Source organism: Theropithecus gelada, chromosome 14 (genome assembly GCF_003255815.1).
Source record: "Theropithecus gelada isolate Dixy chromosome 14, Tgel_1.0, whole genome shotgun sequence".
In the NCBI taxonomy this organism is placed as follows: domain Eukaryota; kingdom Metazoa; phylum Chordata; class Mammalia; order Primates; family Cercopithecidae; genus Theropithecus; species Theropithecus gelada.
This window is the reverse complement of record NC_037682.1, coordinates 15,865,938-15,936,034: the sequence shown is the minus strand read 5'-3', so window position 1 is coordinate 15,936,034 and position 70,097 is coordinate 15,865,938. Positions and strand designations below refer to the sequence as shown.

Here is a 70,097-nt window from a genome sequence, read left to right as displayed (position 1 = left end):
CCTGTAATCCCAGCAGAGAAACATTAAGGAAGATCCGAATCGTTGGAAAGCTATAACATGTTCATGGATTAGAAGACTTACTATTACAAAGATGTCAATTCACCCCCAAAATGATCTATAGATGTAAGGTAATGCCAGTCAAAATCCCAACATATTTTTGCCTTTTATTTCGTGGAACCTGGTAAGCTGATTCTAAGCATATATGGAAATTCAGGGATCAAGAATAGCAGAGATCTTCTTGAAGGAGAATAAAATGTGAGGACTTGATCTACTGAATATCAGAACTTAAACATGGTGCTGTCACAATTTTGTTGTTGTTGTTGTTGTTTTTGAGATGGAGTTTCGCTCTTGTTGCCCAGGCTGGAGTGCAATGGTGCAATCTCACCTCACTGCAACCTCCACCTCCCCGGTTCAAGTGATTCTCCTGCCTCAGCCTCTCAAGTAGCTGGGATTACAGGCATGTACCACCACACCCGGCTAATTTTGTATTTTTAGTAGAGACAAGGTTTCATCATGTTGGTCAGGCTGGTCTCGAACTCCTGAATTCAGATAATCCATCCGCCTCAGCCTCCCAAAGTGCTGGGATTACAGGCATGAGCCACCGTGCCTGGCCTGCTGTCCCAATTTGATATCCACATTTTTTTTTTTTTTTTTTGAGACGGAGCGTTGCTCTGTCACCCAGGCTGGAGTACAGTGGCGCGATCTTGGCTCACTACAAGCTCCGCCTCCCAGGTTCACACAGTTATCTTGCCTCAGCCTCCTGAGTAGCTGGGACTACAGACACACACCACCACGCCTGGCTAATTTTTTTGTATTTTTAGTAGAGACGGGGTTTCACTGTGTTAGCCAGGATGCTCTCGATCTCCTGACCTCGTGTTCTGCCCACCTCGGCCTCCCAAAGTGCTGGGATTACAGGAGTGAGCCACCGTGCCCGGCTGATATTCACCTATTAAAACATAAAGTTATACTCCTACTTTATGCCACACCAAAAAAATCAGTGTCAGGTGAATTGTAAATCTGAATGTGAAAGGCCAAAAAAGCTTACATGATAAGAGAACACATTTTTGATCATAGATGTGAAAGACTTGGGGTATTTTTTTCAGTAACCATCTTTATTTCAACAAACGGCACTGACAGGTAAGTGGTCCTGTTAATACACACTGCAAGACCCAGACAAGGTGACTGTGGAGTCAAGTCTCTGAGCTGAGGCAGGTGCCCCATTGCTCCTTGGAGGTAAAGCTTCCAGAGTGGTGTTCACAAAAGGTTCTGACTTATATCATCACTCTTTAGGTGCACACAAAATAGTTGCAGTTTCAATACAGCAAATTGAGATGTGGTCCTTCCACTGGAGGGGATTCCTGACTCAGTTACAGCACAAATGGCTGAGTAGGTGTATGAATAGATGGGAAAGTTTTATGATGCAATGCAAAGTCATACTAACCATAAAGGAGAAAAGTGATACATTTGATCTTATTATAATGAGTAATTTTTGTTTTTCAAAATACGGTATTAATAGAATGGAATAGATTGACATACGATAGATTATATTTGCAAAATATATAACTGACCAAAAGTTTGTAATCAGAAAGAAGTGGCTGGGTGTGGCAGTTCATGCTTGTAATCCCAATGCTTTGGGAGGCCAAGGCAGGAGGAAGGTTTGAGCTCAGGAGTTTGAGACTAGCTTGGGCAACAGTGAGATTACATCTCTACAAAAAAATTTTTTCAAAAATTTTCAGGTGTGATGGTGAGCACCTGTAGTCTCAGCTACCTGGCTGAGGCAGAAGGGTGACTTGAGCCCAGGACTTTAAGGTTGCAGTGAGCTATGATCACACTACTGCACTCCAGCCTGGGCAACAGAGTGAGACCCTCTGAAGGAAAAGGAAGGGAAGGGAAGGGGAAAGGGAAAGGGAAAGGAAGGGAAGGGGAAGGGAAGGGAAAGGGAAGGGGAAGAGGAAGGGAAGGGAAGGGGAAAGGGAAGGGAAGGGAAGGGGAAAGGGAAAGGGAAGGGGAAGGGAAGGGGAAGGGGGAAGGGAAGGGAAAAGAAAGGGGAAGGGGAAGGGAAGGGAAACGGAAAGGGGGAAGGGGAGGGGAGGGAAAGGAAAGGGGAAGGGGGAAGGGAAGGGAANGGGGAGGGGAGGGAAAGGAAAGGGGAAGGGGGAAGGGAAGGGAAAGGGAAGGGGAAGGGGGAAGGGAAGGGAAAGGGAAAGGGAAGGGGAAGGGAAGGGAAAGGGAAGGGAAAGGGGAAGGGAAGGGAAGGGAAAGGGCAAGAGAAGGGAAGGGGAAGGGGGAAGGGAAGGGAAAGGGGGAAGGGAAAGGGGAAGGGGAAAGGGAGGGGGAAGGGAAGGGGAAGGGGAAGGGAAGGGGGAAGGGAAGGGAAAGAGGGAAGGGAAAGGGGAAGGGGAAAGGGAAGGGAAAGGGAAGGGGAAGGGAAGGGGGAAGGAAAGGGAAAGGGAAGGGGAAGGGAAGGAGAAAGGGAAGGGAAGGGAAAGGGAAGGGGAAGGAAAGGAAAGGGGAAAGGGAAGGGCAGGGAAGGGGAAAGAGAAGGAAAGGGAAGGGAAGGGGAAAGGAAAAGGAGGAGGGATCAGGGGGTTTGGCTGTATCCCCACCCAAATCTCACCTTGCATTGTAATAATCCCCATGTGTCAAGGGTGGGGCCAGGTGGAGATAATTGAATCTACAGTTTCCCCCACGCTGTTTTCATGATGGTGAGTAAGTCTCATGAGAGCTCATGGTTTTATAAATGGGAGTTCCCCTGCACAAGCTCTCTTGCCTGCCACCATGTAAGACATGACTTTATTCCTTATTCGCCTTCCACCATGATTGTGAGGCCTCCCCCCATGATTGTGAGGCCTCCCCAGCCATGTGGAGCTGTGAGTCAATTAAACCTCTTTGCTTTATAAATTACCCAGTCTTGTGAAACACCTGAGGTCAGGAGTTTGAGAACAGCCTGGCCAAAATGGTGAAACCCCATCCCTACTAAAAATATAAAAATTAGCCGGGCGTAGTGAAACGCATCTGTAGTCCCAGCTACTAGGGAGACTGAGGCAGAAGAATCAATTGAACCCAGGAGATGGAGGTTGCAGTGAGGCAGTGAGCCGTGATCATGCCACTGCACTCCAGCCTGGGTGACAGAACAAGATTCAATCTCAAAACAAAAAGAAAAATTTACCCAGTCTTGGATATGTATTAGCAGTGCAAAAACAAATTAATACAAGGGGAGAGGGAGAGAGGAAAGGAGGAGGAAAGGAGAGAAGAAGGAAAGAATTCCTAAATCAGGCTGGACACGGTGGCTCACGCCTGTAATCCCAGCACTTTGGGAGGCCGAGGAGGGTGGATCATTTGAAGTCTGGACTTTGAGACCAGCCTGGCCAACATGGTGAAACTTCATCTCTACCAAAAATACAAAAAAAATTAGCCAAGCATGGTGGCAGGAGCCTATAATCCCAGCTATTTGGGAGGCTGAGGCAGGAGAATCGCTTGAACCTGGGAGGCGGAGGTTGCAGTGAGTCGAAATCGTGTCACTGCACTCCAGCCTGGGTGACAGAGTGAGACTCTACCTCAAAAAATAAAAATAAATAAAACAAAAATAAAAAGACACACACCCTTTCACCTTTTTGCACTGCATCTAATCACATATAATGCTATGGGTTGTGGGGAATATAGCCACTCTTCTATCTGAAAACGTTACCATTGGAGGCACATAAATATTTAGATAAAGTGGTACGTACATGGTTTGTAGGGCAAGGGTAGTTCCATTTTACAGGTTGAAACAAAGAAAAGTCTGTAACTGGAGAAGTGACCATGGGGCCTTCATGTTCAAGTCGGGCAGAGCAAGGAGGGTGGCCCCCTGTTCCTCATCAGGCATTGAGGAGTGCGGGGCGAATTTTGGCTTTTCTGGAAGTGGGGCAGGCATTTTTACCCTCAGGAGAGGTGCATGGAAGCAGAAACAGCAGGTCAAAGCAAGAGACCACAATCTGAGTGGAGCCAAATTCACAGCTGAGTCAATAGTCCAAACCTGGCGTTTCCATTACAGAGCTGGCAACGGAGAATTGGAAACAAAGGTTAGAAATAGAAAGGTGGCAGAGAAAGCAGGTAAGCTGCTGTGCAAGAGTGGAAAAGACAGTAAGCGAGAGGGAAACTTCTGGAAGCAGCATGCAGTTAAGGGGATTGGTTTGGGAATCAATCCAAATGTCTCTCTCAGGGTGAGATCAAAGAAATAGTTTGTAATACATCCGTACAATGGAATACCATGCAGTTGTAAGAAAGAATGAGATAGAGCTGCCTGCAATGACATGGAACAATGTCCATGCTACTTAATTAAGAAAAGAAATTAGGCCGGGTGTAGTGGCTCACGCCTGTAATCCCAGCACTTTGGGAGGCCGAGGCGGGTGGCTCACTAGGTCAGGAGATTGAGACTCATCCTAGCTAACATGGTGAAACCCCCTGTCTACTAAAAATACAAAAAAAATTAGCCGGGCGTGGTGACCGGTGCCTGTCGTCCCAGCTACTCCAGAAGCTGAGGCAGGAGAATGGTGTGAACCCGGGAGGCAGAGCTTGAAGTAAGCCGAGATCACGCCACTGCACTCCAGCCGGGGCGACAGAGGAAGACTCCCGTCTCAAAACACAGAAAAGAAATTATGGAAGAGTAATAATTATGTGTGCGGGGAGAGGTGAAGTATATATGATTTTATAAATACAGAGGCAAATCTAAAAGCATAATCTCGGAATTATTAACAGCAGTTTTGTCTGTGGTAACTTTTAATTTTGTAAGTGTCCAAGTTGTTAGAAAAGTTTTGTTTTGTTTTGTTTTGTTTTTTTAGATGGAGTTTTGCTCTTGTTGCCCAGGCTGGAGTGCAATGTCATGATCTCGGCTCACTGCAACCTCCACTTCCTGGGTTTAAGCTATTCTCCTGCCTCAGCCTCCCACGTAGCTGGGATTATAGGCATGTGCCGCCAGGTCCATCTACTTTTTGTATTTTTAGTAGAGATGGGGTTTCACTATGTTGGCCAGGCTGGTCTCGAACTCCTGACCTTAGGTGATCCATCTGCCTTGGTCTCCCAAAGTGCTGGGATTACAGGCATGAGCCACCATGCCCGGCCAGAAAAGTTTAACAAAGCAAATATATGACATTGTAGTGATAACTTTGAAAGAATTATTTAATTTTATTTTAGACAGGGTCTCGTTCTGTCGCCCAGGCTGGAGTGCAACGGTGTGATCACGGCTCACTCCAGCCTCGAACTCCTAGGCTCAAGCAATCCTCCCACCTCAGCCTCTTGAGTAGCTGGGACTGCAGACATGCGCCACTGAGCCTGGCTAATTTTTTATTTTTTGTGGAAACGAGGTTTTGCCATGTTGTCCAGGCTGGTCTCAAACTCCTGGGCTCAAACAATCCCCGTCTCAGCCTCCCAAAGTGCTGGGATTACAGGCATGAGCCACCGCACCCAGGAAAAGAATAATTTTAGGTATCTTTAGAAAAATGATTGAATGAACCAATTTAGAATATCTGTGAGTACTCATCAAATGTATCTACTCTACCCGAAAAAGTTTTGTACTCCTAGGCCTGCCAGGGTCTGCATTTAGGGTGTGAGTCGGGTTTAGGGGGTTTGTGTCTCAACACTTGTTTGAATCTTATCCCTGTCTTCATCTCTGATTCCCATCCACCTCCTCATACCAGTTAAAGACTGAAGGGAAGAGGAAGAGAAGAGGGTCGTTAGTAGAAGGGTACTATGCATGAGGACTCTCTAGTGAGGTTCCCAGGAAGGTCCAGTCCCTGGAGAGTTGGGCAGGAAACAGCCCATGTGAATGAGTCAGGGCAGGTGAGAAAGGGAATCAGTGAAGTGGTTGGGGATACAGTGGGAACAGTAACCCCCACAGCTCCCTCACTCATGGCTGCCAAACCTGTGCCCTTCTCCAGAGAGGACTACTGTATTTGTAGGAAATAAGGGACAAAGTTCAGCCCATGGTCCGTTCTTACTTACAAAGCATCAACAACCCCACAAAAGGGTGTGCCACCATATAATTCTCAAAATGGTAGAAACGTCATTCTCACACAAATACACAATGAGAACCTTCACAAGGTAACTGTCAGGATGACAAAGTTGGTTCAAAGAATGATTTGAGAAACCGGTGTGTGTGTGTGTGTGTGTGTGTGTGTGTGTGCGCGCGCACGCTGGAATAACACAGCTAAGTTAGCTACAAAACTGGCTATTGCCCTGCAGGCAATAGGAGGTAGGACTCGACTCCGGAGGTGGGGCTCAGATACCAATCAGATTGAGGACTAGCTAAAACAGGGCTGGGGCAGAAGCAGTTTTCCACAAGATTTGCCAGCCAGTCTGCCATGTCAGTTTACCATTGCCATGGAAACACCTGGGAGTCACTGCCCCTTTCCATGGCAATGACCTGATGATCCAAAAGTTCCTTTCCCTTCTCTAGAAATTTCTGCATAAACTGCTTCTTGTTTTTTATGTTTTGTTTTGTTTTTTGTTTGCTTGTTTGTTTTTTAGAGACAGAGATTTGCTCTTGTTGCCCAGGCTGGAGTGCAATAGTGCGATCTCGGCTCACTGCAACCTCCACCTTCCGGTTTCAAGCGATTCTACAGTCTCAGCCTCCCGAATAGCTAGGATTGCAGGAGCCTGCCACCACACCCAGTTAATTTTTTGTATTTTTAGTAGTGAAGGGGTTTCTCCATGTTGGCCAGGCTGGTCTCAAACTCCTGACTTCAGGTGATTCACCCAACTTGGCCTCCCAAAGTGCTGGGATTACAGGCGTGAGCCACTGCGCCCGGCCCTAAACGGTTTTTTAATCTGCATATAATGGAAAGTGGGTATAAATATGACTGCAGAACTGCCCTGAGCTGCTGCTACTCTCTGCCTACAGAGTAGCCCTCCTTTGCAGGAGCAGTCACCGAGCTGTAACACTGCCTCTTCAATAAAACTGTTTTCTTCTACCTCCGGCTTGCCCTTGAATTCTTCCCTGGGCAAAGCTAAGTACCCTCACCGGCTAAGCCCCATTTTGGGGCTCACCTGCCCTGCATCAAGACCATTACCTTTGGGATTATCATTATTATGTCATTCACATCTCTACCATACAAAAACCCTTTGCATCTTATCCATGTTTGATAGGTCAACATCTGACATTACAGACTCTGAGAGCTAATCTAGAAAAATAAGAAAGAGAAAATTCCATTCCTCTAGAATGGCATTTATCAACCAAGATTCCAAAGAAAGGACTGAGCCCTAATGCCCAGCGCATTCTTTGTTGATAATCAATCAACTTCTCTCCTCTGAAACTAGAGTGGTGCTAGTTGTGTACTATCTGTGGGAGAGTTGAAAAAATAATACCTCCAACCATTTTCTGTGTTCCAAGAATGGAGTGACCCTGTTTTCTCAGAATTATTTTGCCCTGTTTCAAAGTTTTGGATAATTATTCTTTTCTTTTTCGTTTTTTTGAGACAGCCTCACTCTGTCACCCAGGCTGGAGTGCAGTGGCGTGATCTCAGCCCACTGCAACCTCCACCTCCTGGGTTCAAGCAATCCTCCCACCTCAGCCTCCCAAGTAGCTGGGACTACAGGAGTACACCACCATGCCTGGCTAATTTTTGTATCTTTAGTAGAGACGGGGTTTTGCTATGTTGACCAGGCTGATCTCGAACTCCTGACCTGAAGTGATCCACCCACCTCAGCCACCCAAAGTGCTGGGATTACAGGCATGAGCCACCACGTCCAGTCAAAAAATTTTTCTTAAGAGGGAAAACCAAAGATGTTTAGTTTTTCACACTCTGTAACGGGAGAGAATTCAGCCACAGCAACTTGCACCTTCAGTATTAGAGGACTCACCTAGGAGAAAAACCTGATTAAAATGCTCTGAGTAGGAAGAGCTTTAGTGAGAACTTGAACCTCATTCGACATCAGGAAATTCACGGGGGAGAGAAGCCATGTGCACCTACAACATGAGGGAAGAGGGCTTCTGTGGGTTCAACTCTCCTCAGTCACCAGAAGGAAAAGTCCTTGTTACAGAGAAATCCTAGACCTGCTCCCAGTGGGAAGAACACTGAATTCACAATCTTACAGTGATTGAATATCTCAACACCCACACTAGGGAGAAATTCTTCAAACATCCTGATTAAGTCAGTTTCAGCTCCAGCTTCAGCAGGCAGGGGAGACTTCACAAAGCAGACATCCTTTAACTGTCCAGAGTGCAGGAATGGCTTTGGCCAGAGAGCTATTACAGACGGCTGAAGGAGGTAGACCCACAAACTGGGAAAACCTCTCCACCGGGGGTTTTTCACCCCGGAACTTTGGCCCACAAAGCATTATACTCTTGCAGCTGGACCCAGAATATTCCCTTTGCTGTCTGCTTCAGGTTAGCCTCTAGTGTGTGCCAGTGATTTGTAAGGGTTCATAAAGAATTTTGGGGTCAAACAGACTTGGTCCACATCCTGGCTCTGTCACTTACTGGCTTTGTGATATTAGGTAGGTCAATTAATTTCTCTGAGCCTCATTTTGTTAACTTGTTTAAGGTGGGATTAATGTAGCACCTACTCCATAGGCGATGAGAATTAGGGAGACGATGAAAGTAAATGCATGGTGAGCACTCAGTGAATGAGGTTGCTTTCCACCACCTTCTTTTCCTTTGGCTGACCCATTTCCCAGGATCCACACGCTCATGTTCCCTTTGAGCCCACCAGCTTGAGCACTGGGAATGGAGAAGCGTTGTTTTGTGTGCAGCTGTTCAAACGATGGCTCTGATGTTATATAACTTTCCCATGGTTTAGGAGGTTCCCAAGTGGCTTCAGAGAATAAAGCACGAAGCTGGGGAAGACTCTTTTTGGGTCTTGTCCAAGTACCCCCGAGGAGACACACAAATATTCTCCTGTTTCTGTCCTTGGTCAGTCCCTTAGAGTAGCACTTCTGGTGCTAGCAACAAACTTTCCTGAATGCTCCAAATATAGTTAGAGGATAGGCCTACAGTAAGATGATGATGGAACATCATAGCTATCTATATTAGGTCATCAGAGGTAGCCTCTTTGTTTTGCAGAGGAGGCAGAGTTATCAGATTTAGCAAAAATACAAAATGTCAATTATATTTGAATTTCAGATACACAACAACGACAATAAAATTTTTTACCATAAGTATATTCCAATGTAAGCATTTTTACCATAGGTATATCCCAATGTAAGCTTTTTTTTTTTTCTTTTAAAGAGACAGCAAGCATCTCACTCTGTTGCCCAGGCTGGAGTGCAGTAGCATGATCAATGCTAACTGCAGCCTCGAACTCCTGGGCTCAAGGGATCCTCTTGCCTCAGTCTCCTAAAGGGCTGGGATTAGACGTATGAACCACCAGGCCTGTCTACTTCCTGTGTTTTATCTGGCAATGCTGAGAGGACAGCTAGATGTCAAGGGGGAAAGCAACTTGCTGGCTCACACAGCCAGCCACGTCTATTGTGGAGCACTAGTCACAAACACATACACCCCAGCTTTCAAGTTTTTAAATATCTATTTATTTACTTATTTGTTTTTTGAGACAGTCTTGCTCTGTCACCCAGGCTGGAGTGCTGTGGCGCAATTTCAGCTCACTGCAATCTCGGCCTCCCAGATTCAAGTGATTCTCTGTGCTTCAGCCTCCCTAGTAGCTGGGACTACATGTGCGCACCTGCGCCGCCCAGCTAATTCTTGTACTTTTAGTAGAAACGGGGTTTCCCCATGTTGGCCAGGGTGGTCTCGAACTCCTGACCTCAAGTGATCCGTCTGCTTCGGCCTCCCAAAGTGCTGGGATTATAGGCATGAGCCACCGTGCCCGGCTAGTTTTTTTAACTTTTAATTAAGGTGAATGCTTGCTGAGCTGGGTGCCTCATATCCCTTGTCTGTTATACAAAGAACTACTGATTATGGATCTCTACGAGCAAAAATAGCAGAACACCTACAGGGCACAGGGGAGATGGGAGCAGAGATTAGGCTTCGGAATACTTCTCCAAATGAGAGTGATCAGGGCCCGACATTTCACTGCTTTAAGGCTCAGTTTCTTAACTATCAAATGGGTACAATGGCGCACAAAGGGTTACGTTGAGGATTAACGGAGATGAGCAATTTCCAAAAAGTTCATTCCTTTAAAAACTGCGGAGCACATTTTGTGTACATGCTGTTTTTATTGTTACTCATGAAGACGCGGGGGAAGCTTTGGTTGTGTAAAGCTGATAACTGCACCCAAGCCTCCCCGTTCACCCCACCTACCAGGGGATTTGGGCTAAATTCCTGGCCTGGCTCACAAAGAAAACCAAGCGGTCAGTCCCATCCCGTCCCATCCTGATTTACAGGAACTCACACCAGCGATCAATCTTCCTTAATTTGTAACTGGGCAGTGTCTTGGGCCAGCCAATAGCTAAGACTGCGCTCCCCCCGCACCCCACCCTCCCTGACCCTGGGGGACTCTACTCAGTCTGCACTGGAGCTGCCTGGTGACCAGGAGTTTGGAGTAGGTTTGGTGCTGGGCAGGGGTGGGGAGTAGGGTGGAAAGCATGGAGTGAAGAGGTCTAGGGAGCAGGTCTCCTCACCCCCGCCTTCCGGCCCGCCTTGATCTCAGGGGTCTCTACAGGCTTGCTTCCACCTGGGATTTCTGCCTCCTCCTACCCCAGCCCCTCCCGCCTCAGGCCTGTTGTGCTCAGCCCCCCAGGACCTCCCCTCCCCCACGCCGCTGGCCTCATTGTTTGGTTAAAGCAGGACCCCCCCGCCCCTCACCTCCCCTCCGACTGAACAGATGGACGGAGACCCGGGCCCACGGGGAGAGGAAGGGCCAGCCGGTGCCGGGAAAGGGAAGCGGTTTGGGGAAAACAAAACAGAGGGAGGAGCCAGGGAGAAGGTGGCCCCAGGAGGGAGGAGGAGGGAATTCGCTAAGAGGGACTGGGGCCTGGGACGGAATGGGGGCGGGCCCCCGGCGGGGTGGGGGCCCCTGGGCTCCCAGGCTCGGAGCTGGCTCGGATACTGGCTGGCTCCACAGGTCCGCTGACGTCGCCGCCCAGATGGCCTCCAGGCTGACCCTGCTGACCCTCCTGCTGCTGCTGCTGGCTGGGGTATGTGGTCCCTTGTGGGATGGGGGACGGGGGTGGAGACGGGAACGGGGGATGGTGCGGGGTGCGGGCGGTGGCTGAGGATTAACCCTTCAGGCTCCGGAAAATCAGGAGCGCTCCTCTTGGGATCAGCGAGTGTGATCCTTGCTCACGCACTCGTAGATGGTGGAAAGAGCTCAGGACTCAGACAGATGTAAGTTCTAATCTTGGCGGGCCGTGTAGGAGCTGCGCTGTGTGGTCCTGAGGAAGTCACTTTTCCCAGCCTACTCCTCTTGATTTATAAAATGTGGAATAAACAGATCCCACCCTGTCCACTAAACAGGCTTGGCAGGAGGACCACATAGGGCAAGGATATGGGAAGCATTTGTGATACCAAAGCAAGAGTTTGCTGTAGAAAAGAGCTGTTGGGGGAGAGGTTTGGCTGCTGTGACAGGCGGTGGTCCCAGGCTAGGGCCTGTGAAGACAGGGAAAAATGGTAGCAAACATACCTGGGTCTGGGTGGGGGTCAATAGCAGTGAGAGGTCCCAGTGGTCTGGGAGGTAGTGGACTAGAAAGAAGGCTAAGAAGTGTGGGATCCCAGGAGAAAGGTAGGTAGGGGTGTGTGTATGTACGTGTGTACGCGCACAAGTTGGCATGACATACTCAGCAGATGATGTAGTTATGAGCAGGGAGTTTGGACTCAGAGACCTTGTTTTGACCCCATTTCTGTGAGACCCTGTACTAGCTAATAAGTGTCAGCATCAGTTTCTCTACCTGTGAAATGGGGCTAATGCATGGTTTCTCAGTGGAGGATCTGTTGACACTGGGGCTGGATAATTCATTGCTGAGGGGCTACCCTGTGCATCTTAGGGTGTTTTGCAGTTATCTCTAGCCTGTATGCACTAGATTGTGGTAGCATCTTCCCTGCTGTCTCCCTGTGACAACCAAAACTGGCTCTAGACATTGCTAAATATCCCCGGGGAGTCAAAATTGTTTCAGAGCCGCTGGCCTATACTACTTATCGCTCCCTCCCTTCCTGCCTCCCTTCTTCCCTCCTTCCCTTTCTTTGTTTCCTTCCTAATGTGTATTGTTTTTCCACCCCCACTAATGGGTTGCAACCCATAGTTTGAAAATTTACTGTTCTAAATCCAGGAGCACAAGTTCAAATGTCTGTACTAGCCAAGCAAGTGAGTCAAACAGGTAGATATTTACAGGAAATTGCAAGAACATAGATAAATGGCAATTAACACTCAATTTCACTGTTTGGAAAACAACTTCCTACAGGGCAGTAATTGGTCAGAGATTACAGAGTCCCTGACTATCCCTCATCTTCTGCAGAGCACATTCCTGTGCACCCCCACCCTCACCCTGTATCTCCCCTTCTCTGAGGAATTAGTGGTGGTGGTTCCAAGACAGGTTCCTCATCCGCCACACTGTCAGAAATTACTCTCTTGTACAGGACATTTTCCACATCCACACCTTCTCTAACTGCTTTGACTATTTTAGAGGACTGTGCCTCGTAGTAAGAAAAAAATGAAACTCAGTTTCTTGAACCACAGGATAGAGCCTCCTCAAATCCAAATGCTACCAGCTCCAGCTCCTGGGATCCAGAGAGTTTGCAAGAGGGAAGCGAAGGGAAGATCGCAGTGGCAAATAACTCCAAGATGCTATTCATTGAATCCATCCTGGAGGCTTCCAGCTTGCCAACAACCAACTCAACAACCAATTCATCCACCAAAATAACAGCTAATACCACTGATGAACCAACCACCCAACCCACCACCCAACCCACCGCCCAACCCACCGCCCAACCCACCATCCAGCCCATCCAACCAACTACCCAGCTCCCCACAGATTCTCCTACTCAGCCCACTACTGGTCCCTTCTGCCCAGGACCTGTTACTCTCTGCTCTGACTTGGACAGTCATTCAACAGAGGCCATGTTGGGGGACGCTTTGGTAGATTTCTCCCTGAAGCTCTACCACGCCTTCTCAGCAACGAAGAAGGCAGAGACCAACATGGCCTTTTCCCCATTCAGCATTGCCAGCCTCCTCACCCAGGTCCTGCTCGGTAAGACCCTGACTGCATTCTCTCCAGGTCATTTGTTGGACACTCCCATAAGGGTCACCAACCCAGACACTTACAGAGCCATGTCTCTGGGAAGAAGCTGTAAAAATGGGCTATACATTGGGGGTGTAGAGGGAAGTATCTTTTAATTCTTGAACATTCTATCATTTAACAATGATTTAATAGGCAACCCTATTGCTTGTAAAACCCTGTGACTATACAAGAACATATAAAACAAGGTCCCAGCCACTAACCATGTTTCATGGCAAGGAGAGGTGATAAGAAAGATGAAATCAGGCACAGTGGCTCACGCCTGTAATCCTAGCATCTTGGAAGGCCAAGGCGGGTGGATAACCTGAGGTCAGGAGTTCAAGACCAGCCTGGCCAATATGGTGAAACCCTGTCTCTACTAAAAATACAAAAATTATCCGGGAGTGGTGGTGCATGCCTATAATCCCAGCTACTTGGGCAGCTGAGGCAGGAGAATCGCTTGAACCTAGGAGGCAGAGGTTGCAGTGAGCCGAGACCGAACCACTGCACTACAGTCTGGGTGACAGAGCGAGACTCTGTCTCAGAAAAAAAAAAAAAAAAAAAATCATCAGAGATAGACCTAGAGTAGATGTGGTTAGTACTGCATTCTAGCTCTGTGACCTTGGGCAATTCACTTTAACCTCTCTGAGCCTTGAGTCCTCCTGTGTAAAATAGCGATGATGCTATCTACCTCAAAAGATTAATAACCAGAAAGCTGGGCCGGGCGCGGTGGCTCACACCTGTAATCCCAGCACTTTGGTAGGCTGAGGTGGGCGGATCATGAGGTCAGGAGTTTGAGACCAGCCTGACTAACATGGTGAAACCCCGTCTCTACTAAAAATACAAAAAAAATTAGCCAGGTGTTGTGGCGGACACCTGTAACCCCAGCTATTCAGGAGGCTGAGGCAGGAGAATCGCTTGAACCCGAGAGGTGGAGGTTGCAGTGAGCTGAAATCACACCACTGCAGTCCAGCCTGGGAAGACTGAGTGAGACTCTGTTTCAAAAAAAAGAAAAAAGAAGCAGATAGCCTAGCGTCTGACTTAGTGAGAGGTCAAAAAAATGTAAATCCTCTGCCATCTTGAGGGATTACTGTCAAGTCCCATTGGGTAATTACCCTAGAAAATGAACAAACAAATTACTACAAGCAGTGGGGAGAGAGCTATTACTCCCCAGAGAGAATTCTAAAAAGGCTACAGAATCTTTCTTGGCTGGGCACGGTGACTCACACCTGTAATCCCGGCACTTTGGGAGGCCAAGGCAGGAGTTCGAGACCAGCCTGGCCAACATGTTGAAATCCCATCTCTACTAAAAATACAAAAATTAGCCAGGCATGGTGGTGCACGCCTATTGTCCCAGCTACTTGGGAGGCAGAGGCGGGAGGATTGCTTGAACCTGGAGATTCAAGTGAGCTGAGATTGCACCACTGCATTCCAGCCTGGGCAACAGAGCAAGACTGTCTCAAAAAAAAAAAAAAAAGAGAGAGAACACTTCCAGCTCAGATGATCTGTGACCCCTCCGAAGCAGGGAATACCCTCCATTCCAGCCTGGTCCCCAACCCTCATTCCCAAGGAAGGCCCCCCGACTCATCCTGCAAGTATCTTTCATGTCTGCCCTTTGTTGCAGGGGCTGGGGAGAACACCAAAACAAACCTGGAAAACGTCCTCTCCTACCCCAAGGACTTCGCCTGTGTCCACCAGGCTCTGAAGGGCTTCACAACCAAAGGTGTCACCTCAGTCTCTCAGATCTTCCACAGCCCAGGTGAGTGCCCAGGAAGGGGCAGTGTCTGCAGAGGAGGGTCCTGAGAGGACTCTGAAGGGGAACCCAGCACTGGGGAAAAGAAAGGACAGAGGGAATGTTGGAGCTACAGCATCAGGGATGGACTGCGGAGCAAGTGAAGACCTTGGCAGGAGCATCAGGTCACTGCAGGAACTGGATTGTTCTTCTAGTGAGACCTTAGGCAAGTCTCTGGCATTTATCAACTGCTTTAGAATAAAAATAACCAGGCAGATATGGTGGCTCACGTCTTTACGTAATGCTAACACTTTGGGAGGCCAAGGTCTTCAAGACCAGCCTGGGCAACATGGCAAAACCCCATCTCTATTAAAAAAAAAAAAAAAAAAATGTTGGGGATAGGGCTGGGCGTGGTGGCTCATACCTGTAAGCCCAGCACTTTGGGAGGCCGAGATAGGTGGATCACCTGAGGTCGGGAGTTCAAGACCAGCCTGGCCAACATGGCAAAACCCTGTCTATACCAAAAATACAAAAATTAGCCCGGCATGGTAGTGGGCGCCTATAATCCCAGCTACTCAGAAGGCTGAGGCAGGAGAATTGCTTGAACCCAGGAGAGTGAAGGTTGCAGTGAGCTGAGATCATGCCACTTCACTCCAGCCTGAGTGAAAGAGCAAAACTCCCATCAAGAAAGAAAGAAAGGAAGGAAGGAGGGAGGGAGGGAGGGAAGGAGGGAGGCAGGAAGGGAGGGAAGGAAGGAAGGGGAAAAGGAAGAAAAGAAAGAAAGCAGGGAGGGAGGGAGGAAGGAAAAGGAAGGAAGGGAAAGGAAGGAAGAGAAAGAAAAGGAAAGAAAGGAAGAAAAGTAAAGAAAAGGCCAGGTGCGGCCGGGCGCGGTGGCTCAAGCCTGTAATCCCAGCACTTTGGGAGGCCGAGGCGGGTGGATCATGAGGTCAGGAGATCGAGACCATCCTGGCTAACATGGTGAAACCCCGTCTCTACTAAAAATACAAAAAACTAGCCGGGCGTGGTGGCGGGCGCCTGTAGTCCCAGCTACTCGGAGGCTGAGGCAGGAGAATGGCGTGAACCTGGGAGGCGGAGCTTGCAGTGAGCCGAGATCGCGCCACTGCACTCCAGCCTGGGTGACACAGCGCGAGACTCCGTCTCAAAAAAAAAAAAAAAAAAAAAAGAAAAGGCCAGGTGCAGTGGCTCACTTTGGCAGGCCGGGGCAGGCGATTCATGAGGTCAGGAGGTCGAGACCAGTCTGACCAACATAGTGAAACCGCATCTCTACTGAAAATACAAAAAATTACCCAGGCGTGGTAGTGTGCGCCTATAATCCCAGCTACTCGGGAGGCTGAAGCAGGAGAATCACTTGAACCCAGGAGGTGAGGTTGCAGTGAGCCAAGATTGTGCCACTGCACTCTAGCCTGAGCGACAGAGCAAGACTCCGTCTCAAAAAAAAAAAAAAAAAAGAAAATATGGGGTAGGCAGGCCAGGTGCGGTGTCTCCTGCCTGTAATCCTAGCACTTTGGGAGGCTGAGGTGGGCTGATCACTGGAGGTCAGGAGTTCAAAACCAGCCTGGCCAACATGAGGAAACCCTGTTTCTGCTAAAAATACAAAAATTAGCCAGGTGTGGTGGCACGTTCCTGTAGTCCCAGCAGGATAATAACTTGAACCCGGGAGGCAGAGGTTGCAGTCAGCCAAGATCACACCACTGCATACCAGCCTGGGCGACGGACCGAGACTCTGTCTCAAAAAAAAAAAAAAAAAAAAAGAATAAGAATACCCATATGCATTCATTAATAGATAGGGCTAGAGGGCTAGCAAGCTATAGACCTAAAAGAGACAAAAAACTGTTTTGCTAATTTTTGGGTCAAAGGAGTCTTGGGACTCTCATTCTTTTTATTTTTGTGTTATGTGACTTTGTTATCATTTTACATGTATTACGTTATTAAGTAGGTAATAGTGATAATAGTAATAATAAACTTACAAAACGATCTAATGTAGTTGTTTTCCGACTGTGTTCCTCAGAGCCCTAGGGCTTTGCAAAGCTGTTTGTGGAGTCACGGTGGGAGTGGGGTGTGGGGAGCCTCAGCGGTGGGGAAGGGTTCACTACTTCCTGTGAGAGGACCAGCTGGGCTCTGAGCTCCCCACCCAGCCTCATCCATGGCCCGTTTTATGCTGTGGGCTTCAGACATGCCTTTGTTTGAAAGTAGTTCTGCTGCTTTAAAATGTTTGATAACCATTACACTAATCTACCCACCTCCCTTTTTGAAAAAAAGGAAAACTTTTTTTCAAGCTGTTTTTTTTTTAAAAAGCTATAGAAACAATACTCAGGTCTGGCGCACTGTGCCTGTAATTCCAACACTGAGAGGCTGAGGTAGGAGGATTGCTTGAGGCTAGAATTTCGAGACTAGCCTCTGGGCAACATAGAGAGATCTCATCTCTACAAAAAATTTTAAAAATTGGCCAGGTGTGGTGCATGCCTGTAGTTCCAGCTGTGAAGGACTGAGACAGGAGGATTGCTTGAACCAAGGAATTCAAAGTTAGAATGAGCTATGTTTATGCCGCTGTACTCCAGCTTGGGTGACAGAGTAGGACCCTGTCTCTAAAAAAATAAAAATTAAAAATTAAAAAAAAAAAACTCACCTATCACCCCATCATCTAAAAAACACCCTCTTTTAGATGTGGGAAAAACATGGCTCAGAGGTGTTCAAGAAATGTTGCATTTATTTATTACTTACAAAGCTGTAAGTCAGCTTTATCCCGCTGTCTTGCTAGGTTGGTGAAAAATGTAACAGCATTCAATATGTTAGGGCTTCTATCCCCATCTAGCTGCATCCTGGAGCTGTGCCAAGCAAAGTTCCTGGTCTTATGTTGTACGTAGGCGCCAGCAAAGCCTGGGAAAATATCTCTTTTTTTTTGAGACAGAATCTCACTCTGTCGCCCGGGCTGGAATGCGGTGGCACCATCTCAGCTCACTGCAACCTCCGTCTCCCAGATTCAAGTGATTCTCCTGCCTCAGCCTCCCGAATAGCTGGGATTACAGGTGCCCACGACCACATGCCCAGCTAATGTCTGTATTTTTAGTAGAGACGAAGTTTCGCCATGTTGGCCAGGCTGGTCTTCAACTCGTGGCCTCAAGTGATCCTCCCACCTTGGTCTCCCAAAGTGCTGAGATTACAGGCATGAGCCACCATGCCCAGCTCGGAAAGTATCTTTAATCTACTTAGTCCTAGAAAAATTATCTTTTGAGTGCTTTTTTTTTTTTTTTTTTTCCAGCGGACTGAAGGCTTTTGGAGAGCAAAAGCCAGAAAGTTTTGTCACAGACTCCCACCGAAGCCAGGAAGCAGTCTATGCCATGCCAAATTAAGGGCAGAAAAGAGGAAAAATATAGGCAAATGGAATTTAATATCTCAAAAAGATTATCTTGCAGAGCCATAGTAACATAGCAAGCTGAGGCAGCAGAGGCTTAGGGCCGCTTCTCTGATTCCTGGTTCTGAGTTTGCCTTCTTGGGCCTCGTTTGCCGCATCTGTAAGAGGAGTGGGCTGGACCGCGCCACCATGCCGTGTTCACTAGAGTGAGCAGATAGAGCCATAGGAAGCATGCTCACTCTCAAATCTCGCTCATGGAGAGGAACGATGTGTTCAGGGGACTCATGCCTCCCTTTCTCCACATACCCCCAGACCTGGCCATAAGGGACACCTTTGTGAATGCCTCTCGGACCCTGTACAGCAGCAGTCCCAGAGTCCTGAGCAACGACAGTGACGCCAACCTGGAGCTCATCAACACTTGGGTGGCCAAGAACACCAACAACAAGATCAGCCGGCTGCTAGACAGCCTGCCCTCCGATACCCGCCTTGTCCTCCTCAATGCCATCTACCTGAGTGGTAAGGGGGCCCTGAGCCAGTTGGTCTTCCCATGCTGGGTCCTTCTTCCCCTCCTGGCTTCAAAGCCCACCTAACCCCAAGTTCTACAATCAGATCTCAATGTCCCTGCCCCACCCTTTGCTCACAAGGCTTTTATCTCCTCTTCATCCTTTTCCTACGTGCATTAGAGCACCTCTCCCACCTCTTCCCTCTAGCCAAGTGGAAGACAACATTCGATCCCAAAAAAACCAGAATGGAAACTTTTCACTTCAAAAACTCGGTTATAAAAGTGCCCATGATGAATAGCAAGAAGTACCCTGTGGCCCATTTCATTGACCAAACTTTGAAGGCCAAGGTAAGTTCTTAACCCTTCCTTCTCCTGTTTGAAACCCACTTGAGTCTCCTGACTTTTTTTCTGCTGTCATCCCATCATTTTGGGGTACATGCTTACAAATCCATCATTTCTACTCCTTCCATCTGTATTTCCACCCTATCTTTTCTCCTTCTCCTTTCTCTAGCCTTGGCCAAGGCAGGCATTGTATATTTTAGGCTGGAAACAGGATTCTCAAGTTTCTTCATGCATCTCTGCTACATTGAATGGCAAAATGTGAGTTGTGTTCCTATTCTACACATCTGTTTCTTTTTCCAGTCAACTCATCAGAAGACCCTGGTGCTTAGCAAGTCCTGTGTGTATGTGTGTATGTGTGTACCTGTGTACAGCATACATATACATGTGTACACGTGTATCAGTATATCGTTGTATATGCACATATGTGGTAAGTGCGTGTGTGCACATGAGTTAAATGACTTAAGTGCATTAGCAGAAACTGAACAATTTAGTTTGGTGAGTAGGGAGGGAGAGAAGACAGAATATGGAGCCCAGAGGATTCCAACTGGTAAGCTATCTCATGCTCAGTTACCAGATATTTCCGCCTTTTTAGCATGGCAAAACACAGACCTGTCACAATGTCTCAGTACCTGGCTAAGAAACAAAGGCTCTGTTCTTGGAACATGCCAGGCTTGGTTCCACATTGGGAGCTTTCCTTAGCTTTTCTTTCTGCCTGGATCCCTCTTCACTCAGATCCTCATATAGCTTGTTCCTTCTGGTCATTTGGGTGTCAGCTCAGATGTCACCTTGGTGGAGAGGTCTTCACCCCTTAAAGTAGCCTCCTCCTCACCCTGTAATATCGCTGCTGTTTTATTATATTCATGACATTCATCACCATCTGAAATTATATCATTTATTTGCTTATTTGATTAGGATATTGTCTGTCTCTCTAAGATATTGTCTATCTACTTGAATACAGGAACTGTCTTGTTTCCTTCTATATCTGTAGTGCCTAGAACAATGCCACCTATCATAGGTGCTCATTCAATGTTTGTTGAATAAATGAATTAATGAAATAGAGGGTGCCAAAGGGAGCTACTCACTTAGTAAAAGTGGCTGGAAGACTTCATAGAGGAGGTTTTTTTTTTGAGACAGGGTCTAACTTTGTTGCTTAAGCTGGAGTACCTTGGCACGATCTCGGCTCGCTGCAATCTCCGCCTCCCGGGTTCAAGCAGTTCTCATGCCTCAGCCTCCCAAGTAGCTGGGACTACAGGTGCCTGCCACCACACCTGGCTAATTTTTGTATTTTTAGTAGAGATGGGGTTTCACCATGTTAGCCAAGCTGGTCCTCAAGTGACTCCTGACCTCAAGTGATCCACACCTTCAGCCTCCCAAAGTGCTGGCATTACAGGCATGAGCCACAGCGCCCGGCTGAGGAGGCTATTTTTGACTATTCTTTGCTCACTTATTTATCCACTCATGTACTTATCCACCCATCTATCCATCCCTATCTAATGTATTTGACCATTCATGACTCATTTAGCAGAACCAGGACAGCGCATATAAGGCACAGAAGAGTGAATATATGTGACAGGTCCAGGGCATTGTTCAAATTCAAGATATGTGGAGGGAGGTATAAATATGAGATTTTTTCAAATCAATTGGAATAGCTATTTAATCAAAGCCATAGATGTTAGGTAGAAAGTAGGAATTAAGCACTTAACAAGTTAGGTTTAAATGTAACTATTTGAATTATAAGAACCAGTATTTCCTCTGTAGAAAGGTTATTAAAGTCTCACACAAAACTCTAAACCAAAAATCATTGTAAAAATCCCTTAGGATAGACTGTTGTAGCCATTGAGGTGAGGTGATAGGTTGAGGTAAGCATTCTGGACATATAATATCGTTAACTAATATTCAAATACAAAGGAGGTATAATATGAAGAGTAATTTCTATCTCCCCAAGCCAATATGAGTTTTGTCTGTTTGTTTGTTTTTCTTTTGAGACAAAGTCTTATTCTGTTACCCAGGCTAGAGTGCAGTGCACAATCCCAGCTCTCTGCAACCTCTGCCTCCCAGGTTCAAGCGATTCTCCTGCCTTAGCTTCCCCAGTAGCTGGAATTATAGGCACCTGCCACCACTCCCAGCTAATTTTTGTATTTTTAGTAGAGACGGGGTTTCACCATGTTGGCCAGGCTGGTCATGAACTCCTGACTTCAAGTGATCGGCCCACTTCGGCCTTCTAAAATGTTGGCATTACAGGCATGAGCCACAGTGCACAGCCTGAGCTTTTTTTTTTAAGCCAAAGGAGGAGTACTTTTGTGCACAAAAACCACTATTTAGAGTTCCTTGGGTTTTAAACAGATAATTAATGTATTGACAAATGCAAAATTAAAATTTTACTTATGCCTTTTAATTTTAAGCTGAACTTCCTACATTAAGAGTAGGGTGGGCCGGGCGTGGTGGCTCACGCCTGTAATCCCAGCACTTTGGGAGGCCGAGATGGTTGGATCACGAGGTCAGAAGATCAAGACCATCCTGGCTAACACGGTGAAACCCCGTCTCTACTAAAATACAAAAAAAAAAAAAAAAAATTAGCTGGGCGTGGTGGCGGGCACCTGTAGTTCCAGCTATTCGGGAGGCTGAGGCAGGAGAATGGTGCGAACCCGGGAGGTGAAGCTTGCAGTGAGCCGAGATCACGCCACTGCACTCCAGCCTGGGCAACAGAGCAAGACTTTGTCTCAAAAAACAAAAAAGAGTAGGTGATTTGGCTGGGCATGGTGGCTCATGTCTATAATCCCAGCACTTTAGGAGGCTGAGGCAGGCGGATCACTTGAAGCTAAGAGTTTGAGACCAGCCTGGCTGACATGGTGGAACTCTAGCTCTACTAAAAATACAAAAATTAACTAGGCATGGTGGCGCATGTCTGTAGTCCCAGCTACTCAGGAGGCTAAGGCACAGAATCGCTTGAACCTGGGAGGCAGAGGGTGCAGTGAGCCAAGATCACGCCACTGCACTCCAACCTGGGCAACACAGTGAGACCGTCTCAAAACACAGACAAAGAATAGGCCAGGTGCAGTGGCTCGTGCCTATAATCCCAGCACTTTGGGAGGCCGAGGCGGGTAGATCACCTGAGGTCAGGAGTTCGAGACCAGCCTGGCCAACATGGTGAAACCCTGTCTCCACTAAAAATACAAAAAATAAGCCGGGTGTGGTGGTGCACGCCTGTAATCCCAGCTACTTGGGAGGCTGGGACAGGAAAATCACTTGAACCTGGGAGGCAGAGGTTGCAGTGAGCCGAGATCGTGACACTGTACTTCAGCCTGAGGGCCAGAGTGAGACCTTGTCTTAAAAAACAAAAAACAAAAGAATAGGGTTTTTAAATAAAATTTTATAAAAGAATAGTGTTTCTTAATAAAAATACTAACTCTCATTTGTTCTTGAATTAATTGCCATATTGAATAGATTAAACTCCTTTAAACCATTTGTTCTGTCTACAAACATAATTAATATTCCCATAAGCATTTTAAGCTCCCTTTAAAAATTTAATATGCCCAATTTTCTGTTTTCTTTTATTTATTTTTGTAGTTTTACCAGACAGGGTCTTTCTCTATCACCCAGTCTGGAGTACAGTGACACAATCATAGCTTATGTAACCCAAGCTCCTTGGGATGAAGCAGTCCTCCCACCTTAGCCTCTTAAGTAGCTGAGATTACAGGCATGAGCCACCTCACCCAGCTGATATCCTTTCTAAACACATCTAATACCTGACAGGTCATAATTACAACTGTGCTTGGCCATATCATCCTAGCACCTAAGGCTCACTTGTAAACTGAAAATTAAATTTGAAGAGTGATTTAACTTCTAGCCAACATTCCAATATCATTCTCACACTTAATGAAATTATCCTACAACTTTGCTTAAAAGCATAAAACTAGCATGTCAGATTCTCTTAAAACTTACAATCACTATTTTAAATAACAAACATACAGGTCACCCTGAACTTAACACCTGGTTTTAGCATGATGAAGTTGCTTTCTTTTGTCATTCCCATACTAAATTCTAAATCTTCCTGGCACTTAAGGATATTTACCCAAGGAAGGGGGTGAGATTTACCAGCTCAGGTACACCGAGGTTACTGGCTTGAAAATTCAGGACCACAGCATGATAAATTTTTGTTCAGAGATTCAAGGTTCACACATAGGACCTGAAGGGCAGATGCTACTCAAATGAGTATATCCAACTTGAGTCCTGTGTCAACAGGGACCCCATGTCCATCCTCTTCAGCCGAAATTGGCTTACAACCTACTTTTTCTGGGCTATTCAGGTTCCAACAACTGATTGCTTTCAGTTAACTTCTTTATTGCCCAGTTGAATTCTGCATTCTTCTAGATTCTTTTTGTTCTTTCAGCCTCAATCATAATACCATTTAATGACAGTCTCATATCCTATTAGACTAGGGTTTCTCAGCCTTGGCACTATTGACATATTGGGTCAGAGAATTCTTTGTCCTGTGCATTGTAGAATTTAGCATCATCCTTAGCTTCTACTCACTAGAAGCCAGTAGCACTGTGTGCACGTCCTCCCTGCCCACTGCCAGCTATGACAACCAAAATGTCTCCAGAAATTACCAAATGTCCACCGAGAGGCAAATGCACTCTGAGTTGACAACCCCTGTATTAAACCCATGGGCCCTGCACTTCTTACAACTTTTGTCTGGTCACCAGTTGAAAGTCCTTCTTTTTTTTTTTTTTGAGATGGAGTCTCACTTTGTCGCCAGGCTGGAGTGCAGTGGCGCGATCTCGGCTCACTGCAACCTCCACCTCCCGGGTTCAAGCAATTCTCCTGCCTCAGCCTCCTGAGTAGCTGGGACTACAGGCACGCGCCATCATGCCCAGCTAATTTTTGTATTTTTAGTAGAGATGGGGTTTCATCATGGTGGCCAGGATGGTCTCGATCTCTTGACCTCGTGATCCACCTGCCTCGGCCTCCCAAAGTGCTGGAATTACAGGCATGAGCCACTGTGCATGGTTGAAAGTCCTTTTAATAGCAAAGTGGAAAGGTAGGCTAAGACCAGCCTGTGAACAATCTTGAATGCCATACTGATATTTGTAGCTAATCTCATAGGCAGTGAAGAGCCGTCAGTAGTTTTAAAGAGGCTGACCTGATAACTCGGGTGGTTCAATATGCATGCAATATACTACATGCACAACACATTTGGCAGGAAGGGAATAGGGCTCAGAGAAATCAAATCACTTGGCCATATTACATAGCTCGTCAGTGGTAGAGTCAGGGTATAATCAGAATTTCATGCTTCTTCCTCTACCTCTCCCCAGCACAGAGTTAGATCAGCACTGTTCACCCAGCTGGTATCCCCATTTCGTGGTAAAGCCTGGAAGCCTAGGTCTGACTTGTGACACAGAGGGTAGGGCCAGGAGAGAGCTGCGGTAGGAAGACTGTTAAGGTGCATCTCTTATTTTCTAGGTGGGGCAACTGCAGCTCTCCCATAATCTGAGTTTGGTGATCCTGGTACCCCAGAACCTGAAACATCGTCTTGAAGACATAGAACAGGCTCTCAGCCCTTCTGTTTTCAAGGCCATCATGAAGAAGCTGGAGATGTCCAAGTTCCAGCCCACTCTCCTAGTACTGCCCCGCATCAAAGTGACGACCAACCAGGATATGCTGTCAATCATGGAGAAACTGGGTGAGCTCTGGCAGCTTGGGGTTACTCCCAGGCCATCAGAGGAGAAAGGGGGGATCCCTAAGATGTAGTTAGCACTCTCGAGAGTATTTTTTACATCCATAATCTCAGTTTGTTCTGCAACCCTGCAAGTTAGAAGGGTAGGTGCTATTATCCCATTGGATCATTGTGGAAATGAAGGCCCAGAAGTTTTATGTGACTTACCCAAAGATTCCATGATTTACCCTTGAGCTAGTCAGAGGCAAACTAGAATACTGATCCAGGTCTCCAGCTCTCCTGAGTTTTTTCTATGGTTCCTTGTGACACAGGCAGTGGAACAGTGGTACAGGTAATTCACCAAGGTGAATTATGGATGCTTCTTCCCCAGACATGTTTCAAAACAGTCAACCACACCATGAAATATGCAAGAAGCTATCTGGAAATGCAGGTCTGGAGGCTTCTGAGTTTACGAGAGGCAACAGAGACTCCATTTTCTTTTTTTTTTTCTTTTTTCTTTTTCTTTTTTTTTTTTTTTATGAGACAGAGTCTCTGTCACCCAGGCTGGAGTGCAGTGGCGCGATCTCTGCTCACTGTAAGATCTGCTTCCTGGGTTCATGCCATTCTCCCGCCTCAGCCTCCCGAGTAGCTGGGACTACAGGCACCCGCCACCACGCCCAGCTAATTTTGTTTTTGTATTTTTAGTAGAGACGGGGTTTCACCGTGTTAACCAGGATGGTCTCGATCTCCTGACCTCGTGATCCACCCGCCTCGGCCTCCCAAAGTGCTGGGATTACAGGCATGAGCCACCGCACCTGGCCCAGAGACTCCACTTTCTAACCTTTGTTTTTTTGTTTGTTTGTTTGTTTGTTTGTTTGTTTTTGAAATGGAACTTCGCTCTGTCACCCAGGCTGGAGTGCAGTGGCATGATCTTGGCTCACTACAACCTCCACCTCCTGGGTTCAAGTGATTCTCCTACCTCAGCCTCCCAAGTAGCTGGGATTACAGGCACCTACCACCACGCCCAGCTAATTTTTTTGTATTTTTGGTAGAGATGGGGTTTCACCATGCTGGCCAGGCTGGTCTTGAACTCCTGGCCTCAAGTGATCTGCCCACCTTGGCTTCCCAAAGTGCTGGGATTACAGGTGTGAGCCACTGTGCCCAGCTTCATTTTCTAACCTTTGATCTCATGTCCAACCCTGTCACTTCATTTCTTGTTAGAGAACTTGACTACCTAATGCATGATGCCGTTTCCTTGTATATGCCATCTGTATAGGAAGAAAACCTCTTTTTTATTTTCATTCAACACTGCTGGCCACCAAATAGGTGTGGGAGTGTTTTCTAAGCAATTCTCCAGTTCTCTGGGAACACCAACTAGGTGTCCTACAATTGAATCCAATTCTAACCCTCTCTACCTGGAAGTAACATCAGATCCCACGCAGTTTAAGGGCTCAACCCCACCAGATTTCCCCGTTTCCAATGTCAGTTACAAGACCAGGTTGTCATCTGTGCATCAGACCAACCAGCTATAATTTGGAGGTTCCCACGACTCCCTGTAAGGGTTTCATCATTTGCTAGAATAGCTGACAAAACTCAGGAGACACTTACATTTACTGGTTTATTATATAAGGGATTAAGTAAAGAATGCAGATGAACAGCCGGATGAAGAGATACACAGGGCAAAATCTCGAAGGGTCCTGGGCCCAGGAGCATCTATCCTGTGGAGTTTGGTTTGCTACCTTCCTGACACATGTATGTGTTCACCAACCAGAAGCTCTCAGAACCCTGTACTTTAGGAGGCTTCATCATGTAGGCGTGATTGATTATTACCCAATCTCCAGCTCCTCTCTTCTCCCCAGAGGATGGACAGAGGGGCTGAAAGTTCCAAGCTCTAATCACACTTAGTCTTCCTAGTGACCAGCCCCCATCCAGGAGTCAGCAGGAGTAGCCTCATTAGCACAAAAGGCATTCCTATGACCCAAGAAATTCCAAGGGATCTAGTAGCTCTGTGTCAGGAACTGGGATCTGAGACCAAATATTAGATGGCCTAATATTTGGAGCTAAAGATGCTCCTATAGCATATTTTCCCATTATTTCACAGCATCATAGCATTGCATATAACCTCATTTTTTCATATATGACCTATCTCTGATCTGTTACCTCACTTCCAAGGTCCTGGGAAACAAGGAGACAATGACATCATTTTTCAGGGTTGTTTTAGGGATGGGGGGCAAGGCCTCTCACCTTGAGAGAGAGTGGCAGTGTTGGGCCCACTAATAGAGGATCCCATGAACTGGACCAGAGGGTAGAGTATGTAATCTGGCAAACAAGGAAAAAGGAAGAGAGCACTGGTACTCAGGATGAACCCAGAGAATTCAGGACAAAGGTCTCCATCAGCTGAGGGTCTCATGCCGACCTCTGACTCTGTTTTTCTCTGGTTTTGCCCTAGAATTCTTCGACTTTTCTTATGACCTCAACCTGTGTGGGCTGACAGAGGACCCAGATCTTCAGGTTTCTGCGATGCAGCACCAGGCAGTGCTGGAACTGACAGAGACTGGGGTGGAGGCGGCTGCAGCCTCTGCCATCTCTGTGGCCCGTGCCCTGCTCATCTTTGAAGTGCAGCAGCCCTTCCTTTTCCTCCTCTGGGACCAGCAGCACAAGTTCCCTGTCTTCATGGGGCGAGTATATGACCCCAGGGCTTGAGACCTGCAGGGTCAGGTTAGGGCGAGCGCCACCTCTCCAGCCTCAGCTCTCAGTTGCAGCCCTGCTGCTGCCTGCCTGGACTTGGCCGCTGCCACCTCCTGCCTCAGGTGTCTGCTCTCCACCAAAAGGGCTCCCTGAGGGTCTGGCCACCCTTGGCTTCTATTAGCCCTTCTCCATGGCCCTGCCATGGTCTCCAAACCACTTTTTGCAGCTTTCTCTTGTTCAAGTTCACCAGACTCTACAAATAAAACCTGGCAGACCATGACTTTCTCTGCTTTGCCTTTGTTGTTTATTTTTTATTATTTTTTAGGCAGGGTCTCGCTCTGTCACCCAGGCTAGAGTACAGTGGTGAGATCATGGTTCACTGCAGCCTTAACCTCCTGAGCTCAAGCAATCCTTCCACCTCAGCCTCCTAAGTAGGCAGAACCGCATGGGCTTACCACCATGCCCAGCTAATTTTTAAATTTTTTGTAGAGACAGGGTCTTACTATGTTGCCTAGGCTGGTCTCCAACTTCTGGGCTCAAGCAATCATCCTAACACAACCTCCCAAAGTGCTGGGATTGTAGGCATGAGCCATCACACCATACCTCTCCCTTGCCTTTGAATATCAGCTGCTTCAATATTAAAGGACAAGAGCTCCCATGGTTCCTGCATCAGCCAGCTATTGCTGTATAATAAGTTACATTAAACTTAGAGGCTTCAAACAGCAACCGTTTGTTATTTCATGTAAATTTCAGAGTTGACTAGGTGGTTTTGCTGATCTGGGCTGGACCTGGCTGATCTTCCCTGGGCTCATTCATATATCTGTAAGGTATAGTTGTTAGGTTGGTTAGGGGATGACTGGTCTTCTGTGGCCTCAGTCAGGACATCAGGACAACTTGGCTCTTCTACACGTCTCGTATGTCCTCCTAGCAGGCTACCCTGTAATGGAAAAGAGTAAAACAGGCAGTCTCTTTTTCACACCTCTGCTTGTATCAAGTTTACTACTGTCCTAGCAGCCAAAGCAAATCACAGGACCAAACCTAGAGTTAGACTGGAAAAGCACTACAAAGTGACAGGGCAAAGAGTCATTAACTGAAGACTATTAATGCGGTCCATTTCTTACAGCCCCTGTCTTGCTTATTTGTCTGCAACAACTCTGACAACAACAATAACAGTAGCTAACATTGTTGGGAACATAGACGGTCGACTAGGAGTTTTGTAGGCATTTAATCTTCACAATAAATTTATATGGTAAATTCAGAGAGGCTAAGTCTTGTTCAAAGTCCTGTAGTTAGGAAATGATGAAACTGAGATGTAACAGCACTTCTTATGACTTTTTTTTTTTTTTTTTTTTTGAGAGGAAGTTCTGCTCTTGTTGCCCAGGCTTGAGTGCAATGGCACGATCTCGGCTCTCTGCAACCTCTGCCTCCCGGGTTCAAGTGATTCTCCCGCCTCAGCCTCCCAAGTAGCAGGGATTACAGGCATGCACTACCACACCTGGCTAATTTTGTATTTTTAGTAGAGACAGAGTTTCTTTTTTTTTTCTTTTTGAGGCGGAGTCTTGCTGTGTCGGCCAGGCTGGAGTACAGTGGTGCAATCTTGGCTCACTGCAACCTCCACTTCCCAGGTTCAAGCAGTTCTCCTGCCTCAGTCTCCCAAGTAGCCAGGATTACAGGCGCCCACCACCACGCCCGGCTAACTTTTGTATTTTTAATAGAGACGGGGTTTCACCATGTGGGCCAGGCTGGTCTGGAACTCCTGACTTCAAGTGATCTGCCCACCTCAGCCTCGCAAAGTGCTGGGATTACAGGTGTGAGCCACTGTGCCCGGCCTAGTGAAAGCAAATTCAGGAAGATTCCCCTCTGCTTGGGGAGATCCTGACATGATGAAGGTGGTGCTCAGCACTAACCTGAATTGTGAACCAACAAGGTCAGGAGGTGGAAGGTGATTCTGACTCCTGTGGGCACAGGACCTTGCAAATCTCTTTGACCCTTCCAATCATGCTGAGCCAGGTAATGTTCCCGTTTGTGAAATGAGGAAGCCAAAACTCAGAGAGGTTAAGTAACTATCCAAAGGTCAGACTGCTGCAAATCGATCTGACATTATCCAAATTCAAATGTAGTAGGTGATTTATTTGGGCAGGCTTATTTCCTTTGTGCCCAAACTTGACTATAACTTAAATTTGTGTCTTCTTACTCCTGCACCATGTGACCCTACAGAGCCTATCAAAGTATCTTGCACTTAAAAAAAAAAAAAAAGCAAAAAAACTATGGAGGCCGGGCATAGTGGCTCATGCCTATAATGCCAGCACTTTGGGAGACTGAGGCAGGCAGATCACTTGAGGCCAGGGTTTTGAGACCAGCCTGGGCAACATGGCAAAACCCCGTCTCTTATTAAAAAATAACAAAATGAGCCAGGTGTTGTGGTGCATGCCTGTAATCCCAGCTACTCGGAAGGCTGAGGCATGAGAATCACTTTAACCTGGAAGACAGAGGTTGCAGTGAGTCGAGATTGCACCACTCCACTCCAGCCTGGGTGACAGAGCGAGAGACTGTCTCAAAAAAAAAAACTCTGAAATGAATGATTAAATGAATGAGTTATCATATCCAGGTAGAGGGAAAGAGGAGATTCCTACCCATCTAGAAAGCATAGAAAAATACAGAAATGAAGAGAATTTATTTATTTATTATTTTTTGAGACAGAGTCTTGCTCTGTTGCCCAGGCTGGAGTGTAGTGGCTTGAACTGGTTCACTGCAGCCTTGACCTCCTGGGCTCAGATGATCCTTCCACTTCAGCCTCCTGAGTAGCAGGGACCACAGGTGTGCACCACCATGCTTGGCTAAATTTTTGTTTTTTATAAAGACTGGGTCTTGGCTGGGCACAGTGGCTCACGCCTATAATCCCAGCACTTTGGGAGGCCAAGGCAGGTAGATCAGCTGAGGTCAGGAGTTCGAGACCAGTCTGGCCCACATGGTGAAATCTCGTCTCTATTAAAAATACAAAAATTAACAAGGCGTGGTGGCAGGCACCTGTAATCCTAGCTACTTGTAGGCTGAGGCAGGAGAATCACTTGAACCCAAGAGGTGGAGGTTGCAGTGAGCTGAGATCATGCCACTGCACTCCAGTCTGGGGGAGAGAGCAAGACTGCCTCAGAAAAAAAGAAAAAAAGAAAAAAAAAAAAAAAAAAAACAGGTCTCACCATGTTGCCCAAGCTGGTCTGGAACTCCTGGACTCAAGTGATCCTCTATCCTTGGCCTCCCAAAATGTTGGGATTACTGGTGTGAGCCACCATGCCCCAGATAATTTAAATATTTTCTCTTCTGAAGCTTTTCTTATAAGAGGGCATGTGTCACTTTTTTTGTTTTTTTAAAACAATATTTATTTTGCTTTGTTTGGTTTTTTTGTTTGTTTTTGTTTTTGTTTTTGAGACGGAGTCTTGCTCTGTCTTGCCCAGGCTGGAGTGCAGTGACACAATCTCAGCTCACTGCAACCTCTGCCTCCCAGGTTCAAGCGATTCTCCTGTCTCAGCCTCCCGAGTAGCTGGGACTACAGGCGTGTGCCACCATGTCTGGTTAATTTTTGCATCTTTAGTAGAAATGAGGTTTCACTATGTTCGCCAGGCTGGTCTCGAACTCCTGACCTCAGGTGATCCACCCGCCTGGGCCTCCTAAAGTGCCAGGATTACAGGTATGAGCCACCGCACCTGGCCTGAACATTTATTTTGCTAATTAGTCATTGAGTCGGTGTGGGCATGGCAGATCTAGGGTAGCCTTGGGTATGTACCTGCTGCAGTCAGCTGGGGGTTATCTGAAGGTTTGATGAGGTTTGATTTCACTGAGCTTGCATAGGCTCTTTCACATGTTTTGGACTGTGGCTGGGATCAACCAGCTGACCAATTCTGATGCGAGTGATCTCTGGTCTTCCAGGAAGCTAGTCTGGCTTATTCATATGAAGGTTGCAAAAATCCAAGAAAGCAAGCAGAGGCATGCACGCAAGGCCTCTTGAATCTGAAGCTAGGAACTAATAGAACGTCACTTCTGCCTCATTCTAGCAGCCAAAGCAAGTAACCAGACCAGTTTAGATTCAAGGTAAGGAAAGAATCTCTACCTGTTAAGGAAAAGACCTGCAAAGTCATTCTGCTAAGGGCATTAATATAAGGAAATGTGAATAATTCTGGCCACTTTTCCAGTATACCATATGTGGTCTTACATAGTTGCAGACAACTATTAGCAACTTTCCCCAGCAACCTGCTGCTCTATTTTTCCCTAAAGAATCAAGGGATTTTGTCAAGATCATTATAATATTAGAAACACTTCGTTACATGAAGTTTCAAGTTCTTTGCCTATAAATTGAATCTTCTGTTGCTATCTCTGTGGCATATTTAACAATCTCTGGCTCTTCCAGCTGCCTGTGTCGTAGAATAAATTATTATAAATACACAGTTGCCTATGTATTCATAATAATAAATAAATAAGTTATCTTGATTTCCATTTCCCTTGAGAAGGATGGACAGAGGGCTATGTACTCATAGACACACACACACACCCCTACAACACCCACCTTTCTGCCCTGCCCTGCAATTCTACTCTGGGGTAGACAAAGGCCTGTATGTCCACAGATCCATTTTCAGTGATCTGTTTCCTGTCCCCAACTGTAGACTCCTCCATACGTGGATTTGCTTGGGGAAGTTCTAGGAAGAACCTTGACATGAGATTAGGGTTCCATTGCAATGAGTCTTTGCTGCCACTTGGTGTCACTGTTGAAGTCTTGTCCTGCATAGCCCCATGGACACTTGCCTTTTCAGGGAGGTGTTTTTGCTGTTCCAGATTCTTTTTTTTTTTTTTGAGACAGAATCTGTCTCTGTTGCCCAGGCTGGAGTGCAATGGTGCAATCTTGGCTCACTGCAACCTCCGTTTCCCAGGTTCAAGGGATTCTTCTGCCTCAGCTTCCTGAGTAGCAGGGATTATAGGCACCCACCACCTGTCCAGCTAATTTTTGTATTTTTAGTAAAGATGGGGTTTTACCATGTTGTCCAGGCTGGTCTCAAACTCCTGACCTCAAGTGATCCAACTGCCTTGGCCTCCCAAAGTGTTGGGATTACAGGTGTGAGCCACTACACCTGGCCAGTTCCAGATTTTTAGACAGCTGATGTGGGGACTTAAACTTTGATTCCAAAGTTTACAGTTTATACTTGTTCAGCTACTGTTTCTCAAAGATCAATACCTTCAGGTTCCCTCTGGATTCCAACATGAGCCATAGGCTCTGTCAGAATCAGCCTCATCCCTACGAACCCTTAGGACATTGTCTTGACTCATGGTTGATAACCACATCAGCCACATATCTACCTAACATGCATTAACCATTTGCCATGCTGTCAGGCACTGTGCTAAGAATTTTACATGGATTATGTTACGTCACTTAAGAGAGATCACAACTTAAGAAAAGGATATGTTACCGAAGATATTAGATAATTCAAAATTTAGATAATTTGACACTAAGTTTTCCAGAATAATAAATGTAAAAAGTAAGGAGAGAATCTTCAACCACTGTAGAATTTCTTGTCTTCACACTATTGTTTATTTTCTAAATACAAAAATCTCTAATATTTATCAGAGTACTCACTCTTAAATTAACTGCTTAGCTTGTCAGGACAGCTATTTGGGCTTTTTTGTAGTGGCTTATCATATCTAACTTCCATTACAAAGTTACTGATTTTGGAGGGTGTTTTTAGCACTAATGCCATGACTTAATGAATGAACTCTGAGATAACATCATTGTAGAATACAGGAAATATTTTAAATGATAAAGCTGAATGTTAAAATAACAGCACATTAGTCATAAATGTCACTATCAGAATTTATGATGTACTTAAACAATAGCTGATTCACACAAGTACGAGCATTGATGGCAGTTATTTACTTTTGTCAGCTCAAGTGCCACTGTCATGTACCAATAGTTATGAGTACAGTTTACAATCCACGCAGCCCACCAACTTTGAAATTATGCAACCCTTGATGATTTTTTTTAAATTTAGGGAGATTTTCAGTTTTTCAAGTTTGTGTAATTCAAATTTATATAATATAAAGTAGCACCACTTCGTTATTATCCTCTTTTACAGATGAAAAATGAAACCTTAGAGTGCAATTGATCTACTCATTCAAGATCTCAGAAGGCCAGGAGCGGTGACTCACGCTTGTAATCTCAGTACTTTGGGAGGCCAAAGTGGGTGGATCGCTTGAGGTCAGGAGTTCGAGACCAGCCTGGCCAACATGATGAAACCATATCTCTACCAAAAATTACTTGGATGTGGTGGTGGGCACCTGTAATCCCAGCTACTCAGGAGACTGAGGCAAGAGAATCACTTAAATCTGGGAGGCAGAGGTTGCAGTGAACTGAGGTCGTGCCACTGCACTCCAGCCTGGGTGATGGAGTGAGACTCCATCTCAAAAAAAAAAAGATCTCAGAGATGATAAATAGTGGAAGTAGGAGTAGACCCCAGTATCTGACTCTAGAACTTGTGCTCAATAACCAAGCTTTCATTTCTCAAAATGTAATTTCATGTTAGAGAACTCAGCGATGGTCCTCGTCCTGAGCTTTTGTTGAAATTACACCCATCTGCCGGGCGCGGTGGCTCACGCCTGTAATCCCAGCTCTCAGGGAGGCAGAGGTGGGAGGATAGCTTGAGCCCAGGAGTTCCAGACCTGCCTGGGTAATATAGCGAGACCCCGTTCTCCACAAAAAGGAAAAAAAAAAAAAAAAAAAAAAAGGCAGAAATTACACCCATCCATCCCAAAAGCTCTCCATAATTTTGAATCTTAGGAAGAAATGTTGGGGGAAATATGGATCCCCCTTATTCCAAAAAAAAAAACCAAAAAAAAAAAACACACACACAAAAAAAAACCTTTTGCAAATTGGGACACCTCTTCTCTCCTGACCTGCTTTGACTACCAGGAACCATAGCGAGTGGTAGCTTCCATAGAAGCACAGAAACTTCTATTATTTCCTCCACTGGAACAGGGTCTGCCTACCATATTTGCATATTTACAGGATCTAGTCATAGTCAAGTAACTTCTCTTAAAGTGAGAGTCTGCTTCATGTGACCCAGACAGAAGTGTAGATTTTAAGCATTCTTCTCGTTTCTTTTTTTTTTTTTTTTGAGACGGAGTCCCTCTCTGTCGCCCAGGCTGGAGTGCAGTGGCACAATCTCAGCTCACTGCAAGCTCCGCTTCCTGGGTTCACACCATTCTCCTGCCTCAGCCTCCTGAGTACCTGGGACTACAGGCGACCGCCACCACGGCTGCCTGATTTTTTGTATTTTTAGTAGAGACGGAGTTTCACCGTGTTAGCCAGGATGGTCTTGATCTCCTGACTTCGTGATCCACCCGCCTTGGCCTCCCAAAGTGCTGGGATTATAGGCGTGAGCCACCGCGCCTGATCTTTTTTTTTTTTTTTTTTGAGACAGAGTCTTGCTCTGTCGCCCAGGCTGGAGTGCAGTGATGCAATCTCGGCTCACTGCAACCTCTGCCTCCTGGGTTCAAGTGATTCTCCTGCCTCAGCCTCCTGAGCAGCTGGGACTACAAGCACACGCCACCACACCCGGCTAACTTTTGTACTATTAGTAGAGATGGGGTTTCACCATACTGGCCATACTGGTCTCGAACTCCTGACCTTGTGATTCACCCGGCTCAGCCTACCAAAGTGCTGGTATTACAGGCATGAGCCACCACACCTGACCCATTCTTCTCATTTCTTACCCTATTTGATCTTTCTCTTGGGCCAGGCACGGTGGCTCATGCTTGTAATCCCAGCACTTTGGGAGTCTGGCGTGGGTGGATCACTTGAGGTCAGGAGTTTGAGACCAGCCTGGCTAACATAGTGAAACCTGTCTGTACTAAAAATGCAAAAATTAGCCAGGTGTGGTGGCAGGCACCTGTAATCCCAGCTGCTCAGGAGGCTGAGGTAGGAGAATCACTTGAACCCAGGAGGTGGAGATTGCAGTGAGCCAAGATTGTGTCACTGCACTCCAGCCTGGGCGACAGAGCGAGACTCCATCTCAAAGAAAACAACCAAAAACTTTCTCTTGACTAGCAATTTAGCACATATGTGCACTCATAAACATGTAAATACACACATATGTGCATACATGTACACATACACTGATAGAAGCACCAAAAATATACACGTACTTGTATTTATGCACATGTACAAAAGCACATGCACACCATCCTCTGGAAGTCTGTGCCAGAGTTTGGGGACAAATGTTACATCCCAGTCCTAGCCCCAATTCCTGAGGAGGGCTTCCTGGACACAGAAGAGCAGGGAGTCTTCACGGGAAGGATCTCAGAGCTAGTCATCATTAATTACAAACCTTGAAATAGGCTCATCCATCATCCTGGAGTGACAGGGTGGCTGTGCAGCTTGCCTCTTGGCCTCCTAGCCCCCTCCCCCATTCCATTCCATTTTTCCTTGAGTGACTGCAGATCTGAAAAGCATTTTGGCCAAATATTCAATCCTCCCAAAAAACATAAATATAGGCGTGCCTAGGCTCAGCTGGACACCTTCTGCTCATCTCTCTACACACCCTGAGAGCTCCTGTGAAGCTCCCCAATAGCCCCCACCCGTGCGTGAGTCCACTTTCAGTTGGCTTTTACATGTGCCCAACTCTAGCCTTTATTTTCAGTATTTCATTGGAACTTTGCAATAATCCCATTATTGGTATTGTTTTGCCAGATTTGCAAATGAAGAAAAGATTTGCAAATGAAGAAAAGGAGCCTCCAAGAAATAATTTGGGCTGGGGACAGTGGCTCATGCCTGTAATCCCAACATTTTGAGAGGCCAAGGCAGAAGGATCACTTGAGCCCAGGAGTTTGAGACCAGCCTGGGCAACATGGCAAAACCCTGTCTCTCCCAAAATAATACAGAAATTAGCTGGGCATAGTGGCACATGCTTGAGGGCCCAACTACTAAGGAGTCTCAGTTGGGAGGATCACCTGAGCCTGGGAGGTCAAGGCTGCAGTGAGCTGTGTTCATACCACTGCACTCCAGCCTGGATGACAAAGAAAGACCCTGTCTCAAAAAAAAGAAAGAGAGAAAGAAAGAGAGAGGGAGAGAAGGAAGGAAGGAAGGAAGGAAGGAAGGAAGGAAGGAAGGAAGGAAGGAAGGAAGGAAGGAAGGAAGGAAGGAAGGAAGGAAGGAAGGAAACAATTTGCCCAGGATGATTCAGCTGGGAAAGGCAGAGGTGACATTCAAACCAAGGTCTGCTATTTGCAGACCCCACCCCTGGGTCTTCTCCAGTCCTCCTACCCCAGGATGCCCCAATTCACTGTCTGAGGTTTAAAGGGCCTGCTCTGTGACTGGGCATTTCCTCTTGGAAGTCCCGCAAGTGCCTCTTCCTCATGTTCTCTCCTAAGTCAACTTAAAAGCCAAAGTCTTTCAAAACCGTCTTGCTGATCAGTAGCAGGATTGTGCCTAAGAATAGCTACTGCACTCCAGCCTGGGCAACAAAGGCAGAACACGTCTCTTATAACAGTGATTTTTTAAAAAGCCAAAGTCAGCCAGGTGGGGTGGCTCACACCTGTAATCCCAGCACTTCAGGAGGCCGAGGTGGGCAGATTGCTTGAGCCCAGGAGTTCGAGACCACCCTGGGAAACATGGCAAAACCCCATCTCCACAGAAAGTACAAAAATTAGATGGGTGTGGTGGTGCGCACCTGTGGTACCAGCTACTCTGTGGTCCCAGGTACTCAGGAGGCTGAGGTGGGAAGATCATCTGAGCCCCGGGAGGCGGAGATTGCAGTGAGCTGAGATCACACCACTGCACTCCAGTCTGGGCGACAGAGTGAGACCCTGTCTTAAAAAAGAAAGAAATAAAAGAACCAAAGTCTATATTAGTCCCAGAGTAGACTAATATAGTAGGCCAAATACCATTCCCAAGGGCTATGGGTCAGGGGCTGAGAAGAAAATGCATGTTAACAGGACCAACAGGGTGAGGATGGTTCCTGCCCATGGACCACGATGGTGTGGTCACGGTCACAGTGAGCCTGTCTGCCGACTGGCTTCCGGGAGCAGCATCAGAGCCAATTCCTACTCTGCTGCTATAGCCAGACGGTCTGGTCTGGAACCCCAGTCCCTGGCCATCTAGTTCTGCTTCATTAGAATGGAGTTTCCTGGAGATTCCTCTGGGGCCCAGAGTGAACCTCACTAGAAAACTTGCCGTTTTGCTGAAATAATTTTGAAAATCTCCTGGAAGGCAGGGACCATATCTTTTTGTCATTATCCTCTCTGCTCTGAGCATGGAGCCTGGAACCTACAGAGTTGGCACTCAGTACATATTGGCTAAAGCAAAACAAAACAAAACAAAAACTCATTTCCAGATCCTATTTATTTATTTAGTTATTTATTGAGACGGAGTTTTGCTCTGTTGCCCAGGCTGGAGTGCAGTGGCATGATCTTAGCTCACTGCAACCTCTGGTCTCCTGGGTTCAAGTGATTCTCCTGCCTCAGCCTTCCAAGTAGCTGGGATTAGAGGCACATGCCACCACGCCCAACTGATTTTTGCATTTTTAGTAGAGATGGGGGTTTCACCACATTGGCTAGGTTGGTCTCTAACTCCCGACATCAAGTGATCTGCCCACCTCGGCCTCCGAAAGTGCTGGGATTACAGGCATGAGCCACCAGCCCGGTCTCTACAGATCCTGTTCGTTTAAATGCTGCCATTCTTCTAAGTCCAGTGCAAATTCCCATTCTCCAACAGTGTTTTCTGCTTTTCCCAACCAATAGCACCTCCTCCATCTTTAGACGCAGTGCTGAACTTACACTGCCATGTAAAATCAGTAGCAAGTATACAAATATTTGGCTTTCCACTCCAACCACTATGAAACTCCTTGTGAATCTGATTCAGGACATCTCCGGTCCCACCTATGCCTATAAATGGTCAGCAAACACTTTCGATTCAAAGTGTGCAGTGTCTATATTTGAGCAAAATTTTGTTTTGTTTTGTTTAGAGACAAAGTTTTGCACTTGTTGCCCAGGCTGGAGTTGGCACGATCTCAGCTCATTGCCAGCTCCGCCTCCTGGGTTCAAGCGATTCTCCTGCCTCAGCCTCCCAAGTAGCTGGGATTACAGGCACCTGCCACCATGCCTGGCTAATTTTTTGTATTTTTAGTAGAGACGGGGTTTCACTATGTTGGCCAGGCTGGTCTTGAACTCTTGACCTCAGATGATCCACCTGCCTCAGTCTCCCTAAGTGCTGGGATTACAGGCGTGAGCCACCACACCCAGCCAAGCAAAGTTTTTTTTTTTTTTACAATGATGACATTAATGTTATTCTTATTTTATGCATCTCCTCCGGAGATGGGTGTAGCTAGGAATACTAAAGCATAGCTTCTCATAGTCATTATCAGCTAAGGTTTTGCCTTACTAGTTATCGTTTAACTAGAGGAATTATACCTCTGTGTTTGGATGGTCTTTCCTCCTCCTTGCTGCCCCGTGTCTTTGATTCTTGGGATCAGGACTCCATGGCTTTAGTCAGAAGGGTTGAAGATGATTCTTACCCTTTAAGTAAGTAAGCACCTGGAGTCTGGAATTGCTCTAGGATTAAACAAAGCCACAGTCCTGTGAATTGCCTTATCTACTTAAATAGCTGTCTAAAGAGAATCTATACTTTGTTGTTGTCCTAGGACGCCTTCTTGCTTTCCGCTAATTTATATATATTATCTACTGGCCAGGTGCGGTGGCTCACGCCTGTAATCCCAGAACTTTGGGAGGCCGAGGAGAGTGGATCACCTGAAGTCATGTGTTCAAGACCAGCTTGGCCAACATGGAGAAAGCCTGTCCCTACTAAAAATACAAATATTAGCCAGGTGTGGTGGTACACACCTATAATCCCAGCTACTCAAGAGTCTGAAGCAGGAGAATCGCTAGAACCTGGGAGGCCAAGGTTGCAATGAGCCAAGGTTTCCATTGGTTACTTGGTGTATGCCTTATGTAAATGAAGAGGATGAAGGAAAGTTACAAAGTCATTTACTCTTTATATACCCTATGTAAACAAGAGGATATTTCCTGTCACAGCTGAAGTGTTTCCATTTGATTTAGTTCTAGAAAGTGCTTAGGTTCTCTGCCTCCAGGCCCTATTCTCCTGCCTCAATCACAGATCACTGCAGCCTTGAGGTCCTGGGCTCAAACTCAGGTCCCACCTCAGCTTCCTGAGTAGCTGGGACCACAGGCTCATACCACCATACCCAGCTATTTAAAATCTTTTTTTTTTTTTTGAGACAGAGTCTTGCTCTGTCACCCAGGTTGGAGTGCAGTGGCACGATCTCGGCTCACTGCAACCTCCATCTCCTGGGTTCCAGCAATTCTCTTGCCTCAGCCTCCCGAGTAGCTGGGACTACAGGCGCCCACCACCACGCCCAACTAATTTTTGTATTTTTAGTAGCGACGGGGTTCACCATATTGGCCAGGCTGGTCTCGAACTCCTGACCTTGTGATCTACACGCCTCAGCCTCCTAAAGTTTTATATATATATACTTTTTTTTTTTTTTAAAGAGGCCAGGCGTGGTGGCTCACACCTGTAATCCCAGCACTTTGGGAGGTCAAGGCAGGTGGATCATCTGAGGTCAGGACTTCTCCCATTTTCCCATTGATTTATTCAAATTTTAATTGAGTACTTACTTGTGCTAGGCACTGCTGTGGCAGTAGACAAACTGTTCAATAAGACAGACAGAGCTCTTGTTCTTGGAACTTTAATGGACTGGTAATGTCTCCCTTCACTTCTCTCCATGTGATATGAAGTGTCCCAGTGTGTGTAGGGGATGTGGGAAAACATTTGAAATGTGGGGAAAATTTTGAAATGTGGCCATGGAAGAGTGATTTTCTCTTGCCTAAGATTTCCTTAGAACGTCCATTTTGGACTAATGTGGGAGACAGTCCTGCCCTGGCTTGTCTTGGAGTTTGGGATTAGGTCAGGGCTACATTATGAAATCAGTAAACTCTCCTAAGAATCCACCAACCAGACTAGTTCTTTCAGTTTCTCCAGGGTCCAAAGAGCTGTAGCTACCAAAAGGAGATCCCTGGCACTAATTAACTGGCAAATGTGGTAACTTCACCACTGAGGACCTATATTTTCTAAACTAAAATCATGGCATAAGGTCTGAGAAGTCTCCATATTTATGGGATCCACTAAAACTGAAAAGTTTGAATCAAAGCTCTCCCCAAATATATTTGGAGAATAGAACATTGTAGTTATATTCACTAGGCTCGTGACCCTAAAACCCTTTGGCTGGCTGGAAATTAGTAATATCTAGCAGTCAACCAACAATTTTTCTACCTAGGCCAAGGGTTCAGATTACTCCTCCTGAGAAACTTTCATTCCATCTGGGGAGATGTAAAAAGGAAAAATGAAAGGGCACAATCTCTGCTGTCAGGGAGCATCTTGGTCTGATGAGGAATTAGACATAAAATAACCATAACAGCACAGGTGGTAGGTGCAGCTAGACAGGCAACTCGGAATAAGTTTGGAAGGCCTTGAGTTCCATACTAAGAAGTTTGGAATGAAAAAAAAAAAAAAAAAAAGGCCGGGCGCGGTGGCTCAAGCCTGTTATCCCAGCACTTTGGGAGGCCGAGATGGGTGGATCACGAGGTCAGGAGATCGAGACCATCCTGGCTAACACAGTGAAACCCCATCTCTACTAAAAAAAAAAATACAAAAAAACTAGCCGGACGACGTGGCGGGCGCCTGTAGTCCCAGCTACTCGGGAGGCTGAGGCAGGAAAATGGCGTAAACCCGGGAGGCGGAGCTTGCAGTGAGCTGAGATCCGGCCACTGCACTCCAGCCTGGGCGACAGAGCCAGACTCCGTCTCAAAAAAAAAAAAAAAAAAGAAAAAAAAAAAAAAGAAGAAGAAGTTTGGAATGTATCCTCTTGAAGAAGTTCTGACCTGGAGGAGATGAGAGCGTGTGTTGAGGGAGGTGGCATGTGAATGAATGAACTCCAGAGGGTTCGTGATCCCTTTGAGATGTATACCTGTATTAGTCCGTTCTCACACTGCCATAAAGAACTACATAAGGCTTGGTAATTTATGAAGAAAAGAGGTTTAACTGACTCTCAGTTCCACAGGCTTAACAGGAAGCATGACTGTGAGGCCTCAGTTAATGTACAATGATGGCGGAAGTCGAAGGGGAAGCAAGCTCCTTCTTTACATGGTGGCAGGAGAGAGAGGGAGAAATGCTACGCAGGTTTAAACCATCAGATCTTGTGAGGACTCAATCACTATCACCAGAACAGTAAGGGGGAAATCCACCCCCGTGATCCAATCACCTCCCACCAGATCCCTCCCCCAACACTGGGAATTACAATTCAACATGAGATTTCAGTGGGGTCACGGAGCCAAACCATATCAATACCGTAATACAAAAAAACAGATTTTTCTAGAGTCACTCGTAGGTGTCATCGGCCTTTTTTTTTTTTTTTTTAAGTGTCCGTGATCCAATAATATTTAGGAAGCATTATCTAAATACTAGGGGCCAGGCACGGTGGCTCACACCTGATATCCCAGCACTCTGGGAGGCCAAGGTGGGCAGATCACCTGAGGTCAGGAGTTTGAGATTAGTCTGGCCAACATGGTGAAACCTCGTCTCTACTAAAAAAACACAAAAATTAGGCCAGGTGTGGTCGCTCACGCCTGTAATCCCAGCACTTCAGGAGGCTGAGGCGGGCGGATCACCTGAGGTCAGGAGTTGGAGACCAACCTGGCCAACATGGTGAAATCCCATCTCTACTAAAAATACAAAAATTACCTGGGCGTGGTGGCAAGCACCTATAGTCCCAGCTTCTCTGGAGGCTGAGACAGGAGAATCGGTTGAACCCGGGAGGCAGAAGTTGCAGTGAGCCGAGATTGCATCACTACACTCCAGCCTGGGCAAGAGAGTGAAACACTGTCTCAAAAAATAAAATAAATTAAAATAAATAAATACGAGGGAGCCATCATAATTCGGGACACACCAATGATCTGAGGTTTGTGTTTTAGACTTACACTCTGATGGAACGGGGGTTGAAAGGAAAGTTATTCAGAGGATGACACAAACTCCCAAGGGGCAGGGGAATGGAGAGAAAAGGACTCGTCTAAGAGGCAGAATGCACAGGATTTAGGGCAATTTGGGTGAAGGTGGCAGAGAGTAAGAAAAGTAAGGATTAGAATTATGATTGCAACCCTAAGATAAAAGATGTAAAAGAAATTATGATTGACTTTGAAACTACACAAATTCGTTTAATCTGCCCGGAGACAGAAAGAATAGTTTCATGGCCGGGAGCGGTGGCTCATGCCTGTAATCCCAGCACTTTGGGAGACTGAGGTGGGGGGATCACGAGGTCAGGAGATCGAGACCATCCTGGCTAGCACAGTGAAACCCTGTCTCTACTAAAAATACAAAAAATTAGCGAGGCGTGGTGGTGGGCGTCTATAGTCCCGGCTGTTCAGAGGCTGAGGCAGGAGAATGGTGTGAACCCGGGAGGCGGAGCTGGCAGTGAGCCAAGATCGTGCCACTACACTCCAGCCTGGGTGACAGAGTGAGACTCTGTCTCAAAAAAAAAAAAAAAAAAGAAAGAATTGTTTCACAAATCAAACCTCAGGTGTCTTCTGATCCACAAGCTCATCAGGTAGTTTGTCAGAATTTCATTTTAGTCCATGGTGTGTTCAGATAGGAGAGTCAGATACACTATTATCCTCTAAATCATGTGACTCACAGCCAGAAATTCTGTAAGATTCTAACAGCCTAGAGTAACTTACCAGTATTTAAGATCATGTTTCATGGGACACTCCAATTTGCAACCCATGTTACATGGGCTACTCCTCCTTATTAGCACAGCCAATGAGGATGATCCTGTGATGGTTTTCAGCCTAAACAACTGTGTTATGCTTTTAACTGTGAAATAGAATCTAAGAAGAAAAGCAGGTTTGTGGGGAAGGTGAAGGTAAGACAATGAAACTGGGTTTAAGCAAACTGCATCCAAGACATCTCTATGACATTTTATCAGTCGGATTTTTTTTGTTATGAGTGACAGAAGTCAGTTGAGACTAACGTAAGAAGAAGAGGAAATGGTGTGGCTTACATAATAAAAAACTCAACAGGACTGGGCACGGTGGCTCAGGCCTGTAATCCCAGCACTTTGGGAGGCTGAGGCAGGCGGATCATGAGGTCAGAAGATTGAGATCACCTGGCTAACACGGTGAAACCCCGTCTCTACTAAAAATACAAAAAAATTAGCTGGGCGTGGTGGTGGGTGCCTGTAGTCCCAGCTACTTGGGAGGCTGAGGCAGGAGAATGGCATGAACTCAGGAGGCAGAGCTTGCAGTGAGCCGAGATCGCGCCACTGCACTCCAGCCTGGGCAAGAGAGTGAGACTCCGTCTCAAAAAAAAAAAAAAAAAAATGCCAGGCACAGTGGCTCACGCCTGAAATCCCAGCACTTTGGGAGGTTGAGGCAGGCAGATCACGAGGTCAAGAGATGGAGACCATCCTGGCCAATATAGTGAAACCCCATCTCTGCTAAAAAATACAAAAAATTAGCTGAGCGTGGTGGCGTGTGCCTGTAGTCCCAGCTACTTGGGAGGCTGAGGCAGGCAGATCACAAGGTCAAGAGATGGAGACCATCCTGGCCAATATAGTGAAACCCCATCTCTGCTAAAAAATACAAAAAATTAGCTGAGCATGGTGGCGTGTGCCTGTAGTCCCAGCTACTCTGGAGGCTGAGGCAGGATAATCGCTTGAAATCGGGAAGCGGAGGTTGCAGTGAGCCGAGATCGCGCCACTGCACTTCAGCCTGGGCAACAAGAGCAAAACTCCGTCTCAAAACAAAAACAAAGAAACAAACAAAAAAACTCAAGAGCTTCACCTGTAGACATGGCTCTGTCAGGTTCCCAGGCGCCTGTCTCTCTCCCTGTCTTACCTCTGCTTTGCCCTGTTATGTTGGCATTTAGGCAGATCTTCCCCCATTCGGCAGCAGTTATGGCCATCAGCAGTTTAAAGCTCTGTCTACCCGAATAACGGAGCTGACAATACCACTTTCCCAAAGATTACAGCAAACACCTTAGGCCTCATTGTGATTGACTCTGATTGGATACCCATCCTTGATCCAATTATTATGACTTAATTGGCTAAGTCTAGTGTGGGTAATAGCCTCTAAGACAGCCCCCAGTGATGTGATCTTACTCCCTAGTAATCATGGCTTTGTGTAATCCTCTCCTCTTGAGTAACTTACTTCTAACAGTAGAATATGGCAATGTGGAGAGGTTGTCACTTCTGTGATTAGGTTACAAAATATTGTGATTTCATCTTGCTAGCAGATTCTCTCTCTTGCTGGCTTTGACAATGCAAGCTTTCATGTTGGAAAGGCCCACATTGCAAGGAACCTAGCATGGCCTCCAGCCAACAGCGAACAAAGAACTGAGGTCCACAGTCCAACAGCTCTTGAGGAACTAGATCTATGAAACTATGAAAGTGAGCTTGGAAGCAGATCTGATCCCCATTGAACCTTCAGATTAGACCCCAACCCCTGGATGACACTTTGATTGCAGTCTCATGAGAGACCATGATCAGGGGACCCAGCTACACTCTGCCCAGATTCCTGATCCACAGAAACTGAGAAAATAAGTGTGCTGTTTTAAGTTACTACGTTTTGGATTAATTTGTTAGGCAGCAATAGACAACTAATATATCTGGATTGTGTGACTGTCCCTGAAGGGGCAGAGTAGGTCAGTCTCATGTGAACCATGTGGACTGAGGTCAGAGAATAGCCATCTTCCCAAAGGAAAACTAAGATGTAGTTACCAGAAGGGGGTTGGAATATCTGAGCAGGCAAAAGCACCAGCTGCTCACCTCACACATCTATTTGGGAATGTAAGGAGTTGGCAATACAACTAGAGATATAGACTTGGCAGTGATTCATGTATAGGTGATTGTTAAAACTGTAAGAATGAATGAAATTTCCCCCAAAAGAGGAGAGTCAAGGGCAGATCTCTCGGGAATGGCAACAATTAAGGGGCAGATGGAAAAAGAGACAAAGGTGATTAGGTGAAGGCAGAGGTGTAGGAAGACATATGTTTGATGTTGCCCAAATTCAGCTTAGTTGGCTGGTAAGACATACATCTGAGGAATTGCAACCTTCTGTTAGAAATCTGGGTCTATGTGAGTGACTGTTGAAATCAGGCATGTGGATGATTTTGTCCACCGAGAGAGTATAGATGGAAAAGAAGACCAAGGACTAATCCACACAGAATCTGTATATTTAGGCAACAAGGGAGTAAAGAAGACTCACAGGAAGGGAGCTGAGAAGGAACAGTTGGAGAGGTAGGAGGGAATCCAGGAGAGGCCAGTCTGCCAGAAGCCATGGGCATTTCAAGACTGATATAGTCAATAGTGGCAAGTGCTAAAGAGAGGCTGCGTGTGATGATAATTGAGAGGAGAATGGTGGATCAGTAATAAGGAAGTCATTGGCTTCCTAGTGGGAACCATTTCCGTGGAAATTGGGGGGCAGAAGTCAGATTGCACAGATTTAAGAATGAGAGAGACATAGGCTGGGTGTGGTGGCTCACACCTGTAATCCCAGCACTTTGGGAGGCAAAGGTGGGAGGATCACTTTAGGTCGGGAGTTCGAGACCAGCCTGGCCAACATGGTGAAACCGCATGTCTACTAAAAATACAAAAATTAGCTGGGTGTGATGGTGGGCACCTGTAATCCCAGCTACTCAGGAGGCTGAGGCAGGAGAATCACTTGAATCCAGGAGGCAGAGGTTGCAGTGAGCCAAGATTGCACCATTGCACTCCAGTCTGGGTGACAGAGTAAGACTCTGTCTCAAAAAAAAAAAAAAAAAAAATGAATGAGTGAGCCATGAAGGAGAGATAATACAGAGAGCCAACTAGCATTTCGAGATGCTTCATGACAGGTTGAGGGAAGACTTGAGCATATGAAAAGAGATGCTGAGATGAGAAGTCTGGGCTGCGTCCTTCCACTCCCATCTCGGAGTAATTTCAGTTGTCTTTCTTGAGTTCCATTACATCTTTCTGAGATGGCAAGGTCCAAAGCTGCCCATAAATTTAGGAGTTGGCAAACTTCTATTGTAAAGAGCTGGACAGTAAATGTGCCAGGCTTTTGTTGGTCGTATGGTCTCTGTCGCAACTACTTAACTCTGCCATTGTTGTGGTTGTAGAAAGCAGCCATAGACAATGTGTAAACAAGTGAGCATGGCTGTGTTCCAATAAACTTTATTTACCAAAAAACAGGCAGAGGCAGGATTTAGTCCTGTGGGCTGTAGTTGGCTGACCCTTGCCCTAGGTTTATGGAAAGGGATTGGAGATGCAATAAATGGGGCAGTTGATGGAGTAAAGGATGAGAGCTAGACCTCAAGGAAAGAGGTTTACCTCAGAAAGAAGGTACTTAGGTCTATCTGGGCACCTGTCACAGTGTCACTTTCTCTTTTTCTTTTTTTTTTTTGAGACGGAGTTTTGCTCTTGTTGCCCGGGCTGGAGTGCAATGGCACGATCTTGGCTCACCGCAACCTCCACCTTCTGGGTTCAAGCAATTCTTCAGAGTAGCTGGGATTACAGGCACGTGCCACCACGCCCAGATAATTTTTGTATTTTCAGTAGAGATGGGATTTCACCATGTTGGTCAGACTGGTCTTGAACTCCTGACCTCAGGTGATCCTCGGCCTCCCAAAGTGCTGGGATTACAGGCGTGAGCCACCGCAGTCGGCTGTGACTTCCTCTTTATGTGTCTGCCTTGCACTCTTCTCAACTGTGAGCACCTTCTAGGCTGGCAGTGTTTCCCAGCAATGGTTCCAGAGCCTTCCATACAGGCAGTGCTCAGACATAGGAGCGTTTCAGAGAAGCAGGATGGTAAAGGTGAAGAGACACCTTACTGTGGAAGAAGGGGAAATGAAAGAGGCTCACATGGAAAAGCCTGTATCATCATCTCAAGTGAACTAGGAGCTGTGTTAGCCAGACACAGTGGCTCACATCCATAATCCCGGCACTTTGGGAGCCTGAGGCAGGAGGATGGCTTGAGCCTAGGGGTTTGAGACCAGCCTGGGCAACATAAGGAGACCCTGTCTCTACAAAAAAAAAAAAAAAAAATTAGCTAGGTGTGGTTGCATGTTCCTGTAGTCCCATCTAGTTGGCTGAGGCAGGAGTATTGCTTGATCTCAGGAGGTCAAGGCTGCAGTGAGCCATGATGGCACCCCTGCACTTCAGCCTGGGTGACAAAGCAGGACTCTGTCTCAAAAAAAAAAAAAAAAAAAAAAAAAAGTCTTGTGTTATTAGCAACTGAGTTACCTCCACTGGTGTTTAAGCAAGGAGGCAACTCTCTCCAGCGTTTCAGATTCAGTTCTTCCAAGAGGCAGAGGTGTAGGGCAGATGGTCTCCCTGTCTCACATTTATAGTATTCTATGTGATACTTTCTATTCTTCAAGACTCAGATGCTGCTTCCTCCAGGAAGCCTTCTTGGATTCCATTCCCCATTGGGAGCAATCCTTCTTTTCTATGCGATTTACCCAAATAGGCATGGAAGGACCCATATCTGTATAGGACAATGGAGGTTAGGGAGGAAGGCAAAGGAAGCACCTCCAGAATAGTCTTGGATTGCTGTGGGGGTGGTGGGAAAGGGAGGTTCCTGCAAAACCCAGGTGCATTCTGAAATTCCCATAAGAGGAGTGAAGAATGTGGAGGTGGGGTAGGGTGGCTAGGAGCCAAGTAGCTCCTGGGTGCATTTTTTTACACTCCTGTAACAGGTTGGACCATGTCTAGCTGTTCCTGACCTCCATTTTTGACTCTCTTGAGAAGGGGTGGGACCATGTGGGGTGTTTGGAAGGTGATGAGTGAAAAAGGAGGGTCCCTCATGCAGCTCATACATACACACTGGGAATCCAGAGACAGGAGACTGAACTGAGAGGCACCAATGACAGTCCATTCTCTACTGGGCAACTGGAACCCATTTTGTCCAGGAAAGGATGTCTGTGGAACACAGATGGGCCTGTAGTCCAAGGCAAAAGAGGCAGAGAGCTGAGCGTGGAGGCCCTGGGGCAGCTGAATGAATAGTTGAGGGGTGTGTCTTGGTGAGGAAAAAGATGAAAGTTTGTTCAAGGCAAATGATGTCTTTGGAGCAGAGTAGAGGCTGGAGAGATGTGTCCAAGCCCTCCATGATCTGTCCCAGCTGCCTTTTCTTCCTTTCTATTCCCCTTCAGACACCCTAGGTTCCCACTGAATCTCCAACCAATCCCACCATTTCCCCACCTCTCAGCCTTTGTGTTGTTCTCTCTCCTTGGCATTTCCTTGTCTTCATTTTCCCACCTTCTTGTGTCTAAATACTTTCTATTCAAGTCTCAGATGCTGCTTCCTCCAGGAAGCCTTCTTGGATTCCATTCCCCACTGGGAGCAATCCTTCCTTTCTCTGAACTCCTTAAATCTCTCACCAGAGCAGTCATTTAGTAATGTCTCCTAGTAGTAAGGAAATATTGAAGACAGCAGCCATTTCCCAGGAAGTTCTGTGTTTCCCCTCATGCACATTACCCAGGCAAAGGCTCTCCAGAAGCAAGATTGGACAAACACTGTATAAGCTCAGGCCAGTGCAGCCATCTCCTTTATTAACTCCCTGCAGCGGTTTTCTCTCTCTGTTATGTTAGGGCCCTGTATTCACAAGTCATGGCCTGTAGCTACCAAAATCCTGGGCACCCTGCCCTCCTCATCCTCCAGAAATCCAAGCTAATTCTGTGTCTCGGTCAGTGCAAGGATAAACTCAGAGGCATTCTTCTCCCACCCCTCAGCTTCCTTTTTCTCATGGTGGCAATGCCACAAGGGGGTCCCTCAACCAGGGAGCGGGCTCTGGGCTGTCCATCTTCTTGTAATCCTGGCACACCCAGGAGCTCTGGATTTCCACATGCCAGTTGGAGGACCCATCTGGCCCTCTCATGGAGCTGACCATCTCTTAGTATCAGCCACACTGGCTGATTTAAATCTTGGCTCTCATTTGGCCAAGGTCAGAGAAGTACGTTTCTTGAATGAACTTAATGATGTACATGTATGTGTGTGCTTCCACAAGAGCCCCAAAGAGATGGACTAACTTTACAGGTGTATGTTAACTCGTGAGTGAACACATCAACCTGCTGTCCTGACCGTCCCTGGGCAAGTGAAAGCCCCTGTCCCCACCCCATCAACGTCTTGGTTTCTATTTTTGAAAAGACAAGAAGGTTGGACAAACCTGCAAATTCCCTTTTAGCCACAATCTTTCACTGTGTAGTGGGGTGGATGTATCTCAGCTCCCTTCTCAGAAAAGTGGTTGACATTCATAAGGAAAGGATTCCTGACAAAAGTGACAGGAATTTGAACCTCATTTCCTGGGAATTGACGCCCTTATGATTTGTGATTTGGACATGGAGGAGTTCATGCCTGAGGATGAAAAGAATGGATTTTTTCTTTTCCCAGACAAGAACCACAGAATGAGCCAGGCGCAGTGTCTCATGGCCGGGCGCGGTGGCTCACGCCTGTAATCCCAGCATTTTGGGAGGCCAAGGTGGGTGGATCACAAGGTCAGGAATTTGAGACCAGCCTGACCAACATGGCGAAACCCTATCTCTACTAGGGGCCGGGCGTGGTGGTGCACACCTGTAATCCAGGCTACTCAGGAGGCTGAGGTAGGAGAATTGCTTGAACCCAGGAGGCGGAGGTTGCAGATTGTGCCACTGCTCTACAGCCTGGGCAACAAAGCCAGACTCTGTCTCAAAAAAATAAAAAAAAGAATCATAGAATGGGCCAGTAGGTGCGGTGGCTCATGCCTGTAATCCCGGCACTTTGGGAGGTCAAGATGGGAAGATTGCTTGAGCCCAGGAGTTCAACACCAGCCTAAGCAACATAGCAAGTCTTTCTTAAAAAAAAAAAAAAAAAAAAAAAAAATTAGTTGGGTGTGGTGGCACGTATCTGTAGCCTCAGCTACTTGGGAGACTGAGGCAGGAAAATCACTTGAGCCTGAAAGGTCTAGACTGCAGTGAGCTGTGATGGACTCCAGCCTGGACAACACATCAAGACCCTGTCTCCAGCCGGGCGCGGTGGCTCAAGCCTGTAATCCCAGTACTTTGGGAGGCTGAGACGGGCGGATCACGAGGTCAGGAGATCGAGACCATCCTGGCTAACATGGTGAAACCCCGTCTCTACTAAAAAACACAAAAAACTAGCCGGGCGAGGTGGCGGGCGCCTGTAGTCCCAGCTACTCGGGAGGCTGAGGTAGGAGAATGGCGTGAACCCGGGAGGCGGAGCTTGCAGTGAGCTGAGATCCGGCCACTGCACTCCAGCCTGGGTGACAGAGCGAGACTCCGTCTCAAAAAAAAAAAAAAAAAAAAGACCCTGTCTCCAAAAAAAGAAAAAAGAAAGGGGGTCATAGAATCTTATTCTCATTAGCAATACCACAAAGATTTTCTAGACCGTTCAGTATAGTAGCCACTAGCCTCATGCGGCTGTATAAAAGTAAATAAAATGAAATAAAATTTAAAAGCCACTTCCTCAGTCACTGTAGCATATTTAAGTGCTCAACAGTCACATGTAGCTAGTGGCTACCATATTGTTTGATGACTGAGAGAAACATGCTCACTCATCTAAACCCAAAGAATGGAACTAGAGGCACAAGGAACAGGGAAAGTGAGACTTTTAACGACAGTCTTGCAAGATTGGATGTCTGATAGGCAGGCACAACCAGGACAGTCACAACAAGCAATTTATCCCCTAGTACGCAAGTCCCTCCCCGCAATCCTCATAGGCTGAGTACTATGGGGTCACAATCTTCCCCAGCATCGCCTAGTAGTTGTTGGGCTGGGGCTTTAGGTGTTTTCTTCAGGATTGCCCTGCTGCATTTTGTTGCAGCCCATAATGCATTGCAGCCATCTTGGGAGTCCTTCAACTATTTGACTAATGATCCAGGTATGATCAGGCAAGCTGATAAAGTTAGCTATCTTTCAAGCTAAACTCAACTCTTTGGTTCAGGTGAGGGCAGCTAAGGGGCCCCAATCAGCAGGTGCCAGCTATTAAGGTAGGGGCTTAGCGGATCTTGTTCTCCTGTGGTTTGTGGACCCAAGCCTATTTGAGGCATTTTATTTTAAAAAAGACCAGGATATATGTAATTTTGGACAATGATGCAGATATAGAACATTTCCATCTTCTCACAGAAACTTCTATCAGGACTGCGCTGTTCCAGACCAACGTTTTGCAAACGAGGAAACTGAAGCTAAAGAGGAAACATGACCTCGCCGAGCTTTTTTTTTTTTTTTTTTTCTTTTGAGATGGAGTTTCGCTCTTGTCACCCAGACTGGAGTGCAATGGTGTGGTCTCAGCTCACTGCAACTTCTGCCTCCTGGGTTCAAGCGATTCTCCTGCCTCAGCCTCCCAAGTAGCTGGGATTACAGGCAATCACCACCAGGCCCTGATAATTTTTGTAGTTTTAGTAGAGACGGGGTATCACCATGTTGGCCAGGCTGGTCTTGAACTCCTGAACTCAGGCGATCCACCTGCTTTGGCCTCCCAAAGTGCTGGGATTACAGGCGTGAGCCACCGAGCCTGACCATAGCTCACTGCAACCTGGAACTCCTAGGCTTAAGTGATCCTCCCCTTTCAGCCTCCCTAGTAGCTGGGACCATAGGCCACACCACGACGCCCAGCTGATTTTTTTTTATTTTTTGTAGAGATGAGGTCTCAGTGTGTTACCCAGGCAGGTCTGGAACTCCTGGGCTCAAGCAATCCTCCCACCTCAGCCTCTCAAAGTGCTTGGATTATAGGCGTCAGCCACCGCGCCCAGCCTCGCCAAGCATCTTAATGACAGATTTAGGCCTAAAACCCCGGACCTTACTCCAAGGCCTGACATATCGCCCTCGTCCTTGCTGCCGCCTTCCTCTCTGGCTCCCCCACCTCTGAGCCCCTTGTGGGCGCACAGCACGTTGGCCCAGGCGGGACAGGGCTGGTCTGAGGGGATGTTTTTGACGGAGCGGAGCTCCAGATGCTGCACATTCCTGATCGGGTCAGGCCTACCCTGCGGCACTCGGGGAATTAGCTCCTGTGAAGAGCCCCAGATCTTTCTAGAGCTGCCCTCCTCCTGGCCAGCCCAAGGGGAGTGGGCGTTCAGGAGAGCTCTCCCATCGCCTTGGGTGAGGCTGAGTGGATCCCCTGTTGGAGAAGTACTTCTGGTCAAGGAGGGGTTGGAGACGGGCAGCAAATTGCACCCCTTCTGTCTTCCAAGGTCTCCAAATCCAGCACGAGGGGCATCTGGGAACACGGTTTCTGCCGGCCCCACCTTGGGGCCGCATTTGGCGGGAACTGGATCTGCCTTCACCTGCAGCCCTGTGGGGAGCGTGACGGAAAGAGCCGGGAGAGGGGCATCCTGGTGCGGGGGTTGTGGGGGTGAGAGGCCAGGGGAGGGGGCTCCGGGAGCGCCCTGACCTCGCGGGCTGTTGGAAGGCGGAGGGGATGGGGGTTGGGGGAGAAGAGGGGAGTCTGGCAGCCAATCGGAGGGAGGATCTCGTTTCAAAAGGGTTAACCCACAGCCAATGGGAGCCTGGGGGAGCGGATCCTGCTCACTCCATTCAAGAATCCCAAGTATTCAAGATGGACGGCAGGGAGTGTGGAAGGAGAAAGGGGGCGAGGGGGGAAGAGCGAGATCGGCAGAGGAGAGGGGCTCCGCGGCCCACCGGCCTCGCAACCTCGGTCCCGGCCGGCGGATGGCGGGGCGGCCGCTGGGGATCCGAGCCCGGCCTGGGAGAGGGGCTGGCGGGGTGCGAGAGGGCGTGAGCGAGGGGGAGCGAGGCCAGGGAGGGGAGCCAAGAGGGAGGGAAGGGCAGAGAAAGAGCCCGGGAAGAAGGAGGTGGCAGGCAGAGGATCCTAACGAAGAGCAATGTGTAGGTATCGAGAGCTTCCCGAAGGGTAACGACACCGATTCTCGGTTTTATTCTCTCTTGGGGAAGGGAGGGGGCGGTCTGGGCTCTTTCTCTCGTCTTCCTTTTTCCCTCCTCATTCTCCACTCGTGGGCATCTTTTCTATTTTTTCCTTTCGAAACACTGTAACTGGGAAGTACCAGGCGTGTCTTTCTGATGTGGCCTCACTGTCATTTTCCAGTGGGGGGCGTGGTGGGGAAGGCATGGGGGGCTCCGCTGGGCACGGCCAAGCTGGGCCATCTGTCTCCACCTGGGCTGTGTGCGAGGGCGTGGAGTGTTCCGAGGGAGCCGGGGGCCGAAGGGCTGGAGCTGGGCAGGGAGTTCTGCACCTCCAGAAGTTGTAGGGTGAGCCAGGGACGGTGTGGTGGTGTGAGGCTGGCTTTCGAGCTGATAGTTGTGCGGTGTTGAGGGGTGCATGGATGTGTGTGTGGGGGGCGTGCTCTCACACTCCAGTTCTTGTTGTTTGGGTGTGTAGTGAGGGCTGAGTTGTGCAAGTATGGCTGAGAGTTTGTGTGTGTGTGTGTGTGGTGTGTACGCGCGCCTGTGTGGTCCAGCCTCGAGGTGTGTGTGTTGGGGGAGAGCACAGTTGGGTGTTGAAGGAGAGCGCCCCTCACCCCCCACTTCCCAGCTGCCTCTCTCATCCCATTCACAGAACATGGCTTTCAGGACCCTCCTGGTCTCCTCCTCCCGTCGCCATGGCTGCGAGGAGGGGGTGGGAGGAGACAGTTGGGGCCAGCCCCCTGCCCCTGCTGCTCCAGCTAACCCCCCACCTGCCCTTTCTCTCCCTTCCACAGGCTGGGCCCCATCCCCTGCTGCTCTGGGGGCAGGGGCCGGAAGATGGTGGCCAATGAGGAGGGGGAGAGGAGAGAACTTGAGCCGGGGCCTCCCCTCCCCCATTTCCTCCTCGGTCTCTACACTCGCTTCTGGAAGGAGCTGGGGGCTGGCTCCTGGGCCCAAGGTGGGGGAGGGGTCCTGCTGGCTGGTGAGTCGCTGGGCCTGCTCCTCAGGAATGAGTTGGGTGTGTGAGAGCTGAGGGGCTCTTGGCCCTTTCTCCCTGCACTCCCTAAGGAGAGACCTGGAAACTTCTTGGGGAAGACTCTTCCCCCCGCCTCCCTGAAGCTTGCTGTGCAGCCTTATCTTTGCCCCTCTGCCCCCTGTTGGTGTGATCCAGTTCCCAGCTGGGACTGGTTTGCCCAACCCCAGAGCAGAGAGGCCTGGTGACTGACCCTCGAGGGGTCTTGGTTTCCGCCCATTAAAACTGTGCAAACTGTGGGGCAGGGCCCCATGTTTGCAGATTATGAGAAAAAACTCTGCCTGGGAGGGCGGGAGGGAACTTCTCCTGCTTCCCGAGGGGGTGGGACGAGGCTAGAGGGGAAGCCCAGAGGAAGAGCTTCCAACTGGAATTCTGTCCTCTATTCCTCATGGTGGCTGTGGAGTAGGGTAGAGGGCATCTCCCAGAGGCCACACCGTTGCCTGGGAGGCCTTTTGTTGATCAGGGCGCTGGAGGAATCACCCTCCAGCCTCTGGTTCTTTGGGCTGCACAAAGTTCACCAGGTCAGAACTGGAGCCGGGCTCTGGGGCTGTGGTCCTAGCTGGAATGTGCCACAATAGAGCCTGCCTGGGTCTGAGCCTCCAGATATCCAGGTGTCCTTCCAGGGCAGCCTTCTGGCCTTGGGTGTTAATCCTCCCGGGACTGTTTGTCCTGGATTGAAGCCCCCTTAGGGTCGGATAGGATGGGGAAGTGCTAGGATGAGCTTGAAGACTCCCCAACCAAGGGTCCCTGGATAAAACAGGAAATAACTCAGATTTGAATCCCACTGCCAGTGAAACTCTATCCGTAACTCTCAGTAACTATGAGGGAATCACCCTCACCATTTTAATGCTGAATCTGCAAGGTGCTTTCAGGACCTCCAAAAGGAGATGCAGGGGTGGGGCTTCACCGGCAGCTTTTACCTCCCGCCTGGAAGCTTCTCTCAACTGTGTGGGGAGCTGTGACTCACCTCTCTGGTCCTGGAAGGTCATCTGAGAGTGTTGCCTTGAGGCCTAGAGCTCCCCTTTATCTAAATTGAAAAGGAGATGGAAACTTAGATAAGAGTAGAAGGTTCTGTAGTCTTGGGCAGCAAGTTCCTCTCTAGAAGGGAAGCTGGCAGAAATGCAAATCCAGATGAACACAGCCTTATGCGAGTGACCTCCAGACTTTGGGGATTGCTAATAACCATTTTCTTTGACGACTGAGCATCAAGCCCAACGTATCCCTGCAGCTGCTTTAGTGGGTCCTGACTTCCCATCCCAAAACCTCCAAGAAAAAGGTGGTCTCTGTGCTGGGGGCAGAGGGGGCGCGGTGAGGAAGAAGGCGAAAGGAAGAGTGGTGAAAAAACAGAATTAACACTAAGAATGGAATAAAAGGGGAAAAAGCTGTATTGAAGTAAAGCAGGGGCAGAGGGAGCCCGTGAGCTGAGTGGGCCGGGGACTGGGAGAAGGAGTGAGGAGGCAGGGCCGGCGTGCCTCTGCTGCTGGCCAGAGCTCTTTTCACATTGTGCTACTGTCTGCACCTGTCACTAGCAGTGCAATGTTAAAAGGGCATTGGCCGTGTAGTGCTACCCAGCGCTGGCTGCCTCCTCAGCATTGCAATTTCCTCTCCCATCTGGGCACCAGTCAGCTACCCTGGTGGGAATCTGGGAAACCTCACTTGGTGGTTATACTAATAGCTCACATTTATGGAGCTACTTCTGTGTGCATTGCTTGTGATAGACACTGCCTCTGTTACTGTAAACCCTAATAACTTCTTGGGAGGTAACAGCCCATTTTATGGATGAAAAAACTGAGGGTCGGAAAGGTTTAAACAGTTTGGCTAAGACTGTGTAGCTCTTAGGTTGCAAAGCCTAGATACAACCCTGTTTTAAGTCTTGACAGCTCACTCATCTTTTTGTAGACCCATCTGGAGAGATCTGAGTAGGTTCTTTAAACTGGGAGATGTCCTGAGCTGAGGGATGGAAGGTTTTGATGCCATCTGCTGGTTGTTTGAGGGTATCATCCAAAGCCTCAAGCCTTTAAGGACCACAAGTGGTGGCAACTCCTAGGCTAAGAAGGATAAGCGTTCCCAGACTCAGCCTGGAATGGAGAGTGAGTGGGAAAAGATCAGGAGAATCACTATTAGGTACAGAGTAGGCCTGCTTGAGAAAAAAAGGAATGCACCAGAAAGGAAAAGGGGTTAACTCAAAAGGATTGCTCCCCAGGGAAAAGGACCTGTGTGCTCCTGGCATCCCATACCTGCAGCTCCCTCCTAAATCCACTTGCCTTTCTCTGCACCACTCCCTTTTGGTCACCGGGTGTTTGATGATAATGCTGCTTGAGGGCACACCTGTCTGGGCATCCAAGATTTGGACAGCATTGCCCATGACTTAATTTTAGAGATTAATAGAATCCCTTGAATCAACCCACAGAACGATTCTTCCAGGACCAATTACAAGGAAATTGAGGCCGGGTGTGGTGGCTCATGCCTGTAATCCCAGCACTTTGGGAGGCCGAGGCAGGCGGATCACCTGAGGTCAGGTGTTCAAGACCAGCCTGGCCAACATGTTGAAACCCTGTATCTGCTAAAAACACAAAAATTATCCAGGCGTGGCGATGCACGCCTGTACTCTCAGCTACTTGGATGGCTGAGGCAGGAGAATCTCTTGAATGAATCTGGGAGGCGGAGGTTGCAGTGAGCTGAGATTGCGCCACTGCACTCCAGCCTGGGCAACAGAGCAAGACTCCATCTCAAAAAAAAAAAAAAAGACAGAAATTTGAGAGCAACGACTCTGCCATTTACTTCTCTGTCTCCCACAGCACCTAGTAGGCTTAATTAGAACATGTTAAAATAAATTGAATGAGAGGAATATTTGGGGAGCTTCTTTAAGAAGGCAGCTAGTTTGTGCCTGGTTTTCAAGAGCAGAGGTTGGGACTTGAGAAATCTTTCTAAACTTTGGTGCAAGAAGTGGGTCCAAGAGGGATAGGGTTTTGAGGACCTCTGCTGAACCCCTAGAGGGGTCTTGGCATCACTAGGCACGCAGAAACCGAAAGATAGGTCAGGCTACCCAAAGGCCTTAGTTGGGGGATGTTGGACATTTCCCCATGGCTTGCCTTTTTCCCTTCGCCTTTTACTTATGCGCCTTCCAGTTCTAGTCCTCCTTCCTCCTGCCCAGACAGCCTCTCCGTTTTTTGTTCTTTTGTTTTTTTTTTTTTTAAGACAGAATTTCGCTGTGTCGCCCAGGCTGGAGTGCAGTGGCATGGTCTCGGCCCACTGCAGCCTCTGCCTCATGGGTTCAAGTGATTCTCCTGCCTCAGCCTCCTGAGTAGCTGGGATTACAGGCATGCGCCACCACGCCTGGCTAATTTTTGTTGCCCAAGCTGGTCTCAAACTCTTGGACTCAAGTGATTGCCCACCTCAGCCTCCCAAAATTCTGGGATTATGGGTGTGAGCCACTGTGCCCTTCCATATGTTCCTTACTTTCTTCAGTCTATTAAAACTTCTATTTGAGCCTCTTATCTGGGCACAAATAGCCATTTGATACTGCCACTCCACGTTAAAAAAACAATAATTTTTCCATATTTCCCTAATACCACTGGGATAAAATCTAGATTCCCTATATAGTTTATGGTTCCTGCTTGTCTTTCATCTCATCTCTCACCCACTTGCTGCCTATACTCCAGCCACAGGCAATTTTTTTTTAAGGAGACAAAGTTTTGCTCTGTTCCCCAGTCTGGAGTGCAGTGACGTGATCATGGCTCACTGCAGCCTCGGCCTCCTGGGCTCAAGTGATCCTCCTGCTCAGCCTCCTGAGTAATCGAGACTACAGGTGCGGGTATGGCTCTTTTTATTGAGACAAGATCTTGCTATATTGCCCAGTCTAAACTCAAACTTTGGCCTCAAGCCTCCAGGCTTGGCTTCCTAAAGTGCTGGAATTAAGGCATGAGCCACTGCTTTCAGCCCACAAGAAACTTTTATTTCCTTCAACTAACTAAACATAAGTGACCCGACACATACAGTTCCCTCTGTTTGAAATACTTCTATCACTTTTGCCTTTGCCACCTAACTTCTTATCTTTCAAATGCCATCGTAGTCATCACTTTTGTGAAGCCTTCCTTGACTCCTTAAATCTAGGCTGAGTTCCTTTCCTATGAGCTCCCAAGCTTCCTCTGTGTCCCTGCTTAGAGCCCTTATTATCCTCTTCTACAGGGATTGCCTGGTTATTGCATCTCCTACGGGACAGAAAGCTCAAGGAAGTCAGGCCACAGCTGCCTTATCTTCACCATGTGCTTAACATCCAGTGCTTAACACAATGCCTGGCAAGTAATAGGTGCTTTATAAATATTTGGAGTATTAATGAATGAATCTGGAAAGAATATTATAGCTTACCAAAAAGTGATCTTTATGATGTATATGGTCTCCCCTGTAACTGTTGGGCACCCAACAACAGTAGGGATTTCATGTCACTGCCAATAAAGTGCCCCTTGGGCCACACGGTGGCATTGACGTTGCGATTTTGAGCTTTTCTTTTTGAGACGGAGTCTCGCCCTGTTGCCAGGCTGGAGTGCAACAGCATGATCTTGGCTCACTGCAACCTCTACCTCCTGGGTTCAAGCGATTCTCCTGCCTCAGCCTCCCGAGTAGCTGGGATTACAGGCACGTGCCATCATGCCTGGCTAATTTTTGAATTTTTAGTAGAAACGGTTTCACCATGTTGGTCAGGCTGGTCTCAAACTCCTGACATCAGGTGATTCACCAGCCTTGGCCTCTCAAAGTGCTGGAATTGCAGGCGTGAGCCATCGTGCCCGGCCTAATTTTTGAGCTATTTTGTTTCACTTCCCATCAACTGCCAGGGCAGCACTTTGGCTGATTGATTTTCCTTTTAGCCTTAAGTGTGCCCATGAACTGACCAGAACATTACAGAACCGGGCTGAAAAGCCATGGGACTCAAGAAAATCCTTATTCTGAGATGAGCCTCTTTCAGTTGCCCAATCCTGGATCTAGGCAAAAATGGACTTACTGTCGGGGTGCCAGCAGACAGAAGGGGTTTTGGATGCTCTCGATGGAATAGCTCACAAAACCCACCCCTCTTATAGGCAAAACCTCACCTGAAGTTTATCCTCTGGTAAAAGCTCAAGCAGTAGTCTTGCCATGGATACGGCAACTGCTGCCCCCTAGTGGTCTAAAGGAACAGGCCCGGGGGGGGGGGTGGGGGGTTGTGTGTGACGGGGACAGTTATGGGTACATGCATGGGGAAAGAAAGTCAGAGGACAGGTTGCCTCAAGTTGCTTTTTCCCTTTTTATTAAAAATAGACCCAAGCACTTTATGTATCATACAAAAGTTTCATTCGCTGGTGGCAGCCACGGGAAAGACTGGACCCGTAGCACTGATTTTCCACCTCCCCTCCAGGGGACTGGGTCCCAGGAGCAGTGACTGGGCCTCAGAGAAAGCCCATAAAGACTGCTTGTTCTGGAAGCAGCCGACTGGGGGTGGGGGCTGTTCCGCGTGCAGCTGTCCCTACCCCATCCAACGGCAAAAGTTAGATATTCGAAAGTGCCTCTTCAGTGCCAAGATAAACTGACAAGTGGAGTGAAATGGAAACCCCTTTGATTCTTTTACTATTTCCCAGGGCCTGGGATTTGAGTTTTCCCTGCACGTGAGTCCTTTTCCCTACAAATAGGGGTGGGAAACTTCATCCTCAGAGACTCTGGTCTGTTCTGCTGCCTGAGACCAAAATTTCACTCCAACCCAAGCTTTTTCTCATTTGCTATTCTGTGGTCCACGATCTACTAGCCCCGTGACCCAAGGTTTGTCCTCTGTTCACTCAAAAAGAGGTGGAGCAAAAACAGATTTCCTCCCACAATCCTCTCTGCCTGAGTCTACGCCCTGCCATTGCCTCAACTTTCAGGAACTTGGGAACAGAAGGACCCACAACCAACCCTTTCCCCCAGTTCTGTCTCTCCCTGACTGCTGCCCACTCCTGAGCCTTAACACCCCTGGGGTACACCCAGACCCCTGTTCCAAAGGGTGCCTGGTAGTGGATATGGTGGAGACAGGGGAGGGGTTGGTTGGAGCCAGGTTTCCCCCAGGGGTGGGGCAGTACTCATGCTGGTATAGACTGCTTGGCAGGGCCGTGGGGAGGGAGGGGCATGCGGAGGAAGGGCACAGCCTGCCTGAGCCCCTCAGTCCCAGCCGTTGTCCTTCACCATGTGTGACATTTCAATGATATATTTCCCTTCCTTGTACTTCTGGCTCGTCTCAAAAGCTTGTTCCTGGTGAAGGAGAAAGCAGTGATTGCAGGACAAAGCAGTTTCCTTCCAGGCCCCACTGCCACCTGTATGACCCCCACCCCAAGGCTCATCCACCTAGCCCAACCCAGTAACTAGTTCTTTCTTTCCTCTTTGGACCATGCAAGGACCTGATGTGGTCACTGGGGCTTGAAGGGCCGTGGGGACTTCCACTTTAGAGGGTGACCCTCTTCCTCAGGTACTTACATATTTCCAGCCCAGTGTGGTTTTGCAGCTCTCACAGAAAATATCAGCTACCGAGTGGAGCCCCGTGAGCAAGAGGCGCTGTTCAGCTGGCCCGCAACCCACGTTGACCCTGTCTCAGGAAACAGGAAGGACCCAGCACCCAGTGGGATTGCACTGTCAGTCCAGTCCCCAGACAGCCCAAGGGAACTTCCAACTGGAGAGAACTGGACCAGCCCCTGCCTTTGATAATTCACCCCTTTAAGACTAGAGCCTGGGCCTTCTTTTTCCAACGTTATGATTTCAGTTCTCCCTGGGCTCCCCATGTGAGAACTTCGGACTGAGAACCCCTTTGCAAAAGGGGAGGCAAAGACTGAAGGCACAAGATCACCTTATGGATTCCCCCCTTTCTCCACAGGGAAATTACTCACTCACACATAAGCACAAGCACACGCACAAGGAAAGAGGTAGACTCACACGGAGTTAAACAGGTAGGCTCGGCCATGGCTCCCTTGGAAGGACTGTGGAGACATAGGACAGACAGTGACTACCAAGCAGCCCTCAGCCCCACTGCCTGAATCCCCGCAGGGGTGTGTGGGAGAGAGGAAGAGCTTCGCTGCCTCACCCCTGGGTGATGTTCAGGCTAGCCTGGTGCGCGAGAAGAGGGGAATGGCAGGTCCCCGCTTCACGTACCTTGGAAATAAGCTCATCGTGTTTGGCCAGGTGTGCACGGCAGTGGACACAGCTGTAAGTGCGGTGGCAGCGGGGCAGGTAGCTGCGGAAAGTCTTGGTGGGGAGGCAGGCAGGGCCTGGACCGGGGTCACAGCTGGGCATGACGGGCTGGAGGACAATGCCCTGGCGGGCTGGAGGGGCTGGCGCCGTGCAGCCCCCGCAGAGACGGTCGCAGGTGAAGCAGCGGAGCAGGTTGGCTAGAGCCGTGTTTCAGGGCAGGAGAAGTGTTGGGGGGCTGCCCGGCGAGGGCCCCCCCAGACGAGAACCAGATAGAAATAGAAGTCACCTGGGAAGAGGGGAAAGGACATCAGGGGAGCCGTGACCTCAGGAGGGCCCCTCCTGAGGGAATGGAGGAAAAGGGGCTCAGCTCACCCATACCTCTACTTCCCCCATCACCATCGATCCCCCCTCGGCATCCAGTTGCATTGTTGCCCTGTCCCCTGGATCCCCATCCTGCTCTGGCAAACCTGGCAGCCGATCCAGGCTTCTGTGTTTCTCCCTCCTGGGGCAGAAGCAGCCTCCACCATTTTCCACAGAGAGAAGCCCACGGGCACAGACGCTGCCATGGGAGCAACGTCATCTGCAAGTGCCCTCTCCTTGGTTTTCAGTTCTTCGTGAGGCTCTGCATCGCACAGGCATTGGTAGGCACTGTGTCTCCGGGGATCAGAGTCTTTTAAGAGTTGGGGATGCCTGAAGGTCTTTCTTTTACATGGCCTTTGTTTGCAATACAATTGATCCTTTATACATTTTGGCGGGGGAGGTGTAAGGTGAGGGGAGGAGGAGCATGCAGGCAGGTATACAAACCCTGATTCAGTTCTCTCCTGAGGTCAGGGTCCTGCGCTCTGGGACTCTTCACTAGAACTTTATAGTTGTTTCCAGCAGTACCGAAGCCCTCACATGTGGCCACCCATTCCTGCACCTTGGTTCACTCATTCTGGCCCAGAATAAGCACCTGCCTGTCTTCCCAGCCTCTGGGCCCCTTGGTCTTTCTCTTTCCTATTCTTTACTAACTGTTGCCTTAGCCCTTGGTTAAAGACTTAGGCAGAAAATACATTTTCTTCAGGCAATCTGACAGCTGGAGCCAATGGGAAATGGGTAGCGTGTCAGAGGAGCCTGATTCCTGGGCTGGGCAGGGCTGTGTGGTAGGGTGAGAGCAACGGCCACAACGAACAGCAGAAGGAGGACTCTTATTTTTAACAGCTGTGCTTTGGGGCACAAGGCAGAAAATGTTTCTACCTTCTCCCAGGGGGCAGGGACAAACAGCAGTGACTGTGGGTGACTGAAGATGAAGTAATTGCTGGGTTCTGATTAGGAATAGAGGAAGATTGCCTTCTGCCCACGCGCCAGCTTCCGAGTGGCTGAAGGTGCTGGAGGAGAGGATAAGAAGGGAGGTGGCCCCTGTGGGCTCCGATAAGCAGGTGAGCTGCTGCTTTCTGCTTCATAGAGCTCCCAGCCCGCTGTGGGTGGTTAGCCTAAGTCTGGTTCAGAGATGCCAGCTGGGCACTCTGGCAATGCTAGAGCACTAAGCAGAGGCGAGGCAGTGTTGGCTGCGGTTAGCCAGGGCATACAGACTGTCCTCGTCCTGTCCTCCGCAGTGGCCACAAGCACCCAGCTGTTCCACTCTCTGAAGGCCGCCAGGCAGTCTCTCCACAAAACCTCCATAGAGACTATCTTCAGTTTCAGGTCCTCTCCTCCTGGCTGGGCCCCAGGAAAACACCTTGGGCTGAGTTCAGGGTGACATTGGGCTCCGGCTGCAGGAAACGGGCCCTCCTTGCCAAGAGACCACCTTTCAGTCTCTGCTTCACAGGTCTGCCTTCAACTTTGCCTGCGAGTTCCCCTCTGACATGCACTACCTTGAAACACCTTCAAGGGGCATGGGGAACGGGGCAGCTTGGGTCCCCAATCTTGGGCTCCTTCTCCAGCCTCCAGCCGTCACGCCTCCCTCCCTCTCCCCTAATTCCCAGTCAAGCCAAGGAGAGGCTGCAAGGAAGGCCAGAGAATCACAGAAAGGGGAGTAGGGGTCATTTTTTCACCCATCTCGGATCACAGGGAGAAGCAAGTTGGGCAAATGACTGGAGAAAAAACAAAGGCAAGCCGAGTGCTGGGGAGAGATGTTCCCCTCAAGTGAGATGGGGCTGGACCGTGGGAGGAAGGGGAGAGGGAGGGCTGGCGGGGGCACTGACAGCTGACAACAGAGGCGCCGAGGCAGAGGCTGGAGGAACCAGGTGCGAATCTCGTGCTTCTTAAGGGGGAAAGAAAGGGAGGGGGACACCTGCTCACAATGGATTTTCTCATCTGCTCTGAGGTTTTGGCACCCCCCGGGCTGGTATTCTCAGTATGGTATGGTCCAAATAATTAGCAGCACTGCCAGCTCCCAGGGCAGGCTTTGGGGGTCTGCACCAGCAGCAAAACAATAAACAGTAATGCCTGATGCTACAGCCAAAGTTGCCGGGAAATAAGTGCGGGAATCGTCAGAGCTTGGAGAGGGATGGAAGAACCGAGAGAGAGGAGCGGAGGCAGCAGGGAGGGGGAAGGGAGGACAAAGGGTGGATGAATAATGCTTTTGCAAAGGGGAGAAAGCAACACGCAGCAGGAGGAAGAAATTTGCAAAGAGAAAAAAAATTCATTTGGAGAAGGGCTGCCCCCTCACCTTGAGGTCTGCTCCAGAGATCTCCGTCTATCTCTCTCTCTCTCTCTCAATCTCTCAATCTCTCTGCTCACTCTTCTCTCTTCTCTTTCCGCTCCTTCAATTGGGAAGGGGATGGGGGTGGGTGGGGGGAGGGTAGTTGGGGACTCAAGACTGGGGCTGCAAAGCTGGCCAGCTGCTGGGGGGGCAGAGGTTGTCTCTCGTTCTGTACCTCGGTCTGTGGGTGAATGTGGCTGTGTGTTGTGGAACTGCATCATAACACTGTGAGTCATCCATCCCCCCACCCCCCCTCACCTCCCACGTCAGAGCAGGGCTGGGAGACACAGGAGGCGGGTCGGAAGGAAGGGAGGGGGCAGGCATCAAAGGACGGGGCTAGAGGAGTGGGGGCCGAGGGACGCGGTGGCGATGGTGGGCAAGGGGAGAGGCAAGTTGTTAAGGAGGAAGGCAGTGTGGCCAAGGAGATAGGAAGAACCTGGGGGAAGACAGGGCTGGGCAAAGATGCAGTGAGGGTGGCAGGGCTGGAGGAAAGGAGGTGGCAAGGCTGGTGAAGGAAGATATGGATGCAGAGTGAGGCAGCACACACACATTTAAGATGATACACTTTCCCATTTCAGCTTGGACACCAGCCCTGAAGCAGGGAAAAGACAGATGTACTAATTGTCATGGATGGCAAACCGTGCCCCAAAACTTGTACCAAGCCTTAAAGCCTCAGTTTAATACTCCTGAAGGAGTCATAGACCCAATATGACATTTTGCATGCAGAAACCTCTTAACAGCTACCTCCAAATTATGTGTGCTTCATGAATGGAGACACCTACATTATATGAAATTTTCTATTGGGCTGTAAACTTCCTGAGACAGGCCTTCTGGGAAATTCCTCTCTACATCCCAGGACCGCAATGCCTAGTACAGACCCATGCATTTAGATGTTTCCAAAATAGCAGTTGTTTCCGCGGCATTATGTTCTGCTGGCCTAGAGGTCTTAGTTCCAGAGGGAGGAACGCTGCCACCAAGAGACACAACGATAATTCCATTAAACTGGAAGTTAAGATTGCCACCTGTCCACTTTGGGTTCTTCTTACCTTTAAGTCAACTAGCTAAGAAGGGAGTTACAGTGTTGGCTGGGGTGACTGACCCAGACTATCAAGATGAAATCAGTCTACTGCTCCACAATGGAGGTAAGGAAGTATGCATGGAATACAGGATATCCCATAGGGTGTCTCTTAATATTACCATGCCCTGTGATTAAGGTCAATGGGAAACTACAACAGCCCAATCCAGGCAGGATTACAAACAGCCCAGACCCTTCAGGAATCAAGGTTTGGATCACTCCACCAGGTTAAAAAAAACATAATCTGCTGAGGTGCTAGCTGAAGGCAAACAGAATACAGAATGGGTAGTCAAAGTAGTCATCAATACGAGCTATGACCACGTGACCAGTTGCAGAAATGAAGACTGTAATTGTCATGAGTATTGCCTCCTCCTTTTGTTAGGAACATGTTTGTGCATATATACACTTGTACTAAGAAAATATCTTATTTTATTTCCTTTCTTTTGCCTTTATCATGTGACATAAGACTTACTGACTTGATATCAGCATTTAAGTGTTGTTACCTCTATGTAATAGCATTTGGGTTGGGGATTGATGTGTTTCCGGTTGTACGAAGGATAGCTGTATTATGTTAAGCATAATTATGACCTTATTATTGTCTTTATTTGAAGATTATGTATGATTTCAGGAGACGTGTATGGGTTCAAGTTGACAACGGGTGGACTTGTGATGGTTAATATTGTCAACTTGATTGGATTGAAAGATGCAAAGAATTGTTCCTGGGTGTGTCTGTGAGGGTATTGCCAAAGGTGATTAACATTTGAGTCAATGGACTGGGAAAGGCAGACCCATCCTCAATCTGGGTGGGCACGATCTAATCAACTGAGCCAGAATAAAAGCAGATAGAAGAACGTGGAAAGACCAGACTGGTTTAGCCTCTGAGCCTACATCTTTCTCCCATGCTGGACACTCCTTGCCCTCGAACATCGAACTCCAAGGTCTTCAACTTTGGGATTCGGACTGGCTTCCTTGCCCCTCAGCTTGCAGACAGCCTACTGTGGGACCATACCTTGTGATCATGTGAGTCAATATTCTGTAATAACTCCGACTTATGTATACATCTATCCCATTAATTCTGTCCCTCTAGAGAACCCTGATTAACAGAGTGGTTGAGTTGCATCTTCAGACATGAACCAAGTGTCTGGCTTTGGCTTCAAAGAGACTGAATTAGAATCTTAGCTGTGCCAATTACTCGGCAGGAGCCACTAGGCAAATTACTGATACTCTTTGTGCCTTAGTCTTACTCTTCTGCTAAATGAAGTTAATAATATTTACCTCATGGAGACGTAAACTAAAGTGATATAACATTTAAATGCCTGAAAAGTGCCTGGCACATGATAGGCAGTAAACCCTAGTGTCATTTCAAAACAGCATTCTCGCCGGGCGCGGTGGCTCACGCCTGTAATCCCAGCACTTTGGGAGGCCGAGGCGGGCGGATCACAAGGTCAGGAGATCGAGACCATCCTGGCTAACACGGTGAAACCCGTCTCTACTAAAAATACAAAAAATTAGCCGGGCGTGGTGGTGCGTGCCTGTAGTCCCAGCTACTCGGAGGCTGAGGCAGGAGAATGGCGTGAACCCGGGAGGCGGAGCTTGCAGTGAGCTGAGATGGTGCCACTTCCCTCCAACCTGGGCGACAAAGCAAGACTCCGTCTCAAAAAAACAAAAACAAAACCAAAAACAAAACAGCATTCTCGCCAGGTACAGTAGTTCACGCCTGTAATCCCAGCACTTTGGGAGACTGAGGCAGGAGGATCACTAGGTCAGGAGATCGAGATCATCCTGGCCAACATGGTGAAACCCCTTCCCTAATAAAAATACAAAAATTAGCTGGACATGGTGGCACGTGTCTGTAATCCCAGCTATTCGAGAGCCTGAGGCAGGAGAACCGCTTGAACAGGAAGTTGGAGGTTGCAGTGAGTTGAGATCGCGCCGCTGTGCTCCAGCCAGCCTGGTGACAGCGAGACTCTGTTTCAAAAACAAAACAAAACAAAAACAAACACAAACAAACAAAAAACCCCAGCATTCTTGGCTGGGTGCAGTGGCTCACATCTTGTAATCCCAGCACTTTGGAAGGCCGAGGCGGGCGAATCACCTGAAGTCAGGAGTTCGAGACCACAGAACATATCCCCTAAGACAAAAACCCTGATTTCTAACAGAGGCTAGCATTTAGCAAATGAAGTACGACAAAGATAGGGATGTCTAGAAAGCAGTGCTTGTGGGTGGTTTGTTTTTCTTCTCACACGTAAAGAGGGGAAAAAAAGTTAAGGCAGGGAAATATGGGTAGTGGGAGACATTGCTAGTTGAGCATGAAAATAAAAAGAAATTCTAAATATTTAATCAGGGAAGATTCTGGGGTTTAAAGTAAATTCTGAAAAGACAACGTGGGTGTCTTGAGGGATAGTACCAGAGATTTGGAATTGAGAGAAAAAGCTAGGTAAAGAAAGAATAGAGAAGTGCTCTTGTTTGGGCAACAGAAGAGAGGGGAAATAAAAGTAGAAAAAGAATTTGAAAAGCAATTGTTGAGGAGAACAATGAGAAGTGGGAAAAGGCAGATGGTTAGTTTTCAGGGCATGGATTGAAAGTTATTTTGTTTTGTTTGTTTTCTGAAATGGAAGCTCGCTCTGTTTCCCAGGCTGGAGTGCAATGGCGTGATTGCGAATCACTGCAACCTCCACCTCCTGGGTTCAAGTGATTCTCCCACCTCATCTTCCTGAGTAGCTGGGATTACAGGCACGCGCCACCATGCCTGGCTAATTTTTGTGTTTTTAGTAGAGACGGGATTTCGCCATATTGGTCATGCCGGTCTCAAACTCCTGACCTCAAGTGATCCACCCACCCTGGCCTCCTGAGGTGCTGGGATTACAGGCGTGAGCCACTGGGCCCAGCTCAGATTGAAAGTTTGGAAGCAGGCTGGGCACAGTGGCTCACGCCTGTAATCCCAGCACTTTGGGAGGCTGAGGCGGGTAGATCACCTTAGGTCAGGAGTTCAATACCATCGTGGCTAACATGACAAAACCCCTTCTCTACTAAAAGTACAAAAATTAGCTGGGCATGGTGGCGGATGCCTGTAATCTCAGCTCCTTGGGAGGGATGAGGCGGGAGAATTGCTTGAACCCGTGAGGTGCAGGCTGCAGTGAGCCGAGATCATGCCACTTCACTCCAGCCTGGGCAACAAGAGCGAAATTATGTCTCAGAAAGAGAGAAAGAGAGAAAGAGAGACAGAGAGGAAGGGAGGAAGGGAGGAAGGGAGAGAGAAAGAAAGTTTGGAAGCAAAAAGAAAATGATCAAGGATCTAGCTGGAGAGGAGAATAAGAACATATGATGGCAGTATTGTTTGGGGGTGGGGTGGAGATGGCAGGAGTGCTTGGTGAAAGATTCAAACTGAGAAAAGAGCTGGGTGCTGTGGCTCATGCCTGTAATCCCAACACTTTGGGAGACCGAGGTAGGTGAATCACCTGAGGTCAGGAGTTCGAGACCAGCCTGACCAACATAGCGAAACCCTGTCTCTACTAAAAATAGAAAAACTAGCCAGGTGCGGTGGTGGAAGCCTGTAATCTCAGCTACTTGGGAGGCTGAGGCAGGAGAACAGCTTGAATCCGGGAGATGGAGGTTGCAGTGAGCTGAGATTGCACCACTGCAATCCAGTCTGGGAGATAGAGTAAGACTCCATCTCAAAATAACAATTAAAAAAAAGGTGAAAGAAGAGAGTGTAGTCAACAACAGATGCTTTAAATGTTGTGTCCTGACTCTTTCTGTATTTTAGAAGCAAAATGGAGAGCAGTCTAAAGGAAGGGAGGGGTTTTTTCCCCTAAGTTCAGCTTGAGATGGTTATACAATATCCAAATAAAAATGACTTTCAGGTAACTGGGAGAAACTGCCTCAAGGGAGACAGTAGAGGTGAAGAAACAGATCTGGGAGATAGATTGCATGGAAAAAGGCGAGGATAAGCCCACTCAGGGAGAAAATTTGCAAATGGAAGACTGGAACTGAATTTTTAAAGAAGAGAAGATTAGGGGACACCCAATAGTTAATTGAAAAACTAATGCATAGGCTGGGCACGGTGGCTCATGCCTGTATTCCCAGCACTTTGGGAGGCCAAGGCGGGCTGATCACTTGATGGTGAAAACCCCATCTCTAGTAAAAATACAAAAATTAGCTGGGCATGGTGACACGTGCCTGTAATCCAAGCTACTTGGGAGGCTGAGGCAGGAGAATCACCTGAACCCAGGAGGCAGAGGTTGCAATGAACTGAAATTGCACAACTTCACTCTAGCCTGGGCAACAGAGCAAAACTCCATCTCAAAAAAAAAAAAAAAAAAGCTAAGGCATACATGTTGAATGAATGAAATAATTAAAGCAAACCATCAAAGAAAACTCAGAAGTGACAAGTGAGGATGGCACTGCTTGGGGAATGCTGCTAAGTAGGACCAGCAGGAGAAAATCTTTCTGGCGAACCAACCAGAAAATCTTCCCAGTCTCCTCAATATGAATTAACTACGTGAGCAGGACTGAAAAAAGTACTCACGTGTAAAGTGAAGATGACAATTACAGTACCTACTGCATAGGATTCTGGCGATGATTAAATGAATTTACACCTGAAAAGTCCATAGACCAGTATCTGGCATATAAAAGTATATAAATATGTTTGTTTTTTTGAGACAGAGCCTCGCTCTGTTGCCTAGGCTGGTGTGCAGTGACTTGATCTCGGTTCACTGCAACCTCTGCCTCCCGGGTTCA

The 70,097-nt window shown here is 47.8% G+C and overlaps 2 protein-coding genes across 8 annotated transcripts; one reads left to right on the top strand and one right to left on the bottom strand.

The window, feature by feature from the left end:
• Window positions 1–10,257: 10,257 nt before the first annotated feature.
• Window positions 10,258–27,713, top strand: SERPING1 (serpin family G member 1). 5 transcript variants are annotated; one of them, XM_025355601.1, is made up of 8 exons: window positions 10,258–10,472; window positions 10,995–11,067; window positions 12,603–13,113; window positions 14,765–14,899; window positions 18,558–18,761; window positions 18,956–19,095; window positions 24,553–24,772; window positions 27,195–27,713. In XM_025355601.1, the coding sequence occupies exons 2-8, from the start codon at window positions 11,017–11,019 to the stop codon at window positions 27,446–27,448; spliced, it is 1,515 nt and encodes a 504-aa protein (XP_025211386.1). In that variant the 5' UTR covers window positions 10,258–10,472; window positions 10,995–11,016; the 3' UTR covers window positions 27,449–27,713. The 5 variants fall into 5 exon arrangements, with proteins under 5 accessions (XP_025211386.1, XP_025211385.1, XP_025211384.1 ...); XM_025355600.1 differs by having other exon boundaries at window positions 10,327–10,472; window positions 12,588–13,113; XM_025355599.1 differs by having other exon boundaries at window positions 10,440–11,067.
• A 31,963-nt stretch (window positions 27,714–59,676) lies between these two features.
• YPEL4 (yippee like 4) lies at window positions 59,677–64,509 on the bottom strand. 3 transcript variants are annotated; one of them, XM_025357793.1, is made up of 6 exons: window positions 64,250–64,503; window positions 62,067–62,269; window positions 61,561–61,885; window positions 61,345–61,388; window positions 60,892–61,000; window positions 59,677–60,669 (listed from the first exon to the last, which is right to left on the bottom strand). In XM_025357793.1, the coding sequence occupies exons 3-6, from the start codon at window positions 61,699–61,701 to the stop codon at window positions 60,580–60,582; spliced, it is 384 nt and encodes a 127-aa protein (XP_025213578.1). In that variant the 5' UTR covers window positions 61,702–61,885; window positions 62,067–62,269; window positions 64,250–64,503; the 3' UTR covers window positions 59,677–60,579. The 3 variants fall into 3 exon arrangements, with proteins under 3 accessions (XP_025213578.1, XP_025213576.1, XP_025213577.1); XM_025357791.1 differs by lacking the exon at window positions 62,067–62,269 and having other exon boundaries at window positions 64,250–64,509; XM_025357792.1 differs by having other exon boundaries at window positions 61,561–64,343; window positions 64,458–64,509.
• Between the last annotated feature and the right edge of the window lie 5,588 nt (window positions 64,510–70,097).

Bases quoted from the DNA above. Each gene is read 5' to 3' on its own strand.
- YPEL4 (XM_025357791.1), bottom strand. From the start codon at position 61,701: ATGCCCAGCTGTGACCCCGGTCCAGGCCCTGCCTGCCTCCCCACCAAG. The intron at 61,389-61,560 runs GTACGTGAAGCG...ATGTCTCCACAG, and splicing joins ACGATGAGCTTATTTCCAAG to TCCTTCCAAGGGAGCCATGG. The intron at 61,001-61,344 runs GTGAGTCTACCT...TTCCTGAGACAG, and splicing joins GCCTACCTGTTTAACTCCGT to GGTCAACGTGGGTTGCGGGC.
- SERPING1 (XM_025355598.1), top strand. From the start codon at position 10,915: ATGGGGGCGGGCCCCCGGCGGGGTGGGGGCCCCTGGGCTCCCAGGCTC. The intron at 11,068-12,587 runs GTATGTGGTCCC...AATGAAACTCAG, and splicing joins TGCTGCTGCTGCTGGCTGGG to TTTCTTGAACCACAGGATAG. The intron at 24,773-27,194 runs GTGAGCTCTGGC...GTTTTGCCCTAG, and splicing joins GTCAATCATGGAGAAACTGG to AATTCTTCGACTTTTCTTAT.